Source organism: Carya illinoinensis, chromosome 2, assembly GCF_018687715.1.
Source record: "Carya illinoinensis cultivar Pawnee chromosome 2, C.illinoinensisPawnee_v1, whole genome shotgun sequence".
Classification (NCBI taxonomy): domain Eukaryota; kingdom Viridiplantae; phylum Streptophyta; class Magnoliopsida; order Fagales; family Juglandaceae; genus Carya; species Carya illinoinensis.
The window spans coordinates 19,088,046-19,160,134 of NC_056753.1; the positions used below are offsets into that span (position 1 = coordinate 19,088,046).

The window sequence follows — 72,089 nt, forward strand, 5'->3', positions numbered from 1 at the left end:
AGATCACATGGTTAAAAATTAACCAAAACATAAATTTAGCCAAGAAAATCCACACTTTGGCTTATCTGAATATCTCTTTACATAAAATTTCATATCTTTGAAACTAACATCAAATATCTTCAAAATAATAATATAACATGTATATAAGATGCTTAGGATCCTCCAATAAAATTATCAAAGTTATTAGAATAGGTTTAGACCACCAAAGAGTTAAACTTTCTCAAAACAGAAACTGTTTTTCCTCTTCCAGTTTCTAAGTTTCTAAATCTAAGAAAATCTTTCATCAAAACCTTTAATCATGAAAAAATCCTCAACCAATAGTCATATATACATGTTAACAATACTCCATAAAAATTTCGGACCAATATCTATCCATTAGCTTGGTCAAAAACTCCAAACTATAACATATTCTCCAGTTTATCTCCCAGAATGACCTTTCTATAGTTTACACAATATTTGACTGACCAAATGATCTTCAAATGGGGCAAATAAGATATCCATGTAAACTAGACTCAAAAAGTAACAACTTATATGAAGGAGATTTTATGATAAAACACTTACAACAGCTTCGAAATGGGCGTACAAAAGAACTCCTAAAAGCTGTCCGAGAGAAAGTGTTTGATATTCTTTTAAAGGAACGTGTAAATGAAGATAAGTTCGTGGGTGATGGCTGGAGATGCTTATGGACGAGATAAGGGAGATGATAAGGCTGGAGTTGAGAGTTGAGTGTGGTTTTCTCCTACCCAAAATATCTATAAAAGATTATCTCAAAATATTCTATCCAATAATATCTATAAAAATCAGCTCAATATATTTTCCAAATGTGGAGTAGACTTGGAAGAGTAAGGTGGCTAAAATCTTTCCGTGTGTATTTTAAATCTCTATTCTTAAGATATTTTCCAAATGTGTATTTTGCTTAGGTGTCATGATCTCACACCTTGATTTCCTTCACAATTCCATCTAATGGTTTCTCTTTGTGCCAAGTATCTAATACTATTCATTATGTGTGGTTAAGATCTTGCCAAGTGTCCAAATAAAATATCGCTAACCTAATTTGGACATTTCACATTGTGATTTTGAAAACACTGCGCTTAGTACATTTACCAAGGTTACTATTCACTCCAAAAATAAACGTAATAAACTTAGTACTGAAAAATCTTAAATATTCAATTAAGCCTAGTGGTGTAGACTATAATGTATTCTGACACTTTTAACTATCTCAAATAATTAAAATCGCATTTCTGGCACCATAGTGAGTGATAACACTAACTATGTTGACAGGCTAAAATTTATGCGATTAGTCGATTCGTGTAAACTTACAGAGTTTTCACGAGGTTCCTAAAATCAATAGAAATTCCTTAATTGAATTTCTAGCGGGCTGTTACAAGAAGTTCGAGTGGGGCTTAGATCGCAGGACTAGGGATCGTGTACATACTCTCAGGATTTGGAATTTCACGGAGCTGGTCACCTGAGCTACCATTGTTGAAGAGGATATTCAAGAGAATATTGACTACAACAACAAAAGGAAGCACCAACAATAGTAGCAGCAACTCCTATCAGCGTCGCATAAGGACAAGAGGCCTCATAGAGAGAATCTTCAAGGCAACCACCAGTAGGACAAACTTACCCCACGTGCCCAACATGTGGGAAAAGACATATGGGAAAGTGTTTGCATAGCCAGAGCATGTGTTTCAAGTGCGGGAAGTTGAACCATCTAGCTTGGGACTGCCCAATAAAGAGACCCAAGGAACTAGGGAGGAGCGGAGTACAAAAGATCATAACTACATCAAGGGTATATTCCCTCACCCCTGACGCTGCAGCGTCAAACGATGTAGTCACAGGTACCTTTCCTTATCCTAAGTTTAGATATAGTATGATGCATAAATCATATGATATTGATAGCTCTAAGTCATTATGACATTCATATAGGTACATTATCATTATTTTCACGTCATGCCTTGATTTTATTCGATTCTAGTGCCACTCATTCTTTCATTTCCAATCACTATGCACATTTGACTGAGAAGATACCTAAGCCACTAAAACCCAATATTTCTATTGCCACGCCCTCGGGAGAGCATATCCTTTGCGATTCCGTTCTAATTGGATGTCCGATAGAGATTCAAGGGAGGATTTTACCTGTAGATTTGATCATATTTAATATGTTCAGATTTTACGTGATTCTGGGATGGACTGGTTGTCCCAGAACCGTGCCTATGTAAATTGCTTTAATAAGAGAGTATTCTTTAAATCCAGAGATGGAGAGGAGTCTAGTTTTCAATCAGTAAGAGAAAGTTCCCCTCCTCGTGTAATCTTAGCTATACAGGCAAGCCACCCGACTATTGAGACAAGGGTGCACGGGATGCCTAATGAGTTTGGTCTTACCACCAATAGATGGACTCAAGGTTGAGGACATAAAAATAGTTAGAGAGTTTAGAGACATGTCTTCGGAGGATCTTCTAGGCTTACCACAGGATAGGGAAGTGGAGTTTGTGATTGATCTCACTCCAAGAACAACGTCTATATCTAAAGCACCCAATCGCATGGCTCCAATTGAGTTAAGGGAACTCAAGAACTAGTTACATAAGTTACTAGAAAAAGGTTTCATATGCCCAATGTATCCCTGTGGAGCGCTTCGATACTTTTCATGAAGAAGAATTATGGGTTTTATGCGATTGTGTATTGACTACAGGGAGTTAAATAAGGTAACTATCAAGAACAAATACCCTTTACCACAGATAGACGACTTATTTGATTAGCTTCAGGGAGCACAAGTCTTTTCCAATATAGATTTGTGATCCAGATATTATCAGTTGAAGATTAAGGAGACAAATGTATAGAAGATGGATTTCCAGACACAGTATGGACATTATGAATTCCTTGTTATTTCCTTTAGTTTAACTGATGAATAGGGTATTTAAGGATTACTAGGACCAGTTTGTGATAGTCTTTATCGACAATATTCTCATTATTATTGGATTAGTAGAGAGCATTTGAGGATTTCCCTTGAGACACTAAGAGAAAAGAAGTTGTATGCAAAATTTAAGAAATGCAAGTTCTGGTTACAAGAGATTGCCTTTTTGGAACACGTGGTGTTAGCAAAAGGAATTTCAGTGGACCCGGCAAAGGTTGAGGCAGTGGTAAAATGTGCCAAACCTAGTAATGTTAATGAGGTACGAAGATTCTTGGGCCTTGTTGGTTACTATAGAAGACTCATAGAAGAGGGTGAGTATTGTAGCTCCAATGACAAAGTTGACAAGAAAGGATAAAAAGTTCTTTTGGACAGATGAGTGTGAGGAGAGCCTCCAAGAATTGAAGAAAAGACTAGTGATGGCACCAGTTCTTACAGTTCCCTTGGGAGATGGAGGATTTTTTATATACAACGATGCTTCACTGAAGGGTGTAGGTTGTGTTTTAATGTAGAATGGGAAAGTTATTGCATACGCTTCCCGACAGTTGAAAAATTATGAGTAGAATTAACCTGACCCATGATCCGGAACTTGCAGTAATGGTATTTGCTTTGAAAATATGGAGACATTATCTTCATGGTGAGAGGTACAAGATTTATACCGATCATAAGAGCCTGAAATATTTCTTCACACATAAAGAGCTGAATATGAGACAACGTAGGTGGTCGGAACATCTTAAGGACTATGATTGTAGCATTAACTACCATCCTTGCAAAGCAAACTTTGTAGCAAATGCACTTGGTCGAAAGTCATCCTCTGGTACCTTGGCTACGATGCACACTCCCTAGAAGCATATACTACTAGACATGGAGTGAGCAGGCATTGAGGTAATCCAGGATAGTCCAAGATAAATAGTTTGACCTTAGGTTCAACACTGATAGATCAAATTAAAGTCGCCCAAGCTAGTGATATAGAATTGGTGAGGATTAAAGGAGAATTCCTCCAAAGCACAAAACATCTCTTTTTCCTTGTCTTATTTGCAATTCCATCTCCATCTCCACAGGGGCTTTCGGCTGAGAATGTGGAGGACGAAGAAGGGTTTATTTTTCTAGCGAAGCTTCTCAGCAAGATTGTGGGGCTATTTTTCTAGGTTTATTGGGCTCCCAGTAGCTTGTTCATTTTCAATATATATCAACATGATTGTTACTATATTACTTGAAGCTTTATGATGGAGTTATTAAACCATACTCTCTACCCTGCAACTGGACGTTTTTTGCTTTAGTTGGTGACGGTTGGATTTAGAAGGGGTTCTAAATTTAGAGAGAGTTGTGGCAGCTAAGATTTTCTTGGATGGAATTTGCTTCTGGTTTGAGATTTAGAAAGGGGTTTTGAAAGATGAGAGAATGAATTTTAGAAGAAAACAATTTCAGAATTTTAGATAGGAGGGTTTTCACAAGGACGAATTTCAAAATGTTTATATTTGTCATTCAAGCTGATTGTAGCTGTTATAATATACTATGTCATGTCATCAATTATCTATTACACATTTATTTGTTATACAATCCCATGTCACTTATTACTGTTACATAATAATTTGTTACACATTTATCTAATACATAAATGCCATATCACTATCAAATGCCACAAATGATATGTCATCTATTACGTATTTTATCTGTTTTATGCTACGAATGACATGTCATCTATTGCATGAGTATGTCTTGAGTTATGCCTAAGTCATTCATGTATCTTTACTTTATCACGATTCCAAGTGTTAGATGGAAAATTATGTTAGTAGAACTCGATTGCCCACATTGAAATGTTTACATTGGATATGGAATCTTCTAGACTGACAAAGTACAATCAACAGGCTTCGAAAGAGACCTACATAACTGGTTACGAAAGCGAAGTCAGACACCCAATGCTGATGTGCTAACTACACGTTTAATTGTTTTATCAATTTAATTATCATAATGTACTCACAATTGACACAAATGACTGTAATGTTATGCAATATAGATAGAAGCACACGAGAAGCCACAAGTGTTTGCTCTTCCATATTTAGATATGGACATAGAATTGGGAGCTTGTCGCCTGCTTAGTCAAGAAAGTATAGGAAAAAGATCTGCAATGCGGAAAAAGTAATGCCATTTTGGTAAGAGAATTGAAAGAAAATAACTACTTATTTTATATTCCAAAATTTCTCTTACGAAATAGAAAAATATTGAGAAAATATTGTACGAGAAAGACACAAAGCAAGACAATAATCCAAGGAAAAATAGTGTTAGCTCTTTTCTCCATTTTTATAATAATGAAATGATAAGAAATGCAGCCAAACTCAAAAGTGCAGTTGTTACAATACTTCTCCCACTCGGTCCCATCCATATTTATTCATTCAAACTGAACCTCGTCTTTGTTCAATGGAAGACCCACAAAGGAAAACTAGTAGGGTGGAAAGCCGAACTACTATCCCAAGCAGGTAGGACAACCCTAATCAAATCGAGGGTGGGACCTGATGTTTGTCTCTCCTATAGAGAGTTTCTACCCTCTCTAGTAGAGTGAGTCCTCTAGCTTGGGGTGGCAAGTTTTTTGAAGAGGAGTCAATGGAGGAGGAACTAACCAGACAATGGGAAAGGTTGGCACTCACTGAGAAAGAAAAAGAGGGGGTTGTCTTGATAGCCCCCTCCGAGAAAAAAGAGTTTCAAGGGAACCATTTTTGCTTGCTGGTTCTGATTGTAGTTGATAAAGTTGTCAATAAGGATGCCTTTAAGAGTACGATGTCTAAGGTGTGGAGGTGTGAGAGTTGGATTCAGTTTTCAGATATTGGTATTAATAAGTTCTTAGTGGAGTTCAACCAGGAAAAGGACATGAAGATGGTGATCTCTGGGAGGCCTTGGTCATTTGACCGATGGCTTCTATGTCTTCAATTTTTTGATGTCTCTATATCAATATCTAAAGTGGCTTTCAATAGGGAGGAGTTTTGAATTCAAGCTTATGGTCTACCTTTTGGATGCATGACTCGAGAGCTGGGAAACCAGATTGGTTGTAATGTGGGCAGGGTGGTTAGAGTCCAGACTGATAAAAGAGGTATTGGATGGGGAAAATACCCGATGGCCAACAAAGGATGCCACAAACTCAAATGATCTACTGGCGCAGGCCCATTCCCTGGACCAATTCCTAACTGACCAAGTCATGGTCTTAGAACAAGCCAAAACAAAGGCCAGCTGGAATAGGAGAGCAAGGGATAAAAATTACACCAAGGCCCCAATGGGCCAAGAGAGGGGTAAAGCAAGAGGGATTGCAAGGAACAAAAGAGCCTCCAGTGCAGGCTGTGATAAGCTGCTGGTTAAGAGAGCAAAACTAGAAGGTAGTGGAAGGAATGACCCAATCAATGCAGATAAGGTGGTGGCTGTGGCATAGCCCTACCAAGCTCAATGAATTGCCTTAGTTGGAACTGTTGGGGGTTTGGGAACCCCAAGATAGTTCAGGACTTGCATCAACTGGTGCAAAAAAAGCTCCCATCTTTTGTTTTCTTGATGGAAACAAAATGCAAAAGAAACAAAATAGAAGCTGTCAAATATAGACTCAACTTTGAAAACAGTTTTGTAATTAATTGTAAAGGCCTTAGTGGAGGTATAGCTTTCTTATAGAAGACATTGAGGCAAAAGTCACCTCATATACTCAAAACCACATCTCTTTACTGGTTAAGGGCATCAAGCAGGGAATGGATTGGCAATTAACTGGGTTTTATTTACAGTTAAGAGGAAGGATAGGTGGCAGTTACTCAGAGCAATCAAGCCTACACCTACCTTGGGATGGATAAGTTTAGTTGGCAGGGCTTCAAAGATGGCAGGTTTTCAGTCAGGAGTGCATATCACTTGGCTATGTCTAGGAATCTGGCAGAAAAGGGTCAAGCTTTGAGTAGTGGATCAGCTAGAGTTGTGTGGGATCAAATATGGAAACTCAATGTCCAACATGGTGATAGAGTTTTTCTATGGAGAGCATGCCTTGAAGCTCTCCCCACCCAGTCAAACTTACTTAAAAGAAGAGTAGTAGGACATCCACACTTCCCAATTTGCAACAGGGAGGAAGAAACTGTCATCCATTCCATTTGGAGCTGTGAATCAGCAAGTGATGTATGGAGCAATTGCTTTATGTGTTTTCAGAAGTGCTCTACCACACGCCTCTCTATGTTGAACTTTTTTGATTCCTTAATTCTGTTTATGGACAATCATGAACTGCAAGAGTTTGCTGTTGTAGCTAGGAAAATTTGGTGGAGAAGGAACATGCTCATTTTTAAGGGTGACTTCATCCACCCAAATGAGCTCATTAAAGAGGCAAGAGGCTTACTCAATATGCTAGAGGCTGAGGTTAATGCTAGAGATGCCAGGCCTAGTAAGGCTTGCCTATCAGCTGAAGCATGACAGGCTCCCCTCTCGAGCTGGCTTAAGATAAACTGGGACAGTGCCATTGACAAGGAGCAGGGTCAGATTGGAGTTGGTGTAGTTGTAAGGGATGAGGAAAGCCAGGTCTTAGCCACGATGAGATTTAGAAAACCTTTGTTCCCTATACCTTTTCTTGCCGAAGCATATGGTGCTCTACATGTAGTCCAATTTGGTTTGGACCTAGGACTATCACAAGTCATCATAGAGGGGGACTCTTTGTAAGTTACTACTGCTCTCCAAGGTGAAAAAGAAGGCTAGAACTGTGCAAGTATGTATGTTGATGAAGCTAAACATTTCTTAAAACTTTTTGCTAAGTGAGAAGTTTCTCATGTTAGGAGAAATGGTAACACAATGGCTCACTTATTACCAAAAGATGCTCTGTCCATTTTTGGATTGATTGTAACAATGGAGGAAACCCCTTCATGTATTTCCCACTTGAGTTAATGAAACGACAACAAGTTTTTCATTTCAATTAAAAAAAAAAGGAAGACCCATCAATTTCTTCCCTCCAATAATCCCATTGCATTCCACCACCAATCACAAACCCTACAAAAATTAACCCTAACATCCTACCAAATCAAAGCCGTCCAAATATCCAAGTATTATATATTTGTCTCTCAATTTCTCTCACTTTCTTGAATCTCTCAGTACCTGTAGTGAGCAAGCTTGTAAGGACCCTCGATGGGCACGCTAATGTTATCTGCTTGATCCTTGCTGAGCTTGGTGGGCTTAGCCCCAAGCTTGCCAAGGTGAAGCATGACAACCTTCTCATCAAGGTGCTTAGGCAACACATATACATTTTTCTCGTATTTTCCACTTGTCTTCTCCTTTCACAACTCCAGCTGTGCAATCACATGGTTCGTGAAGGAACATGACATCACAAAACTAGGGTGCCCTGTGGCACAATCCAAGTTCATAAGCCGACCCTCGGCCAAAACAATGATGCCTGAGTTGGTCTCAAGGAATACCCCCCTGTTTGTTTGAGGCTTGATGGTGATGTGCTTCATGCCTGGGTAGTTCTCGAGACTAAGCATGTCAATCTTATTGTCGAAGTGGCCAATGTTATAGACATGGCATTGTTCTTCATCTTCTTCATGTTGCTCACCATGATGATGTCCATGTTACCAGTGGTGGTAACGAAGATGTTAGCCTCATAGACAATGTCCTCAAGGGTCAAGACAGGGATGCCTTCCATGAGGGCTTGAAGAGCACAAATTGGATCAATCTTGGTCACAATCACATGGGCACCAGCTTGCTTCAAGGCAGAAGCACAGCCCTTCCCAACATCACCATATCCACAAACCACAGCAAGCTTGCCAGCAATCATAAAATCAGTAGCTCTCATCAAGCCATCGGGGAGAGAGTGACGGCAACCGTACAAGTTATCGAACAGTTTAAACCAATATCACAGCCACTATTAGATCAAACGAGAGAAAGGAATCTGATAGTTAAAAAGTTTCGAATTTGAAAAGAAAAACTCGACTTTGATTTGGTAGGTACAAACAAAGATCTGTTTGTTAGTTGAGAAGTTGTTGAAAAAGGAACGGTGAATCCGTCCAACAAGTATTTTGCAATCTTAAAAAATGGACAAAGTCTCGATTCCGACAAAGACATGAAACAAAGCAACGAAAACATTGGATCTCAGATTCGAAATCCTATGAAACAATATTCAAATGATCCACTAGAATAAGCACATGATTTTATTATCACTTTTTCTTATTGCAGAGAACAAAAAAAATAATAAAGCAAAGATTCGAAATTACACAAGCATTTCTTGACCACAGTTTTTACGAGGCCTCAACTAATCAAAATGAATGTGTTTCATTGAATAAGGACAACAGAGCAGCAAAGTAAACATAGAAAAACAGAGACTTCATACTTCAGATCTGGTTCAAAACCCATAGATCAGTAAGATCTATACATAAATAAGCTTAAATGAATGAAAAGCAAATTATAAAAAAAAACAGATCTGAAGCAAAATCCCTATAACTAGAGGGTAAGGGAACACTATCCAGATCCAAACAAAATCACACAGATCTACAAGTACAAGCAGTAAGCAAAACAAGTAAATTTTTACCTTGCACTTGGTAACAGAGTCGTTAACGCTAATAGCGGGGAACATCAAAGTACCATTTGCCTACATCTAGTAGAGCCTCTTAACCCCAGTTGTGGTCTCCTCCGACACTCCGACCAGTCTGTCCTTCATCTTGTGGTACCTGTTGGGATCGGTCTTGAGCACAATCTGGAAATCGGCGTTGTCGGTTAAGGCAGGATCCGGGAGTGTCCCGGTCTTCGTAGATCTCCTCAGCCTTGACACCCTCGTGGATCAAGACTGTGGCGTGGTCTTGGGTGGAGAAGATTTTGCAGGAGCACCAGCGGACCTCGGGCGCCGAGGGCGGTGAGGGTCTCGATGAGGACGGCTGTCTGGATGATCATGTGGAGGGAACCGGTGATCCTGGCTCCCTTGATATTTCCGGGTAGTATCAAGGTCTCACATCTTCTATTCGTTGATGATACTCTTATTTTCAGCGACACTAATCATGACCATGTTCGATCGTTGAGAGGTCTTTTATTATGCTTCGAAGCTGTTTCTGGGCTTAAGAATCAACTTATCTAAGTAAAATCTTGTTCCTAAGATGACCAAACGGGAATCAAGCCAATTTCAATGCAGCCTTTGCTAAATTGAAAATGTAGCATTCGTGGAAAGGGAGGAAAAAATATATATGAACTGAACAAGGGCGAAACGTAACGCAGTTCATTTTCGAAGTGCCGTTGTCGGAAGCAGAAGCTACCGCAACAATGGCGGCAAACTCTCAGGTGAGCTTTAAACCACAGTCTCATATCTTCGGACAATAAACGCTCTGAGATAATTGATTTGGGCTTCCTCGTTTTGTTACTTGTATCTGTTTTATGCGTTATTAACGCCCCTCACAAACGTTGCGCAGAAACCAGGTTTCGAAACTATTAGTTTATTCTCATCTTCGGACACCGGGGGTTTGGGCTTTCTTGATTCTCCAAAAACACCTCTTCCACCTCTACATCCTTGTGTCGAAGTACTTTCCTCCGAGGTATTGTTGCTGTTGTTTCTGCTGCTGCTTTTAACTAGCCGAGCTCAACAATTTAGGGGTCTGAATGAGATTTTTTCCTGTGAAATAGATATCTGCATCTCTGAAATATACCGTCGAGCTGTTGAACTTGGGGGAACTTACTTTGCTCAATGTGACTTTTCTCTTTCCCTTTGTTTTTGTTTCCCAAAAAGTGAAGAAAAATCAAAGGAAATAAGCATTAAAGGAAAAGAATAATAGTTTTTTTTTTTTTTTTCTCCTTTTGCTCATGGGAACGTGTTCATGTTTCTGTAATTTTGGATTTTTTTGATAAGAAAACTACATATATTTATAGAAGCTTTGAGTCTTCCTTGAGGAGGGGCTAACCACTTGGTATGTTGCTGTTAGGAGGTAGCTTGAGATGTTTGCTGGTTCGTGACTTGCTGTAGGTCCCCCACCAGTTGTGATGATTGTATGGCAACCTTGGAGGTGTATAGGAATTGCTGCTCAAAGACCAGAGCATTTCTCCTCTTCCATATGTGCCAAGAGGTGATAGCAAAAAGCTGGTCATCGAGCTCAAGGGTCTCCAGTAGATCTTCTACAAGGTCTTTCAATTGGTGATGATGGGGACTTGCCTTTAGTAGTTTTCTAAAACTATGGGTCCATACATCTTTTGCAGAGAGGCATTCTCACAGTATGTGTTCCACTGTTTCTGGATGTTGGAAGAAGGTGGGGCATGCTGGGTCTTCAAAGACTTTCCTACTTACCAGATTAGCTCGAGTGGGCAGAGCATTCATGCATGCTCTCCATAAGAAGGTTTTAGTTGCATTTGGGATTTTCAAGTTCCACAACTTGGTCCAAGGGTCCTTTGAGCCTGTGAGATTGGAGGGTTGCCCCCTCTGTTGACTATCAACCTCAGTTAACAAGGGGTAAGCACTTTTGACACTGAATTCTCTTGGGCTTGTGGGCCGCCAAATCCATCTGTCAGGTTTAGGGTATGGACTAAAAGGGATAGTTTAATGATGTCAGCCTCTTCCCTTGCAAACATGGCCTCAACAAGGTCAGTTTTCCACTGGTGAACAGAGTGATCGATGAGCATCGAGATTGTGGATTCTAAGTGTGGCACAAATCAATAAAAACTTTCTATTCTATGTACATTGTAGTTTCACTTTCCAAAATCAATAAAAACAACACCTAGCAAAGTTGAATTGCTTTATTAGTTTGCGCTTGATGTCCCAGGTAATGGAAAGTCTTTTTCTCCACCTATTTGATTGCCAAGAAAATTGAGGAAATTAAGATTTAAGAAAATAGAATGGACAACAATGTAAGAGGAAGGAAAATTTTAATCTTATCTTTTTTGAAGATTCAATTTCTGAAATTAATCAGAACGCAGCCTGGATAATGGAAGAGAGGAGTTAACTGTCCTGTCTTGGATAATGGAAGCTTCTAAAAAAAAAATTAAAATTTTAATTTATTTTATAATTCTTCACATACTATGGAAAGCCGAATATAATGATATTTCTTAAAACTTGAGAGAGTTTCCAGGGTTTGAAATCAATATGGATTGGGTATAGAATGAAAAGTGCCAATTTTTCTATTCATAATTCATGGATGGATTTGAGTCATAATATTAAGCCTAATCATTCCCAACAATTTATAAAACAAGCGATCTGTTCAAGTAAAATACCCTCAAAGTTCAGTTCTATCATATGTATTGCTTCTCTTTCAGGGCCGTGTAAATACGTAAGAGGTTTTTGGTCTGTCCAACTCTTATTTAGTCGCAGGGAAATATGAAGTTTTGTAAGAATTATTCCTTCTTTGCTTCTTTTTAACTTGTATTTTTTGTAGTAACTGTTATTTAAATGTAGTTTTCGTATTCATAGTAACTCTGACATCATTGTGATGCACGTATTGACGTAATTGTGGATACATGGGTACAGGTGGACTGAAGTTATGGAAGGTTCACTGGATCTAGTTAAAGCCCTTTGCTTGGAGGTCAAAAATGGCAATTTGTCATTCTGCGGAAAGCGAGTTTTAGAGGTGGGACTCCTAATTTACAGGTGATTCTGTACTGTTAAAAAATGCTTACACATGCTGATACTTGGGATGATAGATCTCATTGCTTTTCATCTTTAACTGAAAATGGAACTGCAATCCCATTTGCCTTTATGACTACTGTTTGATGCAGCAGCTCAATTGGATCATTGATTGCTATTATTTACGACTTACATTTTGCCTTCTAAATGCCCCTGCTCATGTTACATAGCAAGGAAATTCATGTTGGTTTTGTTCATCTAAATGATTCCAGTGGCATGGATGGTTGTTATTGAAGGAATAAGTCTATTGTTTCTATATGATATACTCTCCTCTAATAATACCCAACGTAGTGATCATATTTTGAATTTTTATGAGCTTGTGTACTGAATAGTTTAGATGTAGGCGGTAGGCCAAAGTTATAAAACCTCTCTTTTGATGCTCTAGATGTCAAGATAAGGTGGTTGGAAAGAGAATTTGAGGAGACTTAAGTTGTGGTGCAAGCCCTAAATTGTGATAAGGCCCCATGGGCTGATGGATTCTATTTAGGTTTTTTTTTTTTCTCCAAACTTGTTGGGAAGTTGTAAAAGAAGATGTTATGAAGCTATTTCAAGTTTTCCATGCTAATGGTAAATAGATTAGAATCCTCAAGTCAACCTTTCTTACTTTTATTCAAAAAAGAAGCAAAACTAGGGGCTATGGATATGAGATTTTAGTCTTTTTAGTCTAGTAGGCGGGCTCTAAAATTTTATTGTAAACTGCTTGCTGGTATAGACTTACAAATGCTGTTGGACAAGATAATATTCAGCAAAGTACTTTCACTAGGGAGCAAAAAAATTGGATTCACTCCTCATTTGCAATTAGGGTCTTGATTCAAGAAAGCTTTCAAGTGGGTCAAGTGATGTAACACCTCAGTCCCACATTGGGAACATGATTAACTCACATTGAGTGGATAGGTTATAAAGGTAGTTATAGGAGCTAAGTCCCATATTGGCTGCTTTCTAGGTGAATTTCGGCGTTATAAGTGATTTTATGGAAGTTTAAAACTAACTAGTCCTTTTGGGGTTATTGCCCAGCTGTACCTAGTGGTATCTTTGGATCATTATATACGGTATTCAGCTTGGATTGTAAGACCAGCCATTAGAAACTAGAGCATTTCATGACATGGCCTGACAAGGTTGTCAGGAATTTAAGACTGGGATTTGTAACACACCAATCCCACATTGGAAATCTGACATAGTTTGGGTTGGTTATAAAAGCATTCATGGGTGCTAAGTCTCTCACTGGCTCTCAAACTGGGTTTTATGAGTGGTTATAGTAAAAGTTTAAAATTAACTAGTCTTTTTGGGGTTGCAGCATAGAAATAGCTATTGTTTTGTCTGAGTTGTTACAGGTGTTCTATGTAAGCATTTTTTTAGTCGGTAGGTATTCTATGTATAAAATGATGAGATATGGTTTAGGGGAGAAGTGGTGGTGTTGGATTATTCACTGAATTTCCACGGTGAGCTTTACCCTTTTCTTAACAGCACCCCTAGAGGCTTTTGTACCACTCTGTGAGGTCTATGTCAAGGGAATATCCTTTATTTTGTCTTCCTTTTGTTATAGTTATGGAGGCTGATGCAGGCGTTTCTGATGATACATGATATCAGATCCAACATGAATGGTGTTAGAATACCTTGAAAAGGAAGATTAGAGTAAACACGGCAAGAAGCGTAGAAGCTTCCTTGAATTGGGGAATCATCATGCATTTGGGAAAATTTTGGCCATAAATTCTTTTTATAGGTAAAAGTAAAATTTTATTGATATAAAAGGCATTGCCTAAGTACACCGGTAGTATACAACGAGCATGCCTAATTACATCTAGGTACTAGTGAGAGATACAAGCAAGTCATGAAGATTGTCTATGTTACAAATAATGTTCGAAGCCCAAGAAAGTATAGTATTGTAGAAAAATTGCTTCAGCTCATTCAAAGAACGCTTCATGTCTTCAAAGCACCTCTTGTTTCTCTCTAGCCACAAGCACCACATACTGCAGTGAGGGATCATTCTCCACATAGCAGCTATCTGGGCATTCCCCCTAATTCCTGCCCAGCACCTCAGAATATCCCTAGCTCTTCTAGGCATGACCCAAGCCTCCCCTGTCCGATTAAGGATTTCATGCCATCAACACCTGGCCACCTCACAATGTAACAAAAGATGATCCACTGATTCCCCGTCTCTCTTGCACATAAAACACCAATCTATTATGATGAGATCACACTTTCTTAGATTATCCGACATGAGAATCTGCCTAAGAGATGCAGTCCATACAAAGAAAGAAATCTTTTTTTTGATAAGTTACAAAGAAAGAAATCTTAGAAGGTACTTTGCATTGCCATATAGCCTTCCAAGGAAAACAATGATCATTAGATACACCCAAGAGGACCTTATAGAAGGAGCGCACCGAGAGTTTGTTATTTCCACTTAAATACCAAATCATCCTATCCTCCATCTCATTGCTGATCGATATTTGCATATAACGAGTCAAAGAAATTAGCAAGCATATTCAACTCCCAATCTTGAACCACTTTTGAGAAACTTACATTCCAATGGACAGCACCATTAGATGTACCACTAAGTCAGCCACGGCAGCCTCTTTGTCACAAGAAATTTGGTAGAGCATGGGAAACACCTGCTTTAGAGCCTTTCACCACACCAAACATCATGCCAAAAATAAACTCTATTACCTCTTCCAATTGCAAATCTGAAAAAATTGGATAATCTTCCCAATCCAGCTCTAATGTTTTTCCACAATCCCACACCATGTGTCCCTCTAACATCCTTAGAACACCAAGCCCCCAGCATACTCCCATACTTAGCATCTATGACTTATCTCCATAACTCCTCTTCTCTATGGTATCTCTACAACCATTTCCCCAAAAGTGCTTTATTGAAAACCCTCACACTATACGCCCCCAACCCACCACATGGAATTGGTGAGCAAACTTTATCCCAACTAGCAAGGTGGAACTTAGTTTGCTCCTCAATGTCTCCTGTGATACCTCATATTTACGTGTATTTTATTGAAGGATTATCTAAATTATTATAATAAGTGGTTCTCTTATTTTAAATTAAACTTGTTTTTCGTTGTATTGTTTTATGATTTTTAAGTTGTGAGATTTAAATAATGTGTCTTCTTGATATTAATAATTACTTTGCATTTAAATTACTTTCTAGCTTGAATTATTTTATTGTTGGGCTTTAACTATTTTATTTTATTAATATTGAGTTGCAGTGTTTTTATTTGGATTTTATTTATTTTATTGTGCTCTTTATTTTAAAATAGTTTATTGTTGAATTGTAATATTTTATTTTATAAAGTCACTGTGTTTAAGTTATTTCATTTAATTCTTTGTTTTAAAATTTATTTTTGTTGAATCAGTTTGAGGCCCGAGTTGAAAAGACAGCACCTCACTTTCTTTCTATTTTTTCTTCTTTTTCCTTTTTTTTTTCTCTTTACTTTCTTTTTCTTCTTTCCTTCTTTTTTCTTATTTTTCCTCCTGCCTCTAGCCCGTGCGTGCCCCCCCCTCATTTCCTCTTTGTGCGTCTCTCTCTCTCCAGCCAGCCCAGCCACCGTGCACCGTCGGTTGACACCGCCCTCCCCACCACCTTCCCCTCACGCCGGCGAGCTCACCCATGTCGGCCACCACTCCCCATGCTCCACCCTCTCTCTCCTAGCCTTGTAGGGCCCGAAATGGCCATGATTTTCCTGCGCCGCCATGTGCTACTGTCCGGCACCACAACTAACACCACAGCTTCCCCACCCACCGGCCAACATCCTCCACCAATCTCAGCCCCTAACTCCCAGCCGTTTGCTTCCACGAAGCCCAAGACCCCTCACGGTTTTCTCCCCTTTCCACCGCCGTCGCCTGGCCATCGCACCACCACCAACGGCTTCCCCATCCACCGTTGACCTCCCATATCCATTCTCATGCCCTATCGTGACCTATAGCCACCACTCTCTTCCTCACTCTCCCACGGCCTTTTTTCCTCAAAGTTGCTGATCTCCTCTGTGCGCCACCACCCGCGACCACCAGCCACCACGATCAACTTCACTGACCTCCATGAGCCATTCCCTAGCCTTCCCTAGTCTTTGTTTGCCTCCGTTCAGATTTGGGTATTTTGGTACCCACTACCACAATGCATTTTGGACTGTTACGTTGTTTTGTCGACGCCTTTTGTAGCTCATTGATATTTCAAAAATTATTTTAAAGCGCTGTAAGTATTTCCAAACTTCTTTTAAGATTTAAATATATTTTTACTTTAACAATATTTTGTGACTGGTTGGTTGTGTCGGACTGAGTCCGAAGAGTCGGAAGTTGGATGGATTTGAGGATGGAGTTATTTATGTTTGGTTGATTGAGATTGTTGGATATTTGTGTCTTGTCATTTGCATTGCATGGTGCATGCATGTACATGTGTTGGATATTGGAAACTGGGTTTTCACGTGTAAATGGATTTTGGGTGCGTGTGTATCACAACCCCAATCCCAGATGAGGCATTATCTCGGTGGAGCTCGTTTGCTCACTCAGGAGTGCAATATACTGAGTGACATCCCCTGGGTTGTCGCTAGGCGACAACGGGATGGTAACGCTCTCATGTCGACTCCGTGGCCCCTCTGCTAGTAAGGGTTAGAGGATACTTGGCTACATATGCGTTGGGCGCGGAACTGGGCATCGCATGGGTAGATGTCACATGCGTAGTCGTTACCTGCGGTGTGGCATAGGAGCCAGGGTGTGCTGATGGTCCCTAGGGGAGATCATGGTGCATGCAGATTAAATTGGATATTGATCTGAACTTATATTTTGGGCCATTTTCTGGGAAAATGGCAGTTGTTTTAATTGATTATATTTTTGGGCCATTATCTGGGATAATGACGAGGAAATGTTTTGAAAGAAATATTTTGGGCTAAATGTGATTTTTGGCGTGAGTTGGAAAAAGGATTATATTTTTTTAAAAAAATAATCATTTTCGGATCTCATGCATATGGGATTATGTTCATGCACATTGTTGTTGCTTTAATGTATTTTTATCTTGTGGGTTTCTTGGATTAGTACTTACCTGTGATACCGTCTTTGGTACCGTAGATTTTGATGGAGAGGACAAGGAGGCTGAGCCCGAGGAGGCGGCTTCGCCGGAAGAGTGATCGGGGATCACTCGTGGATTGTGATTTATTTCCTGCTTTTGTTTGTTGTTTTTTATTTGTATTATATTTATGCTGGTTAATTGTAATATTTTTGGTATGCTTATTTTCAAGCGAACTTGTATTTAAACAAATTCTGGTACATAATTGACCGATTTTAATTATTCCGCTGCGTTCTTTGTTGTACACGTGTTGCATGTACACACACTTAACATGTGGTGATGGGATGTGTGACCCGTGTTGTCATCATCCTGACGCCTCGATTTCCACGTGTCCGTACGTGGGAAGTTGGGGGTGTCACACCTCCGCAAAGAAAGTTGCGAAAAGTTTTCTCAATACAAAAAGCCACACTTGCAGGTAATGGAAAAAATGGATAAAAAATAGGTAGGGAGGTTAGATAGAGTGCTTTTGGTAAGAGTTAGTCGACCACCCTTGGACAAGTATATCCGTTTCTAACACACCGTCTCGAATAGATTTTGTCTTGAAAGCAGCCCCCAATGGATGACTGAGGTATTTCATAGGCAGCAAAGCAATCTTACAGCCCAAGATATTTGCTAAGTCTTGAATATTGTGCACACCACCCACGGGAACCATTTCAGACTTTGAGAGATTTACCTTCAAGCTTGAAACCGCTTCAAAGCAAAGTAATACAGCCCTCAGGTACTGCATATAATCTTTATGCAGCTCACAAAACAATAGTGTGTCATCAGCAAAGAGAAGGTGAGATATAGTAACACCTCCCACTGAAATCCAGCAAAAAAGCCTCCATTCATCTCCACTCTCAACATAATACTCAATGCTTCCATAACAACAACAAATAGCAAAGGGGAGAGAGGGTCCCCCTGCCTTAGTCCCATAGAGCTGTTAAAGAATCTTTCCGGTGCTCCATTCATCAAGACCGAATAGTGAACCGTAACAATGCCTAATCCATGAAATCCATCGATTCCCAAAACGACACCTCCCAATTAAATAGCACAAAAACTCCCAATTAACATGATCATAAGCCTTTTCCATGTCTAGCTTGTGAGCCTGGGTATGCCCTCCTTGATTCTACAATCTAAGCATTTGTTGGCTATCAATATTGAATCCAAAATTTGTCTCCCCTTCACAAACACATTTTGAGATTTTGAAATACTACTCATAACTATACTCATGCGATTGGCAAGCACCTTTGACATTATCATATATACCCCATTTATGAGGCTAATAGGCCGAAAGTCTTTCACTTCCATAGACCCAACTTTCTTAGGGATAAGAGCAATAAAAGATACATTAATACTTTTTTCGAATTTACCAAAGGCGTATAGCTCCTGAAAAACCTGCATAATATCAACCCCCCCCCCCCCCCCCCCCCCCCCCCCCACACTAGTGGAGGCCGTAGATACTTTAAATTTTAAAACATGTAGCTAGAGGATGAGAGTTTTGTGGAAAGGGTGAGGCAATGGTGGTCTTCATATTCATTCTTTGGTACCCCAAGTTTTGTATTGGCTAGCAAATTTAAAGCACTTAAACAAGATCTGAAAAGATGGAACGCTGAGGAGTTTGGGAATGTTGAAAAGAAAAGAAAGTTTCTGCTTCAACAGCTGTGCAATGTTTGGAGGTAAGGGAGATGTTGGGTGATGCAACAGGTGAGGATTTGGATAGGGAAAAAGGGGTAGTTGCTGAATTGGAAAAGATCACATTAATGGAGGCAAAAATCTAGGTTCAACGGTTGAAAGAAGGTGATAAGTGCACAAAAGTTTTTCATCAAATGGCGAACTCTCATAGGAGGAACAATGCTATAGAAGTTATTCAAGATGGTGAAAACATACATTCCGATCAAGAGGCCATCAAGGAACATGCTTTCAATTTTTATGAAAAGCTGTTCAAGGAAGAATATTCGTGGAGACCAAACCTAGATGGTTTGTCTTTTGATGCAATTGATCAACACGGTGCAGCATGGATGGAGAGAGTTTTTGAAGAAGAAGAAGTGCTTGATGTTGTCAAAGGAATGGCTAAAGACAAGGCTCTAGGTCAGGATGGGTTTTCTATGGCTTTTTTTCAAGCATGTTGCGACATTGTGAAGGAAGACATTATGAAGGTATTTCTGGAATTTCATGCTTTTATGAAATTCGAGAAAAGTATCAATGCTTGTCTTATAGCTTTGATTCCTAAAAAGGTTGGGGCAGCAACTATGCGGGATTTTATGCCAATTAGTTTGGTTAACCGGGTTTATAAGATAATTTATAAGGTACCTGGCCAATCGGATGAGTGCAGTAATGGGAAGAATTATATTAAAGTCACAAATGCTTTTGTGAGAGGAAGACAAATATTAGATTCAGTTTTAACGGCTAATGAGTGTTTAGATCACAGAATTAAATTGGGTGAATCTAGAGTTTTGGTTAAATTGGATATGGAAAAGGCGTTTGATCATGTTTGCTGGGAGTTTCTTTTGTATTTGCTTGGTCGATATGGTTTTGGTGAGAGGTGGTGTACGTGGATTAAGCATTGTATTTCTACGCCAAGATTCTCCATTTTGGTGAATGGTAACCGGGTTAGTTTCTTCAATAGTTCATGTGGTTTGAGATAAGGAGATCCGATATCTCCTTTCCTCTTTATTCTTGTCATGGATGCATTGAGTAGAATGATTGAAGCGGCAGTGGGAGTTAGTTTTTTGTCAGGTTTTGAAGTGGGCTGTGATTCTCGGAGTAGTATGATTGCTTCTCATCTACTTTTCGCCGATGACACATTAATTTTCAGTGAAGCCAATCAAGAACAACTTCAGTCCTTTAGAGCTCTTTTGCTATGTTTTGAAGCTGTGTTGGGATTGAGAATTAACTTAACCAAGTCTGAAATAGTTCTGGTGGGCGTAGTGTCAAATATTTCAGATTTGGCTAATATTTTGGTGTGTAAACTGTCGTCACTTCCTATGACATATCTTGGTCTTCCCTTGGGTGCTTCGCATAAATCTGTTTCGATTTGGGAATGAGGGATTGAGAAGATTGAGAGGAGCTTAGCCAGTTGGAAAAAATTATATTTGTCTAAAGGGGATAGAATCACTTTAATCAAGAGTACGCTGTCCAATCTTCCAACATATTTCCTCTCTCTCTTTCCTCTACCGGTTGGGGTTTCTATGAAAATTGAAAAGATCTATAGGAATTTCTTGTGGGGAGGTAAAGGGGAGGAAAATAAATTTCATTTGATGAGTTGGGATAAGGCATGTCAACCAATTTCTAATGGTGGTTTGGGTGTGTGTAACTTGAGGCTTTTTAATAAAGCTCTCTGTGGGAAATAGTTATGGAGATATCATTTAGAAAGAGATGCATTATGGAAAAATGTGATAGATGTTAAATATGGGGGTATGTGGGGTAGTTGGTGTTCAAATGAAGTAAAAGGAGCTTATGGGATGGGATTATGGAAGTAAATTTGAATGGGGTGGGGGGAGTTTGTTAAACACGTCAAATTTAAGGTGGGGGATGGATCAAGAATTCACTTTTGGCATGATAATTGGTGTGGAGAGTTAACTCTCAAGGATGAATTTCCTTCACTTTTTCAGTTTGCAAGGCAGCAAGATGCAACTCTGCCTGATTCATTCTCTTTTTTGAATAATAGCATTCAATGGACTGTTGACTTCGTGAGAAATGTAAATGATTGGGAAGTTAATGTAATTTCAGATTTTTTCAGCAGATTATATGATTTGAAAATTGTCCAAGGAAGTGTAGACAGATTGTTGTAGATTCATGAAAGAAATTTCAGCTTCTCAGTTCACTCCTTTTATAATGCTTTAACCTGCCAAGGTGTATGTGATTACCCCTGGAAAAGTATTTGGAAAGTTGAAGTGCCAAATAAGGCAGCTTTCTTCTGTTGGCTGGTGGCTGATGATAAAATTCTGACCATTGCAAATCTAAGAAAGTGTGGTCTTTGTATTGTTGATTGGTGTTCTATGTGCAAGAAAGATGGCGAATCAGTTAATCACTTGTTTCTCCATTGTGAGGTGGCTAAAAATTTGTGTAGTGCCCATTTTTGGAAGGATGGGTATTTCTTGGGTGATGCCAAAGCATCTGGTGAATTTACTAGCTTGTTGGAGGTATGCTGGGCAGAGTCTACCTTTTGCAGCCATTTGGAAAATGATTCATTCGTGCTTGATGTGGTGTATATGGCTAGAAAGGAACGGGAGATGTTTTGAAAACAAAGAACGATTGTTGGATGAAATTAGGGAATTTTTCTTTAAAACTGTGTCTTTGGGCTAAGGCTAATGTAATGAATGGTGATGATGTGTTGGAGTTTTTCTAGTTTTTTCTATCTTTTTATTTGCTGTATGTAGGTATCTCCTTGGCCATCCCACGGATCACCCAAAGAACCTACTCCACTTCGAAAGGTCTCTCCAACCATGTAGAGCTTAACTGATCAATAGTCTCAAAAGGCATACCGTCGAGTTTGGATCTCCAAGGAGACTTTTCAGCAATGTCTTTGTAAAAATTGACAATTTAGTTCTTAACAGCATTATAATCCGAGTAAACCGGTCCCTCAACCTGAAGCACCTCGATAGTACATTTGTCCCCTTCCTTCAGCCAAAGGGCTCATGACTTTTACCTCCTCGAAATTTCCTTCATAAGAAGCATCTTCTCCGGGTCCAAAGTGATGGCTAATTTCCTGCAAGAGTCCTCTATCAAAAGAGGAGCGCTCACCTCCCTTTCCTCCAAACTCCTTAGTACGGTAATCAGAATCACGCATAAGGTCTAACAAATGACACATGAATCCACACAAAAGGGATATGCTTTTCAAAACAATGACATCCATGGATCCAATGAGAAAGGAAAGAGAGATTCAGCCGCTGAAATTGTTGAACTGGATCTATTTTGTACAAAACATCGATCCTTTCTACAGAGAGACTCCATAGGAGAGCTATCTCTTGTACTCGACCTTGGCTTGAAGAGTCCCACCTTTTCCTCCACTCACAGTTGAGGAAGGAGAAAAGTATGAGGGAGAGGAAAATCAATTGATGTGCCTCTATCCTGAGGAAGCTTCTCAGAATAGAACCATGAAAGAGAGCAATATTCACTCTCTTAAGCCCATTAACACTCTCCAATGGGGGAGATTTAAAGATCATGGCAGAGGTTCATCTCTAGAATTCTTTTGAGAGAGGTGCAACTATATATAATTTTAATACACCATAAAAAAGCATGCTTTTTAGCACCTGGCGCTTTTCCAAAAGTGCACACTTCGTGCTTTAGTTATGTTCTATTAGTATGGCTTTGCTTCAGGGTAAGTGCTTTTCCTCTATTGCTTTGCACTTTAGGCATAGCTAAGCATGGTTCTTACTAGCTTTTCAAATCTCCCACAATACACCCCCAGAGTACTTTATATATCTGCTCATATTGTTTACATGATATCCTTTATGTAGATTATTCGTAAGTTGTTCTAAATTTTCCAATGATAATAACTTGCTTTTGATCATCTCACAATATAGTGGATTTAATAGTTTGATGAAGCTTAAATTTGAATGTCAGATTTAGGCGTGCCATGATTAAATATTTGAGTTTTTGTAAACTTTGTTTAACCCTTAGGGATAGTTTATTTGCGGTAGTTTATGTACATCACTAAAATCTTGTCAAGAAATCTGCTCTGTTACCCTGTCTTGAGAATATGGTGAATATTAAGACGGATGTCTGTTATCTCTTCCCTCTCCTTGCTTGCTACACTTTCACTGAGCTTCCTCATTTTTAGCTGGGATGTGGTCATGGACTTTCAGGGGTCTTTGCATGCCTGGAGGTGATTTTTTGCATCATCAGTTGTGATATAAGATATTATAAAATACCCACACACAGGTCTCTTAAGCTTCTCTGCTTTTCGTATCAGGGTGCAGCTGCTGTACATTTTCAGGACTTCATTGCTGAGGTCATACGTTTTCTAACCATTCCCAATGTAAATGCAGATCTTTTGGAAAAGAATCAACCCTCAGTAGCAAACGTGACCTATTTTGGTGGTGAGCTTCGTTTCCTTGCTGATGACTGGAGTGAAATCCATAAATTTCTTCCCCATGTACAAGGCAACGAGAAGGATCTAAACCATAGCCCAGGGCATGGTCAAATTGCTGGTTATGACATTATCTAATGGCAGAGACAGTTTACTCAAACTCCACTCTCCAAAGCCTTATGAACTTATGAAGAACGTAGCGTTTTATGGAGTCATAGACTACCTATTTTTGGCATTTTGACATTAAGTAGTTGCTTGAGCTCTAAAAGCTTGTAATTCACAGTGCACAAATCGTCCTCATGGAGTTGTTTATATGGCGGCAAAGAAGTATTATTTTGGAGTGGGTGGGGGAACACGGCGGTTCCTCTCTGGTGGAGAAAGATGGTGAGTCAGATCTGCTTAAAGTTTTTTCTCAGAAAATTCTGAAGGAAATATGTCATAAAATTTTCACATTCGTTTCTCTCCCTTCCCTTAGGCTCCTACGTGTTGATGGTAAGGGAAGCAAAAACATTTACAGCATGCCACTGTAATGCATGACCAGCCTTTGCCCTAGTGATAAGTCTTGTACACTTTCAATTACTTTATTAAAAAATGATTTCTTGGACTAAAAACCTATACAGCCCAAAGAGCATGAAGACTCGGACAATTTGTTTATTATGTAGTCTTTATGTTGGTCATGTACTTTGCAGCTTTGAACTCATAGATCCATAGTTAGTATTCCCATACACACACTATATGTAAATTCAAGAAGATATAGTTCAGGAGTTATGCATCCATGCTTGACGTGTGGTTCTTGTTATGGTTGAATTTTGGTGAAATGTACTCGCATGGTACAGAATACCTGTTAAATGGTCCCCTTTTCCCCTCTCTTCAGGTATTATGGCAGCTAGCCTGGTTGCCGAAGTCGCAGATGGTTCGTCCAATGTTTGAGAGGTATGGAAGCTTTCGTTTATGTAGATCTGGATTTTGAGTTGTGGCTGGAAGCAGTCATTGTCCAACTAGCATTTGACAATTTTTGTATATTTCTTTCCCGAGCCTGCATATATGAATGCATAGGCTTTTCTAATTTTTTATATTTGGGTTTTTGTTTTTATTAAATTGTTATTACTATTATCATTAGTGTCAGTCTTAGTAAGCTGGTGTTTCTCTATTATTATGTTTTAAATCTTTGTGTGCATTACAATTTCTCTATTATTATATTATTGATATGATGTGATATGCCCCAATTGCATAAATGAGAACATCTATTTGCTAGTCTGCTTTTTTTTAATAATTAAGATAAATTCCACAGCAAGTGGTGTATTTATTTTTTTAAGTAGAATTGTAAGCAGTTAAGCATCCCAGAATTAAGCAACAATACATAACTCTGCCTGTGCCTCACTGCCTATGCTACATGGTTAGTTCCAAGATGTTGGTGTCAATATGGTTTTAATCTAATCTGAATTTTTATAATGCTGATTCCATATACATCGTGTACCCTTTTCTGCTCCACCAACTTCCATGAAAGCACAGAATCTTTATAAAAAGTTATTCACTTGTAGATTTGATTGTTTTCTGTTAACCTGTTATACTGACTTTGAATACAATCTATAGCCACCAGAAAAATGGGATGGTGGTGTTGGTTTTGTATCCAAGGAAATGATTCAAACATTCTGCCCCGCACCAGCACCTGATATTCAGGTGAGATTCGGAAGGAGGGCTCCTTCAACCTGTCTCGCCTCTCTTATTAGTTACTTAATATGCCAGTGGCTAGGACTAATCTCTGTCCTTTTTTTTTTTCAGATATTGAGGTGTGGGCCACCACCAATGAACAAGGCTATGGCTGCCATCCTTGGTGATCTTGGATACACTCCCGAGATGCAGTTCCAGTTTTAAGCCTCTGATGGAGATCCTGTAAAAGCATATTAAAATTAGACCTTGATGTAATTCCAGGAGTACCAGATTGGAGGGTTTTACAAAGGGAGCTGTTAGAACAATTAGCCTGCTTGGAAAGGCCCGTGCCCTGCAATTTCAAGCTATTGAGTTGACACTTTTAAACGCTCCTTTATTTTGCCGTTTTATTAATCTAGCTAATCGTCAAATACGTGTCAATTTGGTAGGAAAAATTCATTATAAAACTAAGAATTACAATGAGTTTTTATCCACCCAAACAACTTGGGAGATAGGTATAGGAGTAATATCCTCCCACATGACTACATCATCTACATGCCAAGCAAAACAAGCCAACCCATGAGCAGTCCATTACTTAATCTATGGGCATGTTGGACCGTGCATGAATTAAATCTTCTCATTAAACTCTTAGTTTCTTGTAGCAGATGAAATAAAATTGAAAAATATGCCGCTGTTTCATAATAGCCTTGATCATCATCGAACAGTCACTCTCTAAAATAAGTTGAGTAACACCACGTTGCAAGTAGAATTGTAGTCCTTTGAGCATTCCAAGAAGCTCCACTACCTTAGGATCTGCAACATCTTGTTCTTTTTTACTAACAACAAGTAGTACCTTGCTCTCACCCCTACCCTTTATTGATTTGAAAACATAGCTCCATTAACATTTAGTTTTACAAAGCTAGAAGCAACGGTTTAGGGGTGAAAACCAATTCATTCAGTTCATTTTTTGGAAAAAATCAAAACTCAATTGACATTCAAGAAATAAGGATACAACCGGCCGAAACCGGCAGGTAAAGGGAGAGGAAATCTGTGACGTTGGTTTTGGCGTGATACTGGTCAGTCTTCGATGTCCCATCGGCGTCACGAGTGGTTGGAAATTGAGAAATGGAGAATCAGATATGTGAATCGCGATGAGAGAGAGAGAGAGAAAGAGCTACGGCGCTGCGAAGTGTGAATGCGTGAGAGAGGATAGAGAGAATCGGGAGGAAGAAGAATGGGGGAGATTAAACCTAAATTGAAATGATGCCGGTGCCATTTCAGTCTTAAACTTTTTTCTTCTCCTCAATAGGTTTAAAACGACGCCATTTCAATTAAGTGAAACAGCGTCGTTTTATATAAAATATATTATTTGGCCAGTTCAGCGGTCCGGTCCAGGATCAAAGTGGGACAGAATTGGTCGACATCTGTTTTGACTTAATTCTATTGCCAACTGACCAGTTCTATGCCAGTTTCGGATGGTTCTATGCTCCGGCGGCCTGTCTGAGTCCATCCCGGTTGGTTTTACGACTTCTTGTATAGCCCTACAGGGGTTGCCAACTGCATAGTCTTAAATTAAAGAAAAAATATATTTATAATTTCACTCATTGACACATGAAAAAGACTAAAACACTACTAACAATATCGGCTAGGATAAAAAAAATTATTTGTGTTGAAATTTTTTTGGATAAACAGTAAAGGGTTTCACAATAAATAATTTATTTACAAATCACATATATTTAAAAGTTAGTTCCAACAATTATTGACGTACGATGGTCATGCCATAGAGCCAACAATCAATGAGGTTTCGATAAGGAGCCAGGCCTACAACGATAATATTTAGAGCAACCTCTACTAGGAGGATTAGATGGGGGAGGTAGACAGCCTCCACTTTTACCATATGCTTGACCTCTACCTCCGCCATTACAGACTGGATGGTTTGGGTTCAAAATCCCATATGATATCCTTTTCTGTTCCGCAAGAAACCTTCTAGTTGTCTCTGACTCCATCAACAACTCATGATCTTCTTCTTCGTTGCACTTTGCAATCGAACCGTTGCATGGCATGTAAGCATAGCTGCTCGCCGGTGAAGCTGCACTGTCGATGAGATAGAGGAGGCCCAGGCAAGAAGGCAGCAAAATTTGAGAGACTTCATGCGAGAGATAGACATTGTTTCCATTTCAAATGTGGTTTGATTACTACGTACTCTTCCTATTTTTAAGAACTTTAGAGAGAGACAGACTTTTTACAAAAAGCTCTAGTGGAAGCCGCAGTACTCCACCAACCCTATGAGGATATTGTAGCATTTGTTTACCTTTCATGTGCCATTTTTTACATGATATTTTGGTATAGTATTGCTTTTGGATGGGTTAGGTCGATGTTTAGAAATAAAAGTGGGAATCAAATAATTATTCAAGCTCTGACAAAATTAGGATTCTTTTTACAAAATTAAGATTCTTTTTACTTTCTATTTGAAAGTTTATAGAAGAATAGACCGGGATGTAACATAAAAGACTGGAAATGAAATTAACGAAATGGAGAGTATAATAAAGGGAATCTTTCTTGTTTGGGTTTTGAAAGAATGCCAAAGTGAAATCTTTAATCCTCCCCACTCACTGTTACAAGGCTATGTGACTAATAGTAATAAAGAAAAAGAAATCTAAGGCAGCATAAAGTAATTCCCTCATCCTTTAGGACTTTTCTTCCCTTTATGATCTATCAGTCCCTTTCAATCGGTTTGCCTTCTACGTAGGTAGTCTCTGTCTCTTTTCTAGAGGGCGGTACTCCAATTTTAATAAAGAAATGCTTAAGTAAAGGGAGACTATAACTACATTCCAACACCTTGGAGTTACATTATAGAAATCCAAAACCAAGGAGTAAAAACAATCGACCTACTTACAAACCAAAAATAAAAATCAATCATAAGCCATATCATTTACAAAGTAAAACTGTGAATCCTAGTTTATGAATATGGAAAGTACCCCTACATTCCTTTTGTGATGTAACAAACTCTTCATGGTCACCTGTGGCACCCTTTTTTGTGAGTGCATTAGCCACTTGATTAACAACCTCTTACTAAACATGACGCAATGAAGATAGTAGGTCCCTTGGTAGCAACTGAATCCTATCCAGCTATTGAGGCATGTTTTGTAGCCGTCATCGTGATCATTGTTTAATGCATGCACAAGGGGGAAGGAAAGGGTGGTTGGGATCATGTGGCCTCTTATGCCCAAATTAGTTGTTGTGCGAGCTTAATTTCTAAAGACGGAGAGAATGAGTTTTACATGTTCGTGTCATGGACCTGCCATTTATCTATGGCCCATTCCTTGTGAAATTTGCCCATCATGGCCGTCAATCTCCTTGCCGAGACGGCGAACATGGCATTTAATGTGGCCACTGGTGCCAGATAAGGGTGTAACCGATCCGGTTTGGTCCGATTTTATAAAATTTTTGGAATTGAACTGGTTACATGCCGGTTTTGCATTTTGAAGAATCGATTTCACACCAATTACCTTCCAAAATTGATACTTTTGGTTTTACCAGTCCTGGTCCAGTTTGGTCTGGTTTTTCAGTTTTAATCAAGTGTAAATTAATAAGAAAAAAATGTAACCAAGTTTAAACTTTTGACAAAGTTATCAAAATGTCAAGTCTTGAATAAAAAGGTCCACAAGTACTGAGTTAATATATGCTGTAATATTATCATTTTGAAAAACAAGAACTGAAAAGATAAATATAACACACAAGCAATCTATTTTTCTTCTATTTGTTTGGCTTCTAAAATTTGGATTTTCTTTTTCCTAGCTAATATATACAAACCACTAATGTATATTAATATTACTAAAATGTAATTACTAATATATTATGTATTTATCAAAAGGAATATGTCACTACAACAGAAATGGGTTTTGCATATAAAAAAAAAATGTAAAAAATCTACTAAATGTTGCCAATATTAATTCCCATCCAAACTCAATCGATGCAAAGTGGACGCTATTAATGACTCTCAAAAGGTTTATAGCATCGAAACATGTTAATGTCGCAAAAAACTTATGTTTGCGTCTAATATTCATGACGCAATTGTTGGTTTCCATTGATGTAAAAGCAGTTGTTAATGTTAAAAAAAATACATTTATGGCATTCTGTGCTTGACACAAATACCTAGATAAATGTCGGAAAAAATATTACTTTTGAGCTTATTTTATGGTAAAAAAAAGTGTCGCAATAATTTATGGCTTGCGTCGATTACCACTGTCACAAATGTTTAATAAGTGTTTCATGATAGCTATATCTGTCTAACCAAATGTTTAATTATATTCGTGACTAGCTCATTTTTGTCGCAAATATCTTGGTTTTTAGCAGGAACAAATTTTATCGGACACATAACAAATTGTCATAAATAAGAGAAAAATGCCGATAATTGACCCTTTCTAGAAAATTTATACAATTGCCGCAAATGGTAGTTTATTCTAGCAAAAGATTAATTATATTTGCGTCTTAATGGTATGGTTGCAAATATATGGTCATATCCTGGAAAATCTAGTTAATTGCGTCTCAGTGGTATGGTCGCAAATACTCCAAAATTGCGGTCTTGCCGAATTTGTCCATACGTGATACATTTGTAGTCATTTGTGCATCAATTACGTCACCAATTGACGTGTAATGGACTCAAAACTCCATTTTTACATGATCACGAAACCAATTTGCTCGACGATAAATGATTTTCAATTCTTATGGGTACACTTAGGTAGCCACTTACAAAAATTTCTAATGCTAGTAGACACTATTTGAAGAAGCTCTTTTAATCATATATCATCTATAAGCCAAACATATATATTCATCCATATATTGATTGTGAGATGCCCATAATAGTAGACATCATACCAAGTTTAGGTACAACCATAAAGCCATGTCGCAAAATATACATCCAGAACGCTAAGTGAATTTTACGACAACCATGGTGTAAGCTCTAAACCTATACAAGTGTAGGAGACAACCTTTATAATCATAGGGGAGAGAGCGCATAAGCCATGTAGCACAAAATACGCAACATATAATGCTAAGTGTTCTTAAGACAACCACATCAATGTAAGCTCTAAACTTATACATATGCGGGAGACAACCTTTATACTCATAGTGAAGAGCGCATAAGCCATGTACCACACTTTGGGCAATGGAAATCATGTGCTTCTTCACTCCATTTGTACATGCAGCTTCAATATCTTCTTGCTGATCGAATATTTATGTTAAGTTCCATATTTCCTGCATTCATTTGAAGAGTGAATCAGTATGTAACCCAAACCACTATAAGTCATGAAGTACTAGAAACATAGCCCATCCAAAGAACAAAAGTCCAACATTGCTAAAAGAATGGCTGTAAAACTGATATACAAAACATGTAATTCATGCCTATCCTCATCAACACCCATTACTTTACCAATTTAATTAACATAATGAATATATCTGCTTCACCTTAGATGACTAAGTTGCATTCCCATAAAAAAAAAAAAACATATGCTATACAACACAAATAATTCAATATTACTTTCCAAGTTTAAATGGAAAAGATCATATAAAACACTACATGAACAAACAACCACTAGTATATACACATACTTGGAAAATAGGCATGATCCAACACAACAACAACAACCACACACACATCAAACACATCTACAAATAGTTTACCTTTTAAGCAACAAAAAATGGCCTCAATCCTGGTTTAAACCTAATGATCCAGCCACCACCAAAATGGCCCAAACACTTAGTTCCAAAATATGTACTTACTCGCTAGCCAATCCTGAGGTTGACCCACACCCAACCATCTATGCATCGCTTTAAACTATACATCTCCAACGTTGTCTCCCATCAGTTTCAAAAATATTTCCCACCATGGCCTCTCCAAAAGGTTGGCTTTATACAAAAAACATCACTGGCTTGTTAGATTACTCAACACCATAAGTCTTTATTGGAGACTCTCTCTGTGCATATTGCTGTTGTGACATGGTGCTATAGGTCATGAACTTATCAAATTCAGCCTGTTTCTCCAATAGGTCCCGCACATGTTTATTTAGTTCCTCAAGTTCTGCTTTGTAACGACAACCATCTTGTGAGGCCCCCCGTCATCAACACCACATGCACAACAATGCAACCTCTTACTCAACTCGGGCATCTCCATCTCTCCCAACCCTCTGGCATATTCTGGCCTATGCCCAACAACCTCCTTAAAAATGATCGTTGCCGCCTTTCAAGTTCGATCCACAAGGTCCATTCCATTTAGCCTTTCCACCATTTTATTCTTCAACAATAAAATGCACAAATATATTTTTAAAAGAATTAAGAATACAAGCAATATAACAATAACTAAGCTATCCTACGCAGGTACCCAATTGTTCAAACCAATATGCTGTCAGGATTAATGTTACTTTACTTGCATACATATCTTCAGTCATGTTCGTTACAAACTTGTTCTTCTTTTTGCTCCAACGTGACTCCTTAAAGAAATCAACCAAGTGGTGCACACTCTCATGCTACAGCATGCAAAGCAAATAATTCAACATGCACACTTCAAAATGCAGCTTGCACAAAGATAGTACACTCTTAAACATGTTTTCACAATGAACTTTTAGAACTTGAAAACCAACATTACATTTGTTACCTTTTCTTCTAATAGTCTTGCAAAAGATTTCCTACCAGCTATATGGTTAGTTCACAATAGCTCCATGTTGGCCTTATTTCACAATGACAATGCCTGGTGGAAATTATACTAAAACACAAAAACCCTATATTAGAGCACAATTCAATCACGCTAACCACCTACTATTTGGCCTTCTATCATAACCATGGCTAAGCTATATGGTAGCAAAAAATAGCTTAGGCAGGAACTAAAAAACTCGACAACATATCACCATTACCTTGAATTCCTTACTACCCCATCTTATATATTACTTCAACCAAACATCTTCATCCACCTTGTTAGTACCTCCTGCTAGTGCTACTTTATGAGATTCCTAACTGCTGTATATTCTATGGAGCTCATAATGGAATGAATTGAATTGCTTTCATAGTTGTAGAGTGATTGCCCTATGATGATTAGGCTTCTCCATTGCAATATAAAATCAGCCTGTAATGAAAACAAGAAGAGATAAATAGAATGAACAGTGGCTCTAATTTACCCCATAATTTGTGTTAATATCATGTAATAACTTTTCCTTACACGAACATGATTACATAGCTCTTCCTTCTCCTTCTTGGGCACATCATTCCAATGAAAGTAACTCATGTTGGCATGATGCTTGACTATATATGTTACCTTTCCAGCAAATATTGTCGCGTGCAAGCATGACACCTTACAATCACCATCCTTGATTAGTAAAGGAATTGGGCCAATCTTTTGCAGATTCTCAAACTTCGTGCTCTTTGCTGGCCTCGGCCATGCTTCTGAGGTACGGATGTTATAAGAAATTCCACCCCACAACAAGTATGTCAATACTACTTATAAACAACTAGAGCACACTCAATTACTAATAAAATCGTTATACCTGTCTCTTCATCAACATTTGGAAATTCAGTCTCGTAAACCACATCTGGTAGTTGTGTTGAGTCATTTGATGAAGAGGTACTATTGTCGATCAGTGCTTGTGGAATTGGTGGGGGTGATTAGAAAATAGACTATGATTATGGTTGTGGTTGTGCTTCTGGTTCTGGTTGTGATTCTTCTGTTCCTATTAATGGCCGTCCAACCTACCTTCTGATTAAGGTGCCCCTTCCATGTGGCCTTCCTGTTATTGTTCTTGCCATCACTAAACTCTTCCTTTGGTTGGATCGTGGCTGAACTGCATCAAAACTATGATCTTAGCACAATATGGAACTTGACACATGACATACTTATACCAAGTCTATTTATACTTGATAAAGTTGGGGAAAAAACAACAATGCATTTAGTCCCTTCCGTTAATGTTGAACCCAAGGTTTCAAGTTTTGTGTAAATATATATATACACATGGATTTTGATGATAACAAATGAATTCAAAGAATAAAGAAGTCTCAAACTCAAGTTGTCTACACAATGGAGTCAAGCACATCAAAGAAACAAGCATGAGTAAGAAGGGAACAAGTTCACATTAAAGTTATAGAGTAATGTTGTAAATCTCTTTAAAAATTCGAAATTAGGATTATGGCTCAAAATTAATATTTTATCATAAAGCATTAAAATACATTTTCCACATGTGCATGAATTTTTTGAAAATTAAATTTGAAAATTTTGAAAGATGATTGATTGTCATCTTTCACATGTGCATACCTTGATTAAAGGGTTGAACTTTGAAAATATTAAAGATGATTGATTGTCATCTTTCATATGTGCATGTTTTATTTGAATATTTTCAAAAGTGATTGATGCTTTTTTTGACTTATGCAAAAGGTAGATGTTTTTGTTTGAAAAATTTGAAAAGTAAAGTGTGCTCCTTTTGTCATATGCAAAAAGTAAAAGATTAGGTTTGAAATATTTGAAAAAGTAAAGTGTGCTCCTTTTGTCATATGCCAAAAGTAAAAGATTAGGTTTGAAGTTTTTGAAAACTAAATGATGTTGTCTTTGACAATTGAAAAAGAAGGGCCTTTTATTTGAATTTTTTGAAAAAGTGAATGATGTTGTCTTTGACATGTGAATCTTTTTAAATTTGAATATGAAGTCTTATATGACTATAAATAGATCATTTGAGAGCTTCACATTTGCAACATCCAGAGCATACAACATTCATTCAAAGTTTTTATTCTCTCTTATCTAAGTATTGAGTCTTAATCCTTATTCATTTTGAGAGATATAGTTTGCACTGTATTGTTCTTATTTCACTCATTGAGGAGTGTTTTCTGATAACCTACCCACTATCAGCTCTTGTATCAGAAAAAGGGTGTGTATAACCTTTGTGCGTGTAGAAAGTGTTTTACACGGGGAATAGTTGAATCACCACGTGTAAGGTGATTGCAAGTGTAGAGGGTGTTCTACACGGATCCTTTGTAGCGGTGTTGTTCAAAGGTGTAATAGGTTTCTATCTCCACCTGAAGGAGGCTGAATAGTGAATTTGGGAATTCTCAAGGGGTAGCTTGAGGCGAGGACGTAGGCAGTGGGGCCGAACCTCGTTAACATACTGAGTTTGCTTCTCTCTTACCCTTACTCTTTATATTTATTGCTATTTCATATTTTGTTTATATTTTATATTATATATTTGATTTATAATTGTTATTTTTTTTAATACAACTCAATTCACCCCCCCTCTTGTGTTAGTCATCTGGGTAACAGTTAACAATGGAAACAACATTTAAATATCTGCCTTAGGGTATCTCTAATGCAAAAATAGGCCCCAATCCTAACATTTTGTGAGAAACCATTGGAAAAACACCTCAGAACAACAAAGAGTATAGCAGAAAATTTATGAGCAGAAGTTTAAAAAAAAAGTGTGAATCTACAATTTTGGAATAGTAATAAAACTTAGAGAGTACGATACTCGGGGCTATTGAATTCGCATAAGGAAACCCATTGGCACCAATAGAAAAGATCGCCAGTAGAGCACTCAAAACTAGAAGAACAGTGCCATAAAAAAAGGTTCTTACTCTAAAAAATAATGAAAAAAATGGGTCCTATATATTGGCCATAACCATAATAGTCATCTTGGCCCAACCTTTTACTGATCCACTGGACCAGATTAACCCAAAGGCTGGTTGGGTAGAAACCATGCAAGCCAGAATCTCCATGGTCTTGCTTTGTACTGAAAAAAACAAAAAACAAAAATAATCTTATTTGTTGTTGTTAAAATTGAGAAAAGTGAATGCTTTGTTAAAAATCTAAATATTCCAAACTGAAATGCCTTAGCAAGTGTTGTTTTAGTTCAAAGCTTTTACCTTGCTAACTAGCTAGCTTAGTCATAATATTTGACAAACTCAAACTAGCTAGGGCTGGCATTAATCCTTATTATAATTAGCAACATTTCATGGAAAGAACACCCCCTGAAATTTCCAAATTCTTCTCTAACATACCAACTCATGTTTTCTACCAACCAAGTACTTCAACAACATTCCTTGTGTTGCTTTTGATCTTGTTGATCATGGGAGACAATTTGAATCTGTAATGGGTCATTTCAATATGGGTATTATATGTGCATCCATCATAAAGTAACTATCTCCAAATCCTACAACTCCTTTAATCACATTAATTGTACTTATTCCAAAATCTTGATACATACTACTTAACAATATTAAAGTAACAAGGAATAAAATAAATCAATGGCATGCACCTCTCAACAGGAAATAGGAGAAACTAGAACTCTGTTGAGTTACTGGGGGGGGGGGGGGGGAATTGGCAGAAGAAATGAAAATGAACTTTATTTTCCTAAATTTATGAAGGAAGGAACACAATGCCCTCACTGAACTAATGCAGGTAATGAGTACTTCAGTATGATGGTAAGAACTTTAATATTTTGCAAACACAGACAACATCAAGCATGCAAATCACAGATTCAACACCCTTTTCTTCTCCACAGTTACAAAAGGTGGAAAGAAAAAAAAAAGGAAATTTGTATAACATACACCCAAAAGAAATAAGACATTCCTTAGTAAAATCCCTCCCTATGGCTTTTTCGATCATGCAAAGACTCAACAACCAAGAGTATGAAATTTCTCTTTTGGCCTAAGCTTTGTGAAGTGGGAATCAACAATATCTCGTCGCTAGAACAATGTAACCAAACAAACCTAAACAACACCAACCAAAATCAAACCCAAACAACAAATTCACTGACTAAAATCAAGTGAAAACTTTCAGATTTTACTGTGTTCAACAAACTTGGTGTTGAAGCTATAACCTAAGCGGTGCTGTGCTGGAGAAAATGAAGTGAAAAGGGAAGAAGACCGAGCCATGGGAAAAATAGAGGGAAGAATAAGATGTTTGAATCGAAAAAAAACCTGAAGAAACCCAGAAGGAAGAGACGCGGGAGAGAGAAGGAGAAGAGAAAGAAGAGGAAAAAACCCACGGTGTGCCACACGGAGAAGAGGAAAAAATCCACGGTGTGCGATGTAGAGAAGAGATGCGGGAGAAATAGAGGAAATGAGAAGAGAAATAAAAGAAAAAAACTAGAAGATGTGAAAGAAGGAAGAGACGCGGCAGAGAGAAAGAGAAGAGAAAAAAACCCACGGTGTGCGATGCAGAGAAGAGAATCAGGAGAAACAGAGGAAATGAGAAGAGAACGAAAGAGAGGCGACAAGAGAAAGAGGGAAGAAGAAGAGAAAGAAAATAAAAGACAACTAGAAGATGTGAAGGAAGGAAGAGATCACGGTCTAGAAGAAGAAGAGAAGCAAGATAAAAATCAAACTGGAATCAGAGAAACCCAAAAGAGACGCTGGAGAGAGAGGGAAGAAGAAGAGAAAGAAAATAGATGCGGGAGAGAGGGGACTCGTAATTTAATTAGACCTCTGTGATCCTATATACTTATGACATGATGGAGATGGGATGGATAGTCTCTGTTTTGTCACAACACATAAGTTGTTGCGCCAAAATTAGCCCGCCCACCTATTATAACTACTACGTTGCACTAGTAGTAGTTTTTCTATATGCATCTTTAAAATCATATTTTTTGTAGATTGATTTTACATATTAAAAAAACTCCCACATTAAATTATGCATATTTGAACAAAATGACACATGATATTATTATTATTTTCTACTTTTTTATTTTTTTTAAAATATAATATTTTAATATATATGTTACAATTAGCACCCACTTTGTATTATCAACTTAATACAAATATCATGTATCAAAACTAGATAAATGAAAATTATACAAAGTTGATTTTAATGGGTAGGAGAGAGAAGAAAGAGTAAAATAATATTGGAAGAGTGAATAGTATTTCTTCAAAACTTAGATAAAGGAAAATGATAGTCCGGTCCCACCGATCCCAACTCCTACTGGCACAAATTCACTAAATTTTTCTTTTGATGGCTTGATTAAGGACGTATTTTTTAATTATGTTGTGAATTTTTTTCTTAAAAAATTATATTTAAAAGTGTGAAAAAAATACATGTAAAAAAATTAGATGAAAAAAAACATTAACATAACTAATGGTGGATCCCAACGAGAGCTGGGATAGGTGAACGTAGCATCGATCTTAAATAAAAGAAACCCAGCACCCAACATGGCCATTTCATGCTGTTTCAATCCCAAAACATCCATATCCCAATCAAATTTCTCTTCATCCCTTCAATATTCTGTGGGCTCGTCACTTGCATTCACTGCTTTCATCCTCATCTATCACAGTAAGTCAGAAAGACTCAATGATTTCCATGCTTTTTCACTTAGAATGTGCATTTCACATTGATGGGGGTAGTGGGACCAAGTTGGTTATAGAAGGTTCCATTTGGTCTCCACATGGCTTAATTTTATGAAAATTGCTATGTTAACAACATCACTATTAAATTAAGCAAACATTTCATTCTAATGCTTGACATCTGCTTGGTCATTTTTAATGTAAATAACTTACACAATCCATCCAAGTCCAAGTTAACAATGATTACCAAAAAACAAAAAAAATCAGTAGTTACAATTCTCAGTACTAGAAATTAACGATGTTCAATGCCACAGACTCAATTCTTGGTTAATAATAAGAACTAGGTGTCATGTCCATGTACCATTATTGGATGGTATTATCAAGTTTGTATGTCTAATCAGAATGTCCCAAATAGGCATGACACCTAACTTGCATTATTTAAAAAGCATTTATTTACAATCATAAAATAGAAACTGTACATGTAATTTAATAAATGTCTCAAAATAGGCACGATACCTTAGAATGAACTACTAGACATCAGTTTTATAATGGTTGTTTTAGTCTACTCGACACTCTCTTCGTTAGTCTCTTGGACACTGTCTTCAGCAGAGTCTCAAACATTGGCTTCATCAGTCGAATCAAAATTACTGTCGAAGAGATCATTCGATGCACAGTCATTTGACCTGTCATTGGTAAACATCTACTGATTCATATGATTGTCACTAGGTCTCAGATTCAATGCAGACATGGGGACCATTATTGGTTCAATGTCTTGCCTTATCAATGGGGAATGAAGCCCATCATGTTCAAAGTGAACGTCACAGAAGGGTTCAACTGATTCCTCGTTCTGATATGCCTCGCCCTCTCTACAATCATCTTAATCACTAACTAGCGGCATTTGTGGAACGTCATACACATTCCTATACGTTATCTTCTGCACAACATGCCGCGAACCACTTAAGTTTGTGTCTTTGAGATAAAAAACTTGTGAAGCTTGACATGCCAACGAGAATGGTTCATCCTTATACCATTTTCGACTGAAATTCACACTTCTAGTATGGTCAATCAAACGTATCCCTCCGTGATCATCCACATCAAACCAATCGCATTTAAATACCCACACGCCAACCTGTGTAGCGGAACTCCAAGATGTCATTCAGTATGCCATAGAAAGCCACCATGTTGGCTTCGTGTTCGACCATAACTACTACTCCACTATTTTGGTTCGACGGTTTTCTTCACAAGACTTTGTATGAAACCTTATACCATTCATTATACAACCTTGATAGGATGTGACCCAAGGGTCAGGACTACAAGCTAGTGCATAAAGATCATCGGAAACTTGGTCAGGATCACTGGCATGCAACGCTTGAACCTGCAAAAAGCCCAAGTTTGCAATACATAAAGATTAAATGACAAGCTTTGATTGTTTAGGTCTATTTATGTTGTTATTAATTAGAAATGGCTTACACGTCTTTTGAACCAATGTGGAAATTCAGCTTGATGTAGTCTCTCGATGTTAGGGATACTCTATTCACGTAAAATGCTATAATGCTCACTACAAACAACAAACAAAAAATTATAGCATAAAAATAAAGGCAGAAACAATGAATAATGAAATGGCAGCAAAAAATTTGATGTTCGTTGCTATTGCTAGTTTGTCCATAAGAAATGCTATTATCAGGATCTTACTCTAGGTACTGAACGGCCTCTATGCAGTTATTAAGGATGTACCATCTTGTGGTCTTAAATAGTTTCTTCTCTAACTAGACATGTGTTGAAGACCTGATTGGCTGTAGCTTCTGTGAGAAAACTGAGAAGTTACTCATCTCATTGGCCTTTTGAACACCAATATCAAAGTTTCGATCTTCTCGACTGAACGATGTTGGTACATCATGCAAATACGTGGACGAGAATGTCAAGCATTCTATTTGAATATAGGCCTCGGTAATGAAACATTCCCGACGAGCTTTGTTTTTAACGTACCGCTTAAATTTTCTCAAATACCTCCCAAATAGATACATTCACCTATACTAAATAGGTCCACCTACCAACAGTTTCCGAGGCAAATGGACGACTAGGTGGACCATTACATCAAAGAAGCTTAGTAGAAATATCATCTCAAGCTTGCAAAGAATGAGGACAATCTCAAACTCAAGATGCATAACCATGTTCTTCTTACACATTGGTGCACACAATTCTCTGAAAAACGTGCTAAGCTCCATCAATGCCAAATGTATATCACTCCTTAAGTACCCATTGATCGCCACTGGTAGTAACCATTGCGAAAAAGATGTGGGCATCATGGCTTTTCATTTCAAAGATTTTACAATCACTCACATTAACACAACTAGAAATATTAGAAAAATCCATCTGGAAACTTAACACTACTCAACCAATGACAGAACTCTTTCCTTTCATCTCCATATAGCATGAAGTAGGCATGAGGGATAGTAACTCAATCTCCATCTTGTTTCAAGTGCAACTCTTTCTTGATACCAAGTTTAGCCAAATCCTGTTGAGCGCTGATATTATCTTTTGTTTTACTTTGAATATTCATCAATGTACCCAATACACTTTCATAGATATTTTTCTTGATGTGCATCACATCGAGGTTATGCCTAAGTTCCTAGGAAGACCAATATGGAAGGTTGAAGAATATACTTTTTTTTGGTCCAGTTTAACTCATAAGGGCCACATTTTTGCCTTTTTGCACATTTTTCAAAATGCACAACATCAATGTTATCTAGTTGCTGCAAAACATCTTCTCCTAAAAGCTGTCGGGGTGAAATCCGGTGATCTTCTTGCCCATTAAAAATAGTCTTCTTTGTTCTCCAAATGTGACCTGATGGTAGGTGATTGAGTTGAAATATTGTATATTTTATATATTTAAAACTAATATATTTTAATTGCTTCGTGACATTATTATTGGTTTTAGATGGAAAAATGGTTAATAAGCATAAATACGAGTTGTGATTTTTAATTGATTGATATCATGTTTATGCTTAATTTTATAACTATGATTTAATTTGACGATATTTCCTCACATATATAACATATTTTTAATAATCTATTTTTCATTTTTAATTTATTTTTTAGTATTATTTTTATCTACTTATTTTCAACTTAAATAAAATTCACATGGGATCCGGTTGAAACTTTTGATCAAAAGCGCATGCTAATTGAGAGGAAATATAAAGAAATATAAAGAAGATAAACAAAGAGAATGAAGGAAGAGGTGGACTTGGGCAGCTGAAAAGTACAAAAATTGAAGATGATTTTGAACATTAAATAACTTTTGGTGGTGACTTTTTTACTTTAGTTGTTCATAGACGCATGCGGTCTTGAGTTATAGTTTGAACGAAAATCACGGACGTAAGTTGAAAGTGGGTTTTATGTAAAGAAGAAAATAGTTTTTGGTAGACACCACATATGCAACGTGAAAGTCATAGAAGGGGGTAGAAACCGCAACGTGAAAGTCATAGAAGGGGGTAGAAACCAAGTAGAGGCACGCACGTTGAAAAAAAGAAGAAGAACGTAGCAGGATTGACGGAAAAAAAGAAGGGGTTTACGAATGGAAAGGAGGCTGAGGGCAAGGAGATCAAACAAAAAGAAAAAAGACACTCTCCCGTTCTGACTTTGGATTTAAAAACAAGGACTTACGTGAAGGAGTGTGATCTTTGAGGAGAGGGGGCTAGCACAGTTTACGGAAAGGACTGGGCTGGTGTTCAGAGCTGAGACGGAGGGGGGAGCTCGATTCTTTTTCCTAGACAACACACGAAATAGAGAACCAGAGTGAGACGTGAAGAGAAGGCTGGTTTTCTGAAGGCGAAGAGGGAACCGAGGGGGCTCTATTTTTTGGAAAGAAAAAGAAAAAACACGGAGAGGGAGAGTGAGACGTAAAAAGAAAACTAGGCACCTGGGGGGAAGGGGGCTCTGGACGTGAACGGAAACAACCAAAAAAAACAAAAAAGGAAGCTTAGGGGGGTTTACGAAAAAAGAAGGAAGATGATTTAAGGAGAGTCGAAACGGAGAGGAAGCTGAGGAAGAAAAACACATGGGGACGGAGGATCGAAAGAAGAACAAAGTTGAGGGGCTTGAGGAGACTTGCTCTGTTTTTAGTGGGAGAAAACAGAGGAGTGAATTGAACGGAAAGTGAGTAGCCTTCCTTTTGGACATATACTGCAGTTTATTTGTTTCCATCTTGCAGGTTGGACTTTGAGTTCTGTTTGGAGAACAAAGAAGCAGAGCAGGACCAGAGAGAGGACTTCACGTTTTAATGTTGGACTGAGAGGACGAAAAAGAAAAACGGAGATGCTAGAGAAGTGAAAGCTTTCGGAAGACGAAGACTCCAACGGGAAGGGACAGAGCATTTCAGTTGTGATGTTTGGATGAATTTGAACCGACTGAAAGGAAACGAAAAAGAAAAGAAAGAGAACGGAAGAAGGGGCTCACGTAGGAACTGTTTTCTATAGTTATTTTCTAATATTAAAGTTTGTGTTTTATTTTAGTTTTATTAAGAAGAATGTTTATTTAATTTCTATAGCACTTGTGATGAATATAGTTGGCTAAATTTTTGTACTAAGATTAGAGGTGAAGTTTAATTATTTAAATATTATTTTCGGATCAATATAAAATTTCTATTATAAGCTTGATCGATTGAAGAATTTTATTATTGGATATTTTGATTATCTATATATTTATCTTGATTCATTGTGATTTTCGAATACAGTGAATGCTTGAAGAATCCTTGTGATATTTAAATAGATTTATGAATGTTTTAATCATCAATCGTTCATGCTTAATCATTAGTGATTATTTTCTTGACCTTAAATGCTGAATTTTCTAATTAAATGGAATCATTATTTTAGTTTAATTGAAGTAAATCGATCGGAAACAATATTCTAAATTATTAGATAGAACCTCGAAACCTTAATCTTTCTCCATATCAATTTATTTTATCATTTTAGTTTTATTTAGTTATTTCAAAAATCTTTTTCTTAGTAATCTTATTTTATATTCGATCGCACGTTTCTTTTAGTATTTTCTTTTCATTACTTGAGTTTATTTTCTTTATCACAAAAGTCAATCCCTATGGATTCGACCCTGTGAGGTACTACAACACATGTATACTTGCAAGTAAAACTACACTAAATTTTTGGTTCATTAGTTTGAGTCATAGTTTAGGCACAACAGTAGGAAGTGGCGATGACCCATGTAACAATATTTCCGACCATAGGGAAGCCACATGGACTCTATGTGCATATTGTAGATTGGACATGCCAACTTGCCTTTAATGCTCCAACCCGAAAGGTTCCTCATACGCGAGAAAATAATTAATTGTCTACAACAAAGCAGCATCCAAGCGAAAAGCTTGGCCTACCATTGCATTGTACATCTCAATGCTATTTTCCCACAGATCCTCTAGTTCATCAAGCAATAGGCGGAGATAAACATTAATTTCATTCCTAGGCGACGTAGGACCATGTATGAGTAATGACAACATGAAGAACGGATCTTTCATGCATAACCATGGTGGCAAGTTATATGGGACTAGAATCACAGGCCATATACTATATGGTTTAGCCAAATTGTTGAACGGATTGAAGCCATCACTAGCAAGAATGAGCCGAACATTGCGAGAATCCCTAGCAAACCAAGGATGATCTCTATCAAATTTCTACCACACCTCAAAGTCGGCTGGATGTTTCAAAGTGTTATCATCTCCTGATCTTTCTGTTTGATGCTACCTCATGCTTTTTGCTATTTTCTTGAACATGAATAATCTTTGCAATCTCGATTTTGGTGGGAAAAACTGCAATACCTTCTAAGGTACTGGTTGTTGCCTACGTGACGTAGACACCCACCTGGATGAACCACACTTTGGGCACGCTTGCTTGTTGGCATTTTTATTCCAATACAGTAAGCAATCATTTGGATATGCATGTATTTTGATATATTTAAACCCCAAGCCCTGCTCTAAGGACCGTGCCTCATTAAATGAGTTAGGCAAGAGTGCATCAGGAAAAGTAGTCTTCAAAAGTTTAATAAGCATGTCAAATGACTTTACACTGTAGCCACCTATTGTTTTGATGTGCAGCAACTTCACAATGAATGATAGTTTTGAAAAGGTTGTGCAACTGGGATAAAATGGACACCGAGCATCTTTCGATAGTTTTTCCAAAGTGGTTGGTTCTGGGCGCCTTGGTTAGGAAAATCAGTATGTGTATCCATGTCTTTATCAACATCCACGGTGGTAGCGGCATGAATATCACCCAACATCTCATGGATGTCATCAATGTAACCATCATCACCATTGTAAAGATTTTCCCCTGGCTATGGAATGTATTCATTAAAATTCATTGATTCTTGCTCCCCATGAAATATCCATTCTGTGTAAGCTGGATCCATCCCTGTAATGAATAAATCTCCTTCAACCTCATTGATAGAAAGAAACAAGAAATTATGGCATCTTCGACACGGACATCTCACTCGGTTGTTTCTATCAGTGTGAGCTCCAGCCATTGTGAGAAAATGTCTAATCCCTTCAGCATATTCTGTTGACCTAAACCGATCTCTAACATTCATCAAACTTTTGTCCATCTACATGATACACAATATTAATGATTAGAAATTGCGAATTTAGACTTTTCAATAAACATCAAGTATATATGCAACCCCGATGATAGACTAACTATTTGTTGGGTCTGCCCCGTTCTAAAATGAAAGATAGATAAGGAAATCTATAATTGGTGCATAATTCTATCGATGGCCATATACAAGCTCTACTACCATAATAGCATGTGAATTGAAGTTTTTAATTCCAAAGTAACAACAAAGATAGTAATTGTTGAATATAGACTAGAAAATCTCAGCAGTGGTTATGTAGCAACATGTTAAGTGAACTTTAAATTCAACAAAAGCCCTCTATATACACTCAAATTCCATGAAAGGTTTGGATTTGGGCACGGGAAAAAATGACTTCAATCTGTGAGGCATCTCGTTGGCCTTCAAACATAAAAAAGCAAAAGCAAAACCATCTTCTCAACAAATAGCATATCCTATCTAAATTTAGCAATGTACGGCCAAATGCAATTATCATCATCCAAAAAATGAAACAGTGATTGTATAAAAACCCAATAAATATTCTTCAACTAGCATAACACCCAACAGAGACATTGGTGAAAAACAACTAATTAAGCAAAAGTTTGACCCTAACCTTGTGACAATTGAGCACACTTTGGTGAATGAACATTTATACACTATAAGTAAAGGTTGATCCCGTCTCAAAGCACATCCTCTTGAGTTCAGTTCCATTTTGGATGCATCCAGAAAACCAACAAAAACTCAAAAATATGCAAATGGTCCATTCATGTCTATACGGGACTTTAATCAAACAAATGGCATGCAAGTAAAAGTTCAATTTTCAAAATCACTAAATTATGTAGATGCCTAAGTACAATTACAATCTTAACTCTTTACTAGAAATAACACAATTCAAGGAGGCCAACTATTATAGAACAGATGATGCAAATACTCAAGTAATGTAGGTGAGCATTGATGTGGGTTATATTGATGTTGGTAATACGTACCTTAAATGGAGTTGTAAGTGAAAGTGAGATTTAATAGAGGCTCAGAATAAGAGAAATTTTCATGTGTTCTTAACTTGAATCTACAAAAATGGCTTCCTCTAAGCTTGGTAAGTTGAAATCCCCTTCTTGGAGTTTCACTCGATAGCCTGCAACGACAATAGGCAGTGTGCGACCAACATTTGGGGAAAAATAGAAGGGTGTACATGCTGCATATATAGATTTTCTTTTGCATCAATAATTTGGACACTAAAAGTTAAAGATGCGTCGGAATAGACTGGCTTGGTTATTGCGACTATCAAAAATTGACGCTTAACGGTTTGATGGGTTTAATTTCTTTTGTAATTGACAAAATATGACGCAACTAAATGTAGGTCGATGCAAATAAAATTCACACTATGCGTGTGGCTAATCTGACCATTTCTGATGGTTATTTGCAGTACGTTTAATAAAGACGTAAATACTCATTTATTGCGACAATTTATCTAATGATGAAAAAGAATTGGATGTAAAAAGCTGTTTCTATTGTAGTGTGTTGAGAATTTCTTAGGCCATAAAATGTAATTAATATATATTTTATATTAATAACATATGATCAAACAAATTGACTCGTTCTCGAATGTGCTTCCAAGTGTAGAAGTGTCAAGTTGTATCAATGATAAGTCCAGGATAAGTCCAAGGGTTATCAAAGTATTTGTGACATTTTTTTATGTAAAAGAGGTATTGAGTACGAGAGATGAAAATAAATATGAATTTATATTTCTAAAATTATCCAGAACAAAGAGATTTAAGGAAAAAATGTAGAAGTTGAATTAAACTTGCAAGAAGCAATAAAACAAACACTTGAGATGCAATTTTCGCCCATTTCTAGTTTGAAGTTGGTTTTACCTCTAAGTTCATCTTCTCTCAACCATTTTCTCATTCCAAGAGATTATGATCGGTTAAATAAACAATAAGCACACTTTTTCAATATAATCAAGGTGCTTGACAGATTTTATATCAAGTGTAAAAGTGAAAGAAAGCCATCAAAGTCTTGTTACAAGTTCAAACATCAATCGTGCCTTCATGTCTACGACTAATCAAGTTCAAGAACATAGAACTTTAATCCTTCCTATAGTAAAATACAATCTATCAAGTTAATCATTCAAAATTCCATAATCTTGAAGAAAATATAATTCCAAACAGTCATGAGCTACTCATTGAATCACAAGTTAAAGTTCTAGCCTATCATTTTTAAATTAACAAAATGTCTAAAAATGATGAACCTTAATATTTTAAATTGCTGTATGAAAATAAAAGTCGAAGAATAAAAATAACAAGCTGGAAAGCAAAACTTAAAGCAAGTAAAATAAAAATGACCGAATGAGAGCAGCCCACGCCGTCTCCCCCAGTTCTGCAGTAATACAAAAAAGAAAAATGAAGTAAGCTGCCGCTGAATGAAATCCTTCACTCTGCGTCTCAACAAAACTAATCAAAGAAAAAAAATAAAAAGAACTCCCAACGAGAGAGAGGGAGGGTTCCGTCTCCTCAAAACTAAAAACCAAAAGAAACTAAAAAGGAATGAATATCCCCCAGCCTTACGCCGACACTCCTATATCTCTAAAGAAAACAAAAACGTAAAGAAAAGAAAAAAAATAAAAATATAAACAGCCGCCTCTCGTCTAGAAGAACTTAGAACTTAGCAAGAAAATAAAATTCAAAACCAGCCAAGAGAGAGGGACCCCACCGACCCTATACCAAAAACTAAAAACAAGTAAAAGTAAAATAATCCGCCTCTTTCCCTCTGCGTCTTCACAAGACAGAGAAAATAAAATAAAAAAATAACTAAGATCAAGGGTGAGGTAGAGCTCCCTACCCCCACGCCTTCTAGTAAAGCCAAAAATAATGATGGCCATTAAAAGAAAAGATTAATGATATATTTACTACTCTTTTATTATTATTTTACTATTTGTAATATATTTATTTTTTTATTTTTTTCTTTTAAGTATTTTTTTAACATCCTTAGTCATTAAGAAAAAATTTTAAAAATATATAATTTTAATGATAGTCACTTACTTAATCATTAAGTAAAAAAAAAATTTTTTAAAAAATTAAAAATTAAAAAAAGTGGTAAAAGAGTAGTAAAATAGTGGTAAGCTATCATTATTCAAAAGAAAAACCTCTCCTTTTTGCAGTCCAAACCAAGTGATTTCAAATAAAATAAAATTTCGCAAATGCCTCCTATAGTCAAGAATCGAATTTGCCCCTTGAGTCCGCGTGATTTCCTGTTGTATCCCTATTGTCCAGTTCTTGCATTTTGTTCTACTACTAATTTTTTTGTGTATAGTTGGGTGATTTCAAAAATACCCATTTGTTATAAAATTCCTCTCAAATGAAGTGTAAGCAGCTCATGTATTTTTTAATAGTGTCTTGCAACATTTAAATAAGATACAAAATGAATAAAATATGAGGTATTAATTCTGATATAAAACAACTGCATTATAAATCTTTTTAAGTGTAAAAATATCAAAATTTATTAATTTACTCAAATGTCATAATCTACTTCATAATTAAGCGCTTAATTCATTTTGATTAAACAATTTAGTCACTTTAGCAACTTAATTATGTAGTTTTGACACTTTATCACAAATTACAAATGTTTCATATATAAGACTAAAGTTTTATGTTATAAATTACAAATTACAATACATGCAGCTGCAGCCTTTTTAGAACCAGCTTTTATGTGTACTGACAATTTTAAGGAAAGTGTTGAAATGACAGATGATAAAAACTTAAAACTATATTTTCAAAAATATGGTTAATTCAGATGAAAATGAAGCCTTTGAGAAGGAACTAGATAGATACCACATGAAAATGCCAAAGTTATTCACCGCTCAAGCCATAACAATGCTAAATACATGTCATCCTCGTAAGTCAATAATTTATGTTTTTCTTTTTTTATATATAATATGATATTTTTAGTAAATTCTTATGATATTTTGGTTTATTCTTGATAAACTTGGTGAAGACCATGATGCTTTTAAGGATGTGACAGAGCTAGATAAAGAATGCTACATCTATTTTATATCACGATTGACTAGCAATACTTTAGTTGATTGCGTGATAAATGATTGAGTATTTCATGGTTGGATCACTTTGACAAGTATTTTTTATTTGAATTCTTTTAAATACATCCACTTTTGCATCTCTTTATATACTACACTGATGTGATCGGTCAAAATAATTATTTTATATTAAAAACAAGTAATGCAGTCAATCACAATTATATTAATAGAGTGTGCAATAAATACGTAAGAGTAACTACACAAAGAGTTTTTGTTTTTCCTTTGACTGGCTTATAATATTCTTTCGTTACTAATTAAATAGAATCTCCACCGACTTGTTGAATTCACTAGAAGAAAACTATTTATTTGTTAAAAATTATTTTCCGTCAAAATGAGTTTATTCTCATTGCAAATAATTCATCCATCACAAATACTCATTTTTTTTTGTACTAATTTAATTTTGATTAAATCTTACACAGTCGCATTCTTTATTTTAATTTTTGTCATTCCTACTATTTTGTTATTTTTTTTCCAATCATTATTTTTTTAATGCTCATGTTGTCGACAGTTATTCGAGCTTTTATATGAGCCTTTTCCCAAATATTCACATTTTTTATCACATTTTTTCTGATGGTGAAATACTTTCTTAACCTTTATAAACGGCTATATTTTTGCAGTGGTCATGATCACATCTTTTATTATGTATTTTTTCTGATGTATCTATGGGCCAAAGGTGAAGATTATCTTCCACTATCCACGTGATCTTGTTCCTTCTTTATCCTTAATTTTCAATAATATACCACGAATGAGTGCATCTAATGAAGCTGTTTTTACCAGAAAAGTAATGTTAGGTATAGTTTTAGAATATGCAAGTTTTACACATTATTTTTGAAAAATGTAATTCGTTATTTAAAAGTGAATTTTTTACATTGATTCCAAATTTGTCAACTTTTTATGGGAGTACACGAGACTTATTATATAAAACATTTCCCTTATTATAATGCTCAACTTCCTATTCTTCTATACCTTTGTCGTAATAAGAAATACTTGTTTTTTATTTTTCTAATCCATTTTATTTTGTGCATGTATGCTGCGGCGAGACAAAAGACAATTTATTTATTTGAGCAATTTAAAAAGAGAAATACAACCTTTCTAGTTTCTACGTCCAAGCAAAGGTGAATTTTTTTTTTATTTTTTTTTATTTTTTTTTATTTTTTTCACTTGGGCAATGGAAATGGATGGGTACGAACTAGGATGCTAGTCAAAGAGAGGTAATTCACTTTCACATACAACAATTTATGGAAATTGCTTTGTGCTGATCATACCTTTCATATTGCTACCGTTGGAGCACTACTCATTGTGTTTCCATTAAATGCTTGGGGGTTTGCTTCTCCGCTATGAAATAGATTGGAGATCTGTTGAAAGGTGTTATGTAATCGGTTGAAATGTGTTATGTAATCGGACGTATATTCCATCATGAAGGAACTCAAAAAATCTGTTGACGTGGGTGCTATAATACCCTTTTGGATATTATGAATGTGAATGCACAACTTGGAAGAAAAATGATCAACCAGAATGTTGGAAAGAGGATCCATATTAGTAAGGCACAAGTTAGGACACTGGAAATGTAAATAATGGGTCCAATGACATGACGGTAGCTCGTGTTTGGAAAATGGGCTATCACTTCCGCTACAACCATGTAAAGGAATGATATTGGAATGAAAACAATCACGAATATAACACCCATATCCAACCAAAAATTGGATGAGTACATCACTTGTAGAAGCTTAAGAAGCACCTCAACTAACAGCTTGTTGATAATTCTTATAAATATGGTGGTGTAATCATAATCAATCACATCTTGCTTTCTTTCACTACCAAACAAATAAAAGAGGAAAATGAGAAATTAAATAAATCTTATTTTAAATGAAATAAGTAAAAGAGATTAAAACAATATTATAAATAATTACTTAACATCCAGGCTTTTACTTTTAAATCAAGTATATATGTATGTGGTTGTCAAGTTTCAGCCCACGAATGAAACCAATCCTAGGAAGCCCATATATAGCCCTATCCATACATGCTTGTGATAGAAAAAGTTAAAAGAATTTATATGAAATGATGGGTGGTGTTGTTTAGTTTGAGTCCCTTTTTTTTTTTTTTTTTTTTTTTAATGTCTTTGTTGGCTTCAACGATACTTTAATAGGGGAGATCTTGAAAATATTTACTAAGGTCCATGGATACGAGGATATTAAGATATTACTACTTGAGAAGTTTTAAGCAAGTTATTTTTAATATCATAGATATTATATATATATTTTGTAAAAAAGTAGATCTTATTAATAAAGAATAATTTTTTTATATTTTTTTACGTGGGATCTAATTTTTTATAAAGATTTAGATAGAACTTATATATTTACTGATTGTATAAATTATTTTTCTTATTAAAAAAGTTAGAATGTGTAAGTATAATATATTCATTTTAAAAAAATTAAATAAATATGAGATACTCATTATTTCATTATTTTTCAATATGAGATGAACAACTTGCCGACCTATAACGATGACTATGACTGTATCAAATACTATTAAAAAAATAAAAGAGAAGATATTGACTAGAGTCCCTCGGTGTGAGGACAATATGGAATGGTAATCTTAAAAGGTAAGACGTGCAGATGTGGCCAAACGTCTCAAAGGTGAATGCTCCCGAGAACACCTCCGGGTCAAAAGTCATCCGAGGAAACGGCCCCATGATAACATTACTATTATATTACTACTTATCTATTACTTTTTTTTTTATTTGATTTTTTTTATAATTTTTTATTTTACTTAATGATTAAGAAAATGGATATTAGTAAAATTATACATTTTTTTAACTTTTCCTTAGTGATTAAGGATGTTAAAAAAATGCTTAAAAAAAATAAAAAAAAAATAAAAAATTGATATACACATGAGTAGTAAATAGGTAGTAATAGGATAGTAACCCTATCACTACCCTATGAAAAAATGCTTTGCTGACCCTGACTGTGTATTTGGGGTGTGAAACCAAATACACACGCCAACGGGAGAGGACCAAACAAACAAAACTACAAACAATAAAATAAACAAAAATAACGAAACGTGTGTGTCAGTCATTGTCATTCTAGTCCTGCTGGGTACAGTTGCCGCTATGCAAACATGACGTAATCGGGGCGACGTGGTACAATTTAATGCATGGCACGATTTAATAAAAAAAACAAAAGAAATAAAAAAAATCTAAGTCACAGATTTTTTTTTTTTTTTCAGAAAGAACTCGGTGGGTTTCGGCATTTCGCCATTCCAGACTTCCAATAATCAAATGTTAACGCATCCATGAAAACGAAAGCAAGAAAAGCACCTAATAACACCGGAAAGGCCAAGAGAGAACTTGATGGGTTTTGTCATTCCAGTAATCAAGCCTCAAGAAAAACACCCTTAAAAACTGTCCAATAAATATGGTTCCAGTAATGGAAAACCCCACCAGGAAATGGGGTAGTTCCGATTCCATTCTCTCTTAACATTTCTCAAACACCTTCTGTGTTTTCATATTTTATCGTGTTTATTATCATCTATTTGTATTTTTCGCTAGCTAGATTACAATCCAACCAAACTGTGACTCTTACAAGGAAGAAATTTAACAACTTCACCATAGAACGAGGAAGGGGGGAGTGGCTGTAGCTTCTTGGGTTCCTAGAGAAGATGAAAAGTTCTGAGGAAGGTTGAGAAGGACGAAAGTAGATGAAATCACAGATTTGGAACGCGAAGGAGAATATGAAGTGGAAAACCAGAGCTTGCTCACATGGTAGAAGAAGACGAAGCTGCGAAGATGAAGGACTCTATTTTGGAAGCAGGCTTCAAAGGGCTTCGTATTACTCTGTGGGAAGACGAATGGAGGAAAGGCAACATTGGGAGGGAGGACTTCATATTACTCTATCGTTTTGATATATCATGGAAACGCAGTGTTTCCATTTTCCACGCTGGCAACCCCGACTCCTCAGCGTTTACATTCGGCACTTGTATTTAGCATTTTTCCTCAGCGTATCAAGAATGTACTGGAATGGGTCGCCACCCACCTGGACGAAGTTTGAGGTAGTACCTTCGCGCATATGCGGCTTTGCTCCGAGCTGGGTCCTCGATTCCATTGGGTCCCACCGATCATCCATCATGCCAGCAGTCCATCAATCCCCCAATAGAAGCAAAAGGAAAGAAGACACAACAGAGCTCCCCAGATAAGCCGGATTCCGATGACGATGATGCCCCCTATTTCCCTGGTCAATCTTCCACGGGGACTTCCACCTAGAAGCCTCACCTGCGAAGTGGTGGGAGAGGGATCACTGCTTTTCTGCATTCGGGGACGCTGCTTCATGCCACGCAGACGCTAGGGGAGTCAGCGTCTTCCTCACGAGGTCGCGCCTCTCCCTCATCTTTTGCGGTTGCTGGTGACATAGTTTTACTTTCCCCGGGTGAGAAGGCACTTAACTTCCTCATTTTCCAACGCCAACCATAGCTACTCTTCCCAGGGTCAAACGACCCAAAAAGGCGCTCCCGCTCAGGTCTAGTCTCGAACTCGGATTTCCCTATCCCAGTGCTCTTCCCATACATTTCTTGCGATCTTACTAGATTTTTTCTTTGCAGGTTACTGGCCTGTCGCTGACCTCGGTGGTGAGTGATCAGAGGGGCCTAGTTCTAGGGATCAGAGGCTTCTTTCTGCGGTTCCCGTAGTCTCCGCCCGGCCTGTGGTCAACGTGGGGTCCCCAGTAGGGCACACGAGTCTCACTCAGGATTTGCAGGAGTGGCTGCGTGACGTAGAGTCTGAGTTACCGAGGTCCCAAGAGGAAGTCGCTATGTGTCGTCTTGATATAGTGCGCGAGTCAGAGGTACAGGAGACCCTGAAGGGGATGCTCTACAGCAAGACGAAGGAGCTAGAGGAACTCCGAGCTCGCACGTCTCTCTTTCCAGAAGGTGTGACTCTAAGGAGTCCTCCAGTAGATTTACCGAAGACAAGTTCCTGAAGGTTGGCCAGACCCTCTTGAAGCGGATGAAGACCATCATGGCCCTGAGGGCTGAAAGGGAAGAGCTGAGGTCGGTGTCTTGGCAACAGCGGCTAGAGCTTTCAAGAGTGTGGCAGGTCAGGGATGTGGTGTGGTGCCACGGGTTCTTTTTTGGTAGGGAGGCATTGAGGATATATTTATTGACAAACCCCAGGTACGAATTGCTTTCACTGGATCCTGAGTTCCCAGATCTGGACCCCATTACTTTAGAGGTTGGAGCTCAGATAGGGGTGGATCTGGTCCCCAATGTGTTCTCGGATGCCCCCAAGCCACTAACTGCGGTTATGACAGAGGCAGACCCCGCCGAGTTGGAGGATGAGCCATAAGTCGGCCAAGGGGTATTTCGTTTTATCTTCTTTCTTCCTTATTTATATGTGTATATGCATAAAACTTTTATTCCTGCTATCATCGTGGTTGGGCAGTCTTTGTTTTGACTGATTTGTTTAAATTTTCAATGTTTGTGACACATGCGCTTCCTTGATTCATGCCTCGTGTTCCCTCCTCTATTTCCCTTCTTCTTCCCTCTTTTTTTTTTTTTTTTGAGGCTGCGTTGGTAGCCAACGCCACGTGTCCCTTTGTAAACTGTAGATGAACTAATCAATAAAAAAAACACATCTTTCTTTTATGCCTTGACTCCATTTCCTCGTTTTGACTTATCCTTTTGCACTGTTTTGCTGCTACCTATTCATAGCATTTCCTTTTTCAAGAAGACACCGCAAATTTTGCTTTCCTATTATTATTGTTGTACCTACCCTTTGGCCTTCCCGAGACAGTGAGTTAATGGACGACATTCATTCTGTAGATCTGGAAAGATTTCGAACAGTCAGTTATTTATTGCTCATCCGTTGGTTATCTTGCCTTAATGGTGTGGACGTTGTTTCCCCATACTTGCCATGAAATTTGCGCGGGACATTTCCGCGAGTTTTGTGTTTAATCTAAGGGAGCCTCACGACGTACATATACTCTGAACCTCGGGAGGTGAACCGTCACTCCCTGCCTATATATAGGCCTTCCCCTCTTCGTTGCTTTCCACCAAGTCTCCCCTCCTACTTCCTCAAGCGTTTTGAAATATTGCTTTCTTTTTTCCTATGGTGCTCATATCGATTACTGTCAATTTCAATGGGCACCCTGGCCCAGGATTGGCCTTGTGATGCCAGGTCCTGCAATGGATTTTTATGGAGACATGCGTGCGGCGGCCTCCTCAAGGCTCCTGCGGATGTCCTTCCAAAAGTTATATTGTTCCTCATTACTAAGAGATGTTTTGAAAAGATGGGATGCCTTCCACCTTGCGGGATGATCGTTTAATGGGTTTTTCTGCCTTAAAACTCCTTGTGCAGTTCACGATTCTTCCTTACGTACCGGTCGGCTCCCATTGGTGGGGCGTCTTCTCCTACCCCAGCCCTTCGTCGCCTAGTGCCTTCTGGAGGGGGGGGGGGGGGGGGGCAGCCAAGTCACCATGGGCTCTCACTTTTCTCGCGAGGGGATCTGTGCCTCGTCAAGCCTGACTTTCAATGGTTTTGTACCTCGCCAAGGGCGGCTTCCCATGGTGCCATACCCTGCTAAGCCCGGCTTGGATTTTCAAACTCTTCTTTCCCTTTTTACCTTTCGTTATAGATTTTGCGATCACATTGTAACCATCCTGGTGTACTTACTCCGATGAATGAAATAGTCTTTTTCTTGTGCTTTCCCTCTTTTTTTTTTTTTTTTTTTTTTTTTTTTTTTTTTAATGTTTATTTGTATTATGCGTGCACCTTTCACTGTGGTGAGCTGGCAATCATTTCATTGGTACCTCGCCGAGCATATAACTATATCTTTGCCCTTACCAATTTGCGAGACCTTTTATGGTGTAACCGACCCACAATAGAAATTCCGTTATACTTGTCGTTTGCCATTTCTTCTTGTTGATGAGGAGTCGTGGGACTGCCCACATTCCACCGATGGAGAGGTTCATTTCACTCGGGAAAGGTTCAGTGGTGGGCTCGGGTAGTCCTGAGACTATCCCACGCTCTTCCGAATAAGGGGGTAGGGAAGCTTCCAACCTCACCCTTCCCTTTAACCCTTCGGGGAGGTTATTAACCCTTTGCAGTGAGGAGACGGGGTACCATTTGGGAAGCCTCAGAGCTGGACCCATGCTCCTTCGCATGGGAGGTTGGGGTGGCTCGAAGCCAATCCCTCCTATTGACCCACGTGTGGAGGAACTATATTCTGGCAATTTGTTTGATTGGACTCGCTCCCATCCGTTGACATCACTGGGAAGGTCAATTAGGACCAGGCTGGTGCCGTGTCCACTCCTCATCATGTTGGAACGGGGTATGTTCGGGCCTCCTTACGGCTGGACCCGCTCCTCCGTAGGGGAGACGATCTAAATCAGGGTTAGTTCTGCCTGTTGACCCATACGGGAGGAAGTCTGTTCGGGAAGTCCCTGACTGGACCTGCTTCCGTTAGTTGGCGCCCATGACGAGGGTGGCCCCATGCATCGCTCGGGACTAGCCCTTTGGCATACTCATCCCTTTGGTACCTCTCGGCGAGGTTAGTCATTGAGGGCTAAGGGGCCATCCGCATCTGCGTCGTGATGGGAACGAGGGAAGTCGGGATGGCCCCAAGCCGATCCCACCTGTTGACCCACGTGTGGAGGAATTCCGTTCAGGCAGTTTGAGACTGGACCCGCTCCTGTCCGTTGACCCACGCCTGGAGGAATTTTGGTCGCGTTCTCCGAAGTATAGTTCCTTAAATAATCACGCATTTCTCATTAATGATAGTTACACCAGTACCCGTAGGGTCAGTAATAACAAAAAAATATGAATGCATGCTATGGGCATCATTGGTAAATCATTCGTAGATGTTTGGCTTTCCATGGGTACTGCAATTCGTTCCCGCAGGAATCTCGTAGCCAATATGCCCCGGGGCGGTTACTGGTGACTACCATATAAGGGCCTTCCCTTATGGTCCAAGCTTGCCTTCTTCCTTTGCTGCTACCCCTGTCCGCTTTAGCACGAGGTCCCCTACTTTGAATGACCTAAGGCACACCCTTCTATTGAAGCAATGCTCCACCCTTTTCCTGTACGCTGCCATTATCATCTCAGCTTCTTCTCGAACCTCCCCCAACAAGTCGAGTTGTTCTTCCATGCGTTAGTCATTGGAGTGTTGCTCATAGTGGCGCACTCGGTAAGTTGGGATGTCAACTTCCACTGGCGGCATGGCCTCATGACCGTATGCCAAGGTGAATGGGATCTCGCCTGTCAGCATCCTTACAGTTGTCCTGTAGGCCCACAGGACGACCGAGAGCTCCTCTGCCCACGCCCCTTTCCGATCGCCCAGTTTCTTCTTTAATATCTGTAATAGGGTTTTGTTGGTGGCTTCCACCTGACCGTTTGACTAGGGATGTCCCGAGGAGTACCAAAACTTGATCCCTAAGTCTCAACACCACTCATGGTAATGGTTCGAGTCAAACTGCCTTCCATCATCGGACACGATGCAAAGGGGCACCCTGAACCGGCAAACGACGCTCTTCCACAGGAAGCGAGTAATGTTATTGGTCGTGATCTTTGCTAGCGCTTCGGCCTCAACCCATTCGGTGAAGTATTCCACCGCCACCACCACGAATTTCACACCGCCTTTCCCCGGGGAAGGGGTCCTACCAGGTCGACTCGTCATTGCAAGAATGGCCAAGGAGACACTATTGGCACCAATTCCGTTGGCGAGCTATGGATGATCCTCGCTTACTCTTGGCACTTCTTGCATGTCCATACATATTCCTCGGCATCCTTCAGGGCGTGTGGCTAATAAAACCTAGCTTGTGTTGCCTTTCCCGCTAGTATCCTTCCTCCAGCATGGTCCCCATAGATTCCCTCGTGTGTCTCTATCAACACCTGCTATCTTGCTCACGCCAGATGCATCTTAGCAGGGGGCACTGTACCCCTTGCGGTACAGTATCCTGTCGACTAGGGTGAATTGAGCTGCCTGATATCTCGTCCTGATCACCCTTTCTCTTCTGTCGGGCACCTTATTGTCGTTTAGGTATAGCTAGATGTCCTGTGCCCACTCGGGCACACCCGGTACTACCTCCAACAGTTCAATCCCTATAGTGGGCACCTCCACGGTCTACATTACAGTTGACTTAAGCACCGGGGCAGTCTCTTGCCCAGATGCGGTTTTTGCCAACTTGTTTACCTTATCATTTTAGCTCTAGGAATTTGCTAAATCTAGAAATATTGGAAACGGGCGTGCTTAGCTTGCACCACCAATAGGTACTTTCTTAATTTCTCAGAATTAAGAAATATTTGAAACGGGCACGCTTAGCCTACACCGCCACCAGGTACTTTCTCAATTTCTCGCTCCTCGCCATGAATTATCCAGTCACCTGGCTAACCACCACCTGGGAGCCTGCTCTGAGTTTTGCTTCTTTCGCGCCCAATGATCTCGCTATTTTATACCACCATGGCACCTCAAAGGCTTCCCGAAGGTCCTCCAGGTGTTGAGCCAGGGTCTTGCTTTTTACTAACAGGTCGTCCACGTATACTTCCATATTCCTTCCAATCTGGGCTTTAAACATTTGATTGATCAATCGTTGGTAGGTAGCCCTTACATTTTTCAAGCTGAACGACATGGCAGTTTAGCAGTATAATCCTTTGTCGATGATGAACGACATCTTTTCCTCATCGCCAGGGTACATGCGGATCTAGTTGTATCCCGAGTAAGCATCTATAAAGCTCAGGAGGAGGTGGCCGGCTGTCGAGTCTATGATGAGGTCTATGCGTGTAAGTGAGAAGCTATTCTTGGGGCATGCTTTTGTTTAGATCCGTGAAGTCCACACGCATTCTCCACTGACTATCATGCTTTTTAACGAGTACTACGTTAGATAGCCAGTCCGGGTAGCGCGCCTTCGTATAAATCCTGCTGTCAGCAAGTGGTCTACTTCAAGCGCAATAGCGGTGTTCTTCTCCGCGCTGAAGCTTCTGCGCTTTTGCCTTACCCCTCGGCTCTGGGGTCCACACTCAGATGATGTTGAATGATGGTTGGATTGATTCTCGGCATGTCTTCATGAGTCCATGCCAACGTTTGATGAGAGATCGCTGTAGCACCTCTATTATCTCGAAATCGATCCGTGTCTCGACCCTGACGATCGGGTTAAATATAATTAGTTCCAATAGCTCGTTCACCTCCACCTTTCACAACGGGGACTCGTCTCTCATTTCGCCCTCGGTGGGGGGACTCGGGGGGGGGGGGGGGCGGCGATAGTGTTGGGAACACCTCCTTGCTTGACCAGGTGGCCCCGACTCCCTCTCCAGCACCTTCAAACCTGGTGCACACTTCATTCTACAAGGTGGTCATCCCAGTTCTCTGTCGGTTTCTTTCCCTTGCGGTTCCTTGATCGTCATTTCCCTTCACTGCTCGGTCAAACCTCTAGGCCCTCCAAGAGTGGGCTGTTGGCGGCCTGCGAAGGATGCATTGAATTGTAAAATTAGTTGAAACCCACAAACGGTGTCAAATGTTAACATTGTGTTTCGTACGCTTTTGGGCTAGACTCCTCGGGGGCTCGGGCCTTCTCTCTTACCTACACACGCAAACTCACTCCCAGTTTCAACAACCTGGTTGGTCGCTGGATGGAACCTTCGATGCTTAAGTCAGTCCTGTTTTTAGGAGAGAGTGTTGTCAATTATGGAGTTTATTCTTTCCCCTGTCTGGCGTTCAAGGGAGGTACTTATACCTGTCTCCAAGTTAGGGAGCCCCATGCCCTGCCTCTCCAGAGTGGCCCCTGCCAAGGCCTATTTAATGCAGCGTGGCTTGAGGAGGGCGTCAAGTCGTGATCTCCCATCGAGATGGCATGCTACTTCTTTCATGGCGAGAGAGGAGCTGAGCGCCTTCTGAATCGTGGCCCACCCTGCTCCTCGGCTGGATCCGCATTTTCTTGGGTTGGAGCACCCGCAAATATGAGGCCAGGAGTCGAATGGGCCTAGGTCTAGCCGAGGGCCGGGTGTCATGCCCCCTTGGTTTGGGCAGATCTCCTTGGGGATAATTTTCCCCTAACAAAACCAATCCTTGGAGGCCATATATGGCCCTATCCATACATGCTCGTAATAGAAAAAAGTCAAGAATTTATATGAGAGGATGGGTGGTGTTGTTTTTGTTTTTTGTTTTCTTTTTCTTTTTGTTTTCCTTAATTTCTATATGAGAGGATGGGTGGTGTTGTTTTTGTTTTTTGTTTTCTTTTTCTTTTTGTTTTCCTTAATTTCTTTGTTGAAACTTTAATAGGGGAGATCTTAATAATATTTACTAAGGTCCATGGATATGAAGATACATTTGATTATGCAGGTTAGATGTGATATTTTGAATAGTATAAAATTTATAAATTAAGAGAAGATGAAATGGTTTGTAAAAAAGTATGTGTTTAAATAGTGAGATAAAATGAGATATTTTTTATTTTTTGAGATTTGATATAAGGGTAGGTCCCACCAATGATTGAAAAATATTTAATAATTATTATGTAATAGTTATGAATATATTAATAAATAATAATATTTATTATTATTAAATAAATATTATAATTATTAAATAAGTATTTCAATAAAATTAAATATTTTAATATAAAATTATATTTATTGAAAAATTTGAATATGTTTTTTTCCTCCAATATTTTTAATTTGAATTACTTCACATCTATTTGTCTATTTTTAAATTTTTAATTCGAATTATGGATAAATGGGCGAATTTTTAATTTCAAAATTTGAATACATGGACAGGAGTGTCAGAAGCTACATGATGTCTGAAAAGTTAACCATCCAAATCCAGTGCATAGATGAGATGGGATTTTAAAAACTAAACACTTCCGTTTGGATACACGGATGAAGACAGCTGCAAAACTGGGATGAGATGATTTGTATCTCATCCACGTATCCAAACCGGCGTGCAATATTACTACTAAGAGTAGTTTTAAGCAAGTTACGATTTTTTTTTTTTTTTGATAAGAAAAGCTTTTAACTTCATTCATTCATTGTTCGAAACCAAAGTCCGAATACATAGCAGGATAGAACCAAAAGTTGTGGTGTAACCACTGATGCCAAGGGCATCTTTACTTAAAGCATGAGCAACACAATTGTTAGCTCTTACAGTATGCCCAGCAGACCACGCAGTGAAAGAGTTGAGAGTGGTTTTAGTGTCAGATATTAGTTGACCTGCATAGGTGTGTGAGTCTGAAGCTGAGTTTAGGCCCTTAACCACTTGTAGAGAATCCCCTTCCATTATGATCTCTTGATAGCCTGAGGATTTGCAGAAGATGGAGGCTTGAAGTGCCGCATACGCTTCTGCCAAGAGAGGTTCTGGGAAGAGATCATGCTGCATCCTTAGAGTAGCTAACACCTGCCCCTCATGATCTCTGATAACAGCACCCACTCTCACCTTGCACCTGGTTTTGTCAAGCGAGGCATCCCAGTTTAGTTTAAGTCTGCCTCTAGGGGGTGTAACCCAGGCTGCTTGTCGCTGAACTATGCCCGTGAGTTTCTTGTTCTGCTGTTTAACCAGCTGCAGTTCCTCCACGAGTTGTCTTGAGTTTTGAACAATGATGCTTGGGTGAAGGAAACACTTCCTGAAGATCATCGCATTCCTCCTCTTCCAGATTAACCAAGAGGTGGTTGCAAAGGACACCATGTCATCCTGCTCCAGTAGGTCCATCATGATTTCCACCAGGTCTTTAAAGCTGTTGAAAAGGGGGCTGGCCTTTTGCAGTTTCCTTGTACTTTGTCCCCAGACGTCCCTAGCCGATGGACATGTCCAAAGGATGTGTTCTATTGTTTTTGGTTGCTGCTTGCAGATTAGATAGGTAGAGTCTTCAAACACCTTCCTTTGTACAAGGTTGTCTCTAGTAGGCAGAGCATTTAAACAGGCTCTCCATAGGAAGGTTTTTGAGGCATTTGGTATATCTAGGTTCCAGATTTTAGTCCAGGAGCCTGCTGTGTTGGCTTGTACTGATGGTTGACCCAGCTTTCGATTTTCCAGCTCGGTAATCAGGTGATAAGCACTTTTGACACTAAAATCACCTGTGGTTGTGCATCTCCATATCAACCTGTCTGGTTTGGCATAAGGGCTTAGAGGGATCTTCAGTATTATAGCTGCCTCCTCCTTAGTAAAAATGGCCTCAACTAGATCTTTGTTCCATTCCTTTGTGTGTTTGTCCATTAGGAAGGAGACCTTTGTGTCAGCATGCATAAATCTTATAGAGCTTTGGGGTTTGAAGGTCGACTGAACAGGAAACCACCTATCATTCCATATTTCTGCTTGTTCCCCATCTCCCACTCTCCAAATCAGGCCCTTTTGTAGATGTGGTCTCGCTGCCATGAAGCTTTGCCATAGGAAGGAGCTGTTTTGTCCTACTTTAGCTGATAGAAAAGAGTTGTTATGGAAGTACTTCTCCTTTAAAACTTGAGCAGCAAAGGAGTTTGGATTAGACACAACCCTCTAGCATTGCTTGGCTAAAATGGCCAAGTTAAAATTCTCAAAATCCCTGAGTCCCAAGCCACCATTGCACTTTGCTCTCTTCATCCTGTCCCAGTGCACCCAGTGAATTTTGTTCTCTTGAGACTGCTGCCCCCACCAGAAATTCCTCATCATTCTGTTGAGCTCTTGGACCAGTTGCTTAGGAAGCTTGAAGATACCCATGCTGTAAGTGGGGATGGACTGTATGACAGCTTTGATGAGTGTCTCATTCCCTGCTTGAGAAAGGAACTTTGTCTTCCAATTGCTTATTCTGGTCTGCACTTTGTCCAGTATGCTTCTGAGAGATTGAGTTCGAGACCTACCAATAAGGGCTGGTGGTCCTAGGTACTTCTCATAGGAGTTGGTTCCTCTTATTCCTGCTATGCTGGTGATGAAGTGTTTGGCTTCCTCCCTGGTGTTCTTGCTGAAATAAATGGATGTTTTCTCTTTGTTTAACCACTGGCCAGAGGCTGTTTCATAAGATTCCAGCATGGAAAGAAGTCTACTCCACTCCACTGGGTTAGCCTTACAGAAAAGGAGGCTGTCATCTGCAAAAAACAAATGGTTAATAGAAAGTTTGTTTCTCCTGATAGGTAGCCCTGTAATGAGACCAGAGAGTTCAGCTTTGTTTAGCATACAGCTGAGGGCTTCTGTGCATAGGATAAAGAGGTAGGGGGATAGTGGATCCCCTTGTCTTATTCCTCTAGTTGGCCAGAAGCTAGCTTGGGGTTCACCATTAATTAGGATGGAATAAGAAACTGAGCACACGCATTTCATAATAAGGTCAATCCACCCTGCTGCAAAGCCAAGTTTTTGCATAACAACTTCCAAAAATCCCCACTCTATTCAGTCATAGGCGTTGCTCATGTCCAGCTTGAGTGCCATAAAGCCATCTCTTCCCTTTAATCTTGCTTTCATGGTATGTAGAGACTCGAAGGCCACAATGATGTTGTCTGTGATAAGCCTTCCAGGTACAAATGCAGTTTGTGTTTTTCAGATGATGTTTGGAAGGATGTGTTTCAGCCTATTTGCTAAAGTCTTTGCAATGATCTTGTAAAAGACATTGCAAAGGCTAATAAGTCTGAAATCAGTGACCTGAGTTGGGGAAGACTTTTTTGGGATAAGTGCTATGAAGGTCTCATTCATTTGGTTGGACCATTTCCCAGCATTGAGCACTTCCAACACTGCCTTACTGATTCTTGGGCCTACTATTTCCCAGTTCTCTTGGTAGAAGAGGGCTGGGAAACCATCGGGTCCCGGGGAGCCCAGTGAGTTCATGCTGGTTATGGCCTCCTTTATTTCAACCACAGTAAAAGGTTTTAGGAGTTTGGCATTCATGTCATCCGTTACTCTCTTTGGCATGTCAGCTGTGTAGGTCTCAATACCAGTAGGCATTGATGTAGTAAACAGGCTTTGGAAGAATTCTTGAAAAACTTGACTAATGGCTTGAGAGCCCTTGAACTCCTGTCCAGCATCATCCTTTATTTTCTTGATGTGATTATGTTTCCTCCTCTGGTTTGCACATTTATGAAAGTAGCTGGTGTTTCTATCCCCATTCCTTAACCAGTGTTGTTTGGCTCTCTGCTGCCATTTGGTATGTTCTGCATCAAGCATGGTATTAATCTCTTTCTGTAGGGCTTTGATGTTCTCATGCAGATGACCTTCATTGGCTTCTTTTAAAGTGTCTAGTAGTGCAAGCTTGGTTTTCAACAGCTTCCCTTGATCCCTATGCATATCCTGGCTCCAGACTTTCAGGCCCTCCTGACAGTTTCTCAGACTTAAAAGAGAGCTTTGTAAGGCATCAGGCTGCCCACGAGAGTTTCCCCATACTTGTTGAATGAGGTCCACACAGCCAGCCTTTTCCCTCCAGGTTGTTTCATACCTGAAAACTCTTCCCCTCTTCCTCTCCTCTTCCTTATCATGAACATGGATACAAATAGGTCTGTGGTCTGAGGCACTTGCTGAAAGATGGTGAACTGAATGGTCTTCATACTTTGCGATCCAAGTTGTATTGCCTAAGGCTCTGTCAATACGTTCTTTAGTGAAAGCCTTCCCTTCTCTATTGTTGGCCCATGTAAATCTATCACCATTGTAGCCCAAATCATAGAGGTCACAGTACTCCAACACCTTCCTGAACTCCATTACTTGCCTGTGTGGTCTAGGTGCAGCACCCAGCTTCTCCTTATGATTTAGAATTTCATTAAAATCCCCTAGACATAGCCAAGGGGTACCAGCCTCAGGTGTCAGCTCTTTTAGGAGGTGCCAAGATTCACCCCTTTTTGCAGCATTTGGTTGGCCATAGAAGCCAGTTAACACCCAGTGGGGCTCATCTATTGATAGTTTTACAGAGGCTGAAATGTGCCATGTTGTGTATGAGATCACCTTCAAAACGGCTAGAGAATTCCAAAGAAGGGCTAGGCCCCCACTTTTCCCCCTACTGTCAACACTGAAACAGGCTTCAAAGCCTAGTTTGATGCGAATTCTCTCCAGCTTTTCACTACTACACTTGGTTTCCATTAGGAAGACCAAGATTGGGGACTTTGCTTTCACCAACAGGTGAAGCTCATGAACTGTCCGAGGGTTCCCAAGCCCTCGACAGTTCCAACTCAGGTAATTCATTTGTGATGGTGGAGCTGCTCAGCAGCTTCCACCAATGGTGCCTGAGTTTTAAACTCCACAGGTTTGAGTTTAGTCTTTCTTTTTTTTCTGCATTGTGTTACTGTCTAGGGGTTTATTATCTGTCACTGGTCTCTTATGTTTCAAAGTCAGAGAAAGTTCATTTGATAGGTTGGTGGTGTCACTTAAAGCAGAGGACCTACCTCTGGCCTTCCTTGTCCACGTGTTGCCTCTGTGAGCTGGAGTTGGAATTGGCTTTGGAGTTATGTTGCTGGGGTCCATGCTTGGGTGAGCTGTCCTCCCTGAGAGTATAGGTTGTTGATTTTCCTTCCCTGGTTTTGGTTTAAGATGCTTCCTTCCTATAACAGGATCCATGAGGGTTTGAGGTGGACTTATCTTGGCTTCTGCTTCAGTATGCTTACTGATTAATTGGTCTTGGTCCTCAGTCTCCATGTTATTGTCCGTGTCTAGCTGCTCTACTGAGTTATGGTGGACCACCCTTGTCTCCTTAGGTGTTGATTCAGGCCCAAAATCTGGTGTCGTTTCCCTGGTATTTGGCCAAGGCCTTTCTCTAGTATCACCCACTTCATTTCCTTGTTGTGAGGAGCTTCCTGTCGGAGAACCTGGAGTGTTCTGCTCGGGTCTTCCTCCATACTTTTTAACTAACATGAAGGATGGGGAAACAACAGCTGCTCTCACCCAGTGTCCATATTGCTCTGTTGCCTGTGATCCAGGCGAGGAGCATTTGCCATTCACATGCTGTAGGTGGCCACACTTGAAATAGAAATTGGTAAGCCTCTCGTACTTGAACTGGTACCCAACACTGTCTTCCTCCATGTTTGAGCATTCGACCCCTAGTCAGAGCTTTGTTCACATTTACTTCCACTCTTACCCTGAGAAAATTGCCCCATCCGTAGCCTTGTTCATCCGTTTCGACTGAGTGAACTTTCCCAATAGTTGACCCAATCTCCTCACCCATCTTCCTAGTCATGCCTGCAAAGGGTAAGTTATGGAGCTGAACCCATAAGAGTTCTGATGAGAACTACACCTCATTTGCCGATAGCACACCCTCAAACTCTTTTAGGCAAATAAGATGACGATCAAAAGACCATGGTCTGCCTTGCAGGACCTTATTGACATCAGCTAGCAGTTGGAACTCGAGAAGAAACCTGTTATTACCAAACTCTTTAAACGTTATCCAGCCTACTGTGTTCCAGACTTTTGCCATTGTGGATTTAAAGGCTTCTCTATTTGCTGTTCTATCATTGAGTATCATGGCAAGAAGACAATAACTCCCTCTAATTTTCGATGAAAAAATCTCGTCTGCAGACAGGGTTACTTCTTGCTTTTCTTCTTTGGTTAGCGTCAAAGATTCCCACCTATTAATTATTTCTTCTGCCATAATGCAGAGTACCTCTGAGCACTACGCCGAAGTTACTACCTGGATCGAAGCAACCTGTGTAGGACTAAACCCCAACCACAGAAGCAGAGGGGACCTAAGGGGAAACTTAACCTAAAAAGGAAAGTTCCGCCGTCAAACCCTAGCAAAGCGCAAGGACCACGCTATTTGGTGTTGAACCAGCAAGTTACGATTTAAAATAGTAATATTATATATAAATTTTAAATAATCAAGTCACGTATAAATCACACACGAGTCACACCAATAAACAATATTTCTTTTTTATATTTTCTTGGATATAACGCATATAAGTTTATTTCTTATTAAATAAATTAAAATATACAGATATAACGCATTTATTTTGCAAAAGTTAGGTGGATATGAGATACTCGTGATTCCATTATTTTTGAATAACGCACAAATTTTTACTTTTATTTCATTATTTATATTTTTTTAAATTTTTATATAAAATATAATAAATAATGTAATATTTTTAATTTTAAAAATAATGTAATATTTTTAATTTTAAAAATAATAATAAAAAAATATTTTTAAAATTTAAAATTTATATTTAAAAATTGACTATTACCAAACCGAATTTAAGGACAAGACCGTAAATTAAATGCACTAAAATATTCACGAGCAGCGGCTTACCCAACTTCGAGAACAAACCAGCGACACCATGCTGCGGAGCATTTAGATGGAGCTGCCGTTGGAAACTAGAGGGGAAGAGAGAGAGGTTGATCGAAATTAGGTGGGTGGGTTAGGTGAGACTGATAGTCGAGAAAGACAGTTGCATAAGTTGAGAACGAGAGAGGTATGTTGGAGGCTTAGGTGAGACTGATAGAAAAGGTCCTCAGAGTCGCTAAAAAAAAATCATTGCTGTAGTCACGGGGAAACTACTGTATAAAACGAATCCAACGAAAGGAAAGAAGAAAAAAAAAAAAAGAATAACGGTCAAAACAAAAATCTGAAAATCTAGAGTTAGATATGAAAACTGGAGAGTAAAAATCGTAAAAAATAAACATATATAAATATAAGACTAAAAATTATTTATTGGATAAGCCACCAAAAAAATAAATCTTGAAATTGGTTTTGCAACAAAGTCCAACACTGAAACCTTTGTCCAATAAAAATGTCTTTAGAATACTTGGTCGGGTTGTTACATGTCCATATTAGACACTTTAAATGACTTGCTAAGAAATGCATTGTAAAAATTATATTTTAAATAACTTTTCTTTTTTTAAATACCATTATTTACTTTAAATAACATCAGAGTATCCAAATGTTAATTAATATGGTGCTTATTTAAAAATGAAAGACACTGTTACGCAGCTAAATTAATAATTTATTCTTATTTCTTTCTCCCGAAACGTCCTTCCCTACTTCGACCCAGGCTTCCCCCTTATCTTCCTTGCTCATTTCTTCTTCAACCCGCAGAGTATTTAGTTCTTCAACCCGCAGAGACCTCGCTCTTCCCCAGCCTGCAGTGCGTCCCCTTCTCTCCAGCATATTTAACGTATAAATAAGAGGGCTCTTCTCTTCTCCAATTTTGACGTCGACAAGAGTTGGTTACACCTCCAGAATTCATCGACGGTGGTTGGAACCGTAGAGGAAGACAATTTTCAGCTATGAAAGAAGATTAGGAGGTACTTTTCTCACCATTTCGTTTCCTTGTACTAGGATTGTTGTTCTGTTTCAAACCTCAAGTCCTAAAAACAAAAGAACAAACAGTTTCTTAGAATTGGACTTTTTCCTTGGAGGAAAGTCTGTCCTACTTTCTCGCTCAGTTTTTTTAGATATGATGAAGCAAAAAAAAGTAACTATGGAATATTTATACCTCATGATTTACATTGCTTGGCTTAAAAGTAAATTATGCTATGTTTTGCAAGAGGGGATTGAAGCTTTGGGTAGAGTTGGGTAATTCAAGGGGTCCGTCCCAATTGCTGCAAAATCCGCAGGTTGGTTCTCGGGTTGAATGTGGGATCGAAAGGCAACTCGTTTTGTTAGAATTTCTGCGCAATTTTACTCACAAACCTCGTTCTTCTCTTTGATTCCACCATACTTTATCTATGATGTGGAACCTCACAGAGGTGAAGCTCGGTAGTAATCTCCAAAAACACGATCTGACCCACCAAAATCGCATATGATGAAATCCAGGGAACCCCTGGTACTCCACCCCACTTCACTAGGGAAAGTCGATCGTTATATGTGTTTTTCTTGAAGTTATTTAAGGTAATCATGTGTTGCTTGGCCTCTGTACCTTGGTTTTGTCATTCCTCCAAAGAAAATAAAAAATTAATTTTTGGATTAATGCATCGTGCTTGATAGACCTATTAGTTTGGTTTTGTGTTTCCTTCCCCGTTTCTGTCGAGTGGCGAAGGGGTTCCACATTGAGACATGGTGCACCCTGGGTCATTCTTCGAAACAGAGGTATAATCGACCATCAGCAATGCGGAGATCAAATAGAGGAAGAAAACTGGGTGCGATATGAGGAAATTTAGCATGCACACGGGACACACACACAATCAAAGAATAATTAGGTTGAAGAAAAAGTAGTTGAAAAATAATAATTTGTAGTTAAATAGTTAAATAATAATTTATCTAATAAGGTTATTAACTAATATGTAAGGTGTAATTGTCAAATATTAAAAAAATAATTAAATATTATTAAAATATATATGATTTTATTATTATTCAAACATTGAGATAGTTAGTCTAATGTGTACTAATCTATGTAGAAGTTTATATTAAAATTAAAAGTTAACATTCTAACTAAATTAAAGACTTGGCAATATCAATTATGAATGCTCTTAGTCTTTCTAACGAAAAGAGTTATGTAAAGTATTTTAATTATTTCATACAGCGTAACTATTAAAAGTATAAGTAAAAGCAATAATTTAATTAAAACAAACAAAATAATCGTTATATTACTAAATATAAAACCAGCAAAAATGTGCACGTCATAAATTATAAAAATAATACAAAATATATTGCATTTGATTAAAAATTAAAATATTATTGATAGATCTGGCAATATATGAAGAGAAAAAACAAATAAATAATAATGAAAAAAAGTAAAAAGTCAATAATATTTAATTATTAAGTAGAGTTAGATGAATAATCCTTGAGATTAGGTTTTGAGTAGAGTAGGCAAAAAGTAAATGGTGTGATATTTTAAGTAAATAAGTTTTGTTAAATACAAGCACATTTCCTACTTTACAATAATCTTGTAACTATGACTCTTTTTATTTTAAAAACAAATTTACATTTTTTTAAAGATTTAGAAAATCTCCTATGTCATGAAAATTATTTTTATCTTTAATTTATATGGTTCCATTAAATATATGTATTGCATATCAATATCAATGCTCGAATTATTACATAAAGTATACTTGCAAGAAGGTCTTTCCTATGAACAAATTTTAACTCATGGCATGGAAAAACTGATGCTAGTACTCTAATCTCATGTTGTTGGCGTTGCTACTACTATCCATTTGCTCCTAGATTCACTCTCTCGTATCTCAAATTCAATAAAAGGGATATGGGGCTTCTATTTCTTATTTGGCTATTTAGGCAACACTGAAAATATTTTATTTAATTTCATATCATTAATATAATTTTTTTAAATTTTTACATAAAATTTAATAAATAGTTTAGCTCATTCAAATTTTAAAATAATTATAATAAGAAAAAATAATATTTAATAATATTTTATTTGATTTTTGTTTATAATTATTTTATCTTATCTTAATATCTAAAACTGTACATTAATCGGTTTGAGGCGTGGAGTATTATGCTTTAGTCACTTTTTTTAAGTATGCATATTATAATAAGGCATTTTCCTTTCCGAACAAACTATATATTCAATGAGAAGGGTGTATTAAACGGCTTCCTCAGAATGTTTGAATAAAACTAGTCTTGGTTGCCATCCCTCAAAAAAGGGAGGTCAAAATCTTGGATGTGGTCTGACATATATGCTGAATCACATCTCTGTCACTGATCCCAACAATAATCAAAATCTTGCCATCCCAAGTAACGAAACCACCCACAATTCCTCAACGTCAAAACAGTAAACAGAAAAAAAGGAAAAAAGAAAATCAAAAATTTTGCAATGCGTCTCAAGCTTTCAAATTTGTACAAATGTCTGATCAACAAATAGATCAAGGTCTTTCTGCGATGTCTGGAGTTTGGAGAACCTCAACCCACTCTCTTGAGTTTGAGAGCGGGGGAGATGGCTGGGGTTAGCAATCCTTACAAGAGAGGGCTCGGTGAAGGGAGGAATTTGTGAGAGAGATTGGGACTGAAGGGGGTTGAGAGACGTCAATCTGAGGGTGCTCGGGGGAGTGAGTGTTGTCAGTACGAGAGATGCTCGGGGAGAGCGAGGGGTGAGGAGTGTGACCTGCAGACCGGAGGTTGAGTAGAATATTTCTATCACACAAACTAATGGTACCAATTATGATGTTTTCTCCACGGTTAAATTTCGTTGTGTCCCTAATCTTCACATGAATAAATACAGTTTATTTATTAACTTTTCGAAGTCTAGCAAATGTTAATTTTTTAGAATGATTTCCAATTACGAGAATCCAGGCATCAGAGATTAGAAGATCTTAGATCTGCTTTCACCTCTTCACCGGCTTCCATTCCAATTGCTAGAGAATTCAAAAGTCAACGTTGATTTTCCATAGGTTGGTACCCCCCCTCTCTCTCTCTCTCTCTTGGAATTTATCCATAAATTCATTATTATAATTTTGAAGTTTTCTTTTCTCGACCGTTTTGAGCATTTGTCGTCATGAAGGTGTGTATCAGATTGAGATTATTTGTTGTCTATCTTGGTTATCATGATTGATTTTCTTTAATTTTTTTCTTATTTGAATTAATTGAATATATTTTGATAATTTTTTATTAATTTTTTGTGATTCTTTAATATAGGATATTACCTTAACATGGGTCGAACAAAAGATGCATGTTGGAAGTATGTGGAGATTTCGGAAAATGGTCGTTTTTCTTGTAAATTTTGTCATTGTAAATTTGCTGGAGGTATATCCAGGTTTAAATGGCATTGGTCTGGCCTAAAGTCCCACGATATTAAAGTTTGTGAACAAGTGCCACAAGATATTCGGCTAGAAGTGCGACAAAAACTTGACACTCCCAGAGGGAAAGATAGACAAGTTGAATATGAAAATTGTTCAGTTCCTTTATCGTCTCGTAGAAGGAATCTACCAAATTTAGGCTACGAAAAGGATAAGTATCAATTACTGGATAAATAATTAGCCAAGTGGTTATTCTTATATGACATTAATCCGAATGCCATTGCCTCTCCCATCTTCACGGACATTGTGAAGAGTATTAGTGAATATGGGCCCAGTTATCAACTACCAAGTCCTGATACTCTTGGGGAGGAATTGATTAAAGATGTCAAAAAAGATGCTATGGTGTATGTTACAGATTTTGGAAGAGACCTAGTTCAAGCAAGTTGTACCTTAGTGGTCGACCATCTCTATGGGCTGATCTTTGCTTATTCGCAAACAGGTGTGGCATGCGTGGAATCATTTAACAATGACGATATTACGAAAGTCATATCTTCAATCAATTTTCTTGGCCCCAATCGGGTCCTACAACTACTTATTTCCGACGTTTGTTGGATGGAAGACATGAGCCTTGAATTTGAGAATCACCATTTGCGAATTGTTGTTAGTTTTTGTGCTGCTACAGCGGTTGATGGCTTCTTGCAAGAAATGAAATTGAATTGGTATTATACAATCGGCCTTGTGAAATTAATATTTTGTATTTATCATCATTACAATGCTTCATTTAGAAGAGGGCTGAAAATCCCGGAAAATGATTCTGCATCCATTTTATTCATGCTCAAATCAGTTATAAATATGGAGGATGAATTGCAAGAAGTTTCATTTTCTAGTATAATTGAATCAAGTGAGGAAGTAAAGTTGCTTGATGATGAGCAAGAGAGAGCATCACATTTTATATGGGTAAAACTTCTTGATTACATTATTGGCCGTAAGGAGTTTTGGAGTGGACTGAAATTGGTAGCACAAGTGTGGGTTTTACTATATCAAACTCTTTGCCTGGTTAATCTCGAGGACTCAAATATAGGATACTTATATCAGATGATAGAAAGGCTAAAAGATGGAATTGAAAAAAGTCGGGAACAGGATCCCTTCTTTTTTGATTGTAGCTGGGAAAGTTTCACTCATATGCGATCGTTGATTATTCATCCAATACATGCAGCTGCAGCTTTTTTAGATCCAGCTTATATGTATACAGAAAATTTTGAGATAAATGCTGAAATGAAGGTTGGTATAGACTATATGTTTGAAAATATGATTGATTCAGATGAAAAAGAAGCCTTTACGACGG

At 38.3% G+C, this 72,089-nt stretch overlaps 1 protein-coding gene, 1 long non-coding RNA gene and 1 pseudogene across 8 annotated transcripts in view; 1 reads left to right on the forward strand and 2 right to left on the reverse strand.

Annotated features, from left to right (window-relative positions):
- Positions 1 to 7,125: 7,125 nt before the first annotated feature.
- Positions 7,126 to 10,496, reverse strand: LOC122300246 (annotated as a pseudogene).
- Positions 10,497 to 43,448: 32,952 nt separating this feature from the next.
- On the reverse strand, positions 43,449 to 46,878 carry LOC122300247. The gene is made up of 2 exons (XR_006239962.1): positions 44,745 to 46,878; positions 43,449 to 44,128 (listed from the first exon to the last, which is right to left on the reverse strand). It is a non-coding gene; the product is annotated as an uncharacterized LOC122300247 (long non-coding RNA).
- A 19,881-nt stretch (positions 46,879 to 66,759) lies between these two features.
- LOC122300248 overlaps positions 66,760 to 72,089 on the forward strand; it is a 6,098-nt gene continuing 768 nt past the window's right edge. The window contains exons 1-3 of one of the 7 annotated variants that reach the window (XM_043110759.1): positions 66,766 to 67,360; positions 70,302 to 70,399; positions 71,244 to 72,089. The exon at positions 71,244 to 72,089 is cut by the window's right edge and continues 78 nt beyond it. In XM_043110759.1, the coding sequence (XP_042966693.1) occupies positions 71,357 to 72,089 (733 nt within the window). In that variant the 5' untranslated portion in view covers positions 66,766 to 67,360; positions 70,302 to 70,399; positions 71,244 to 71,356. Of the gene's footprint in view, positions 67,361 to 68,678; positions 70,400 to 70,643 lie in introns of those variants that run through there. The other 6 variants (XM_043110754.1, XM_043110756.1, XM_043110760.1 and 3 more) reach the window with 6 other exon arrangements.